The sequence below is a fragment of the Dasypus novemcinctus genome, chromosome 4 (genome assembly GCF_030445035.2).
Source record: "Dasypus novemcinctus isolate mDasNov1 chromosome 4, mDasNov1.1.hap2, whole genome shotgun sequence".
Lineage (NCBI taxonomy): Eukaryota > Metazoa > Chordata > Mammalia > Cingulata > Dasypodidae > Dasypus > Dasypus novemcinctus.
The window spans coordinates 159,689,396-159,761,484 of NC_080676.1; the positions used below are offsets into that span (position 1 = coordinate 159,689,396).

At 43.0% G+C, this 72,089-nt stretch overlaps 2 long non-coding RNA genes across 2 annotated transcripts; one reads left to right on the plus strand and one right to left on the minus strand.

Moving 5' to 3' along the window:
• Positions 1–49,740: 49,740 nt before the first annotated feature.
• Positions 49,741–51,894, minus strand: LOC131278385 (uncharacterized). Its single transcript, XR_009185701.1, has 2 exons — positions 51,719–51,894; positions 49,741–51,393 (listed from the first exon to the last, which is right to left on the minus strand). It is a non-coding gene; the product is annotated as an uncharacterized lncRNA (long non-coding RNA).
• A 2,334-nt stretch (positions 51,895–54,228) lies between these two features.
• LOC131278307 (uncharacterized) lies at positions 54,229–57,412 on the plus strand. The gene is made up of 2 exons (XR_009185649.2): positions 54,229–55,088; positions 56,397–57,412. It is a non-coding gene; the product is annotated as an uncharacterized lncRNA (long non-coding RNA).
• Positions 57,413–72,089: the final 14,677 nt, after the last annotated feature.

The window sequence follows — 72,089 nt, forward strand, 5'->3', positions numbered from 1 at the left end:
GTGACACGGAATCACCATGGCAACCTGCTAGCCAGGCTACGTCCTCCTCGTTGCTTCTCCTTCCAGAGCGGTGCGGCCTGAGGTTCTCCCTCAGGATGTGGCCAAGGCAGCTCTCTCTGCCATTTGCAAAGAGTGGGATGAAAGATAAAAGTGTTTGGTGCTTGGGGCCGCACAAGCACTTCCAAAGACAGACAAACCCTCAAAGCTGGACTCCAACTAGCCTGAACCTGTGGTTAAATGAAGCATTTATGTACGTCTGATATGCACTCACCTTACTTTTAAGGGAACAGAGGTGATAAGGAAAATAATACTGGAAAATAAAACCCCTCCTACTAGGTACTTATTTTTAAAGCAGATTCTAGAGAATGTTCTGGTATTGGCCCAAATTCATCATGAACTCAATCAATGATATTGATTTCACATTGAACCTGGGTATAATACTGCAAGACGCTCAATTAAAAAAAAATCGTTACGTTCTGCTAATTAAGGCGGGAAGGCATGTCTCTGCCACAGGCCAAGCAAGAAGGAAGAGTGATAAAATGCAACTGCATCACTCCCACAACCACAATCTTTTTCTTGTAAAGGTTTCTTTCTTGGAGATATGTTCAAAAGAGGGTTGGAGATTCTCTCAGCCTAACTTTATCTCTGAAGAGCAACCCTCCCATTATTGCAGTGACAGCAGAGTTGCCTTTAAGCCACCTACTCCATGAATTGATCCCCTAGGGCCAACAGCGTTCCCTGTGTCCAGGATGAGGGCGGTGAGGGGTGGAGGTACAAGGACATCTGTGAAGGGGCTCCAGCCCTCCGTGACCTTTTGATCCATTTGGAGCCAGAACCCCTGCACGAGTGAAACAATCGAAAAATAATTGGATGGTGCACCAGGGATTGTCTGGGAGAAGCAGACGATCCAAACCACCATCTAAGAAATCTTAACCTGGCACAGGAGACCTGCAAAGCAGGTGCAGTAGCTTTCCTTTGTGTACCTTGGAGGTCCTGCATCCACCTGTATCCTCTGAAGAGTCCCATTCCTGTCCAAGGTGTGACATGGAAAGCCCCAGTATTCAACCTGTAAGGTCAGCCCCAGCTTCACCAAGCAATGGACTCCACCCCTGTGTCGTTATCTGCCTGAACCCTCCATGGGACACGCTAGCACTCTGAAGGGTACGTCCTCCATCACCGAGTAAACAGGAAGCAGCAAGTGTTAAGAGCGGAGAGTGGCGTCAGCCGGGGTCGTCAGTCCCCTCAGTATCAGTCACACATCCTGGAGATTTCCCGTTCAAAACATGTGGCCCATGTGAGGCCAGGGCGAGGCGAACCTCCTCAGCTTTGGGGGAGGGTGGGGGCAGGCAGAGAAGAAATCAGTCGTTGTAGAGGGCTTTATTACAAATACAGAATTGTATTCTGGAATTTTCTTTCTTTTTCAGGCAAAGCTTAAAAGGTACTCTAGTCTGAATTCTGGTTACAGATTCACTCTGTGTATCAACTGCTCTCATAAGGTGCAAGTCCAAAAGGATTCCCAGCCTTTTAATTTTTTTCCTTTTTTATTTAGGCACAGTATTTGCTTAGCAAGCACTCAAATCTTAAATATCCTATTCAATGGCCTTCCACATATGTCTGCAGTCATGTAACACCTCCCAGAGAAAGATCCAGAACATTTCTGGCACCTGAATGACTTCCTTGTGTCTTCCCGGTCACTACTAATCCCCCAACCCTGAGAGTAACCTCTCTTACGACTTCCATGACCAAGTATAAGTTTTGCCTACTCTTGAATTTCATATAAATGGAAGTATACAAATACATACTCTTTGGGGTCTGGTTTCTTTTGCTCAATGTTATGTCTGCTAGGTATCCTTGCATATAGCAATACTTGGGTTTTTAAAAATTGCTATGTACTATACCATTGTGTCAATGTGCCACAATTTATTTAATTCATTCTACCATTGTTGGGCATTTGGATTGGTTTTTGTATGGGACTATTACTATTAATAATAAAGGTTCTGTGAGCATTTTCCAAATAGCTCTTGAGTTTTTGCTGAGTTATTGGAGTATATATGTTTGGCCATAGCAGATACTGCCAAACTATTTTTCTAAGATGCACCAGTTTACACTTCAGTCATCACTCTGTGAGCTATCCAGTCGCTCTCCACAATTGTCAACACCTAGTGTTGTCTGTCTTTTTAATCTTAGCTATTCTAATGGTTGTAGCTTACTCTGGATTTAATTTGCACTTCCTATTGGCTAATAATGTTGGGCACCTTCAGATGCTCATTGGCAGTTTAGATGTCCTCTATTGCAGGGACCAGGAAATTTTTCTGATTAGTAAATATTTTAGTCTTTTCAGGTGCCATGGTCTTTGTTCCAACTACTCAACTCTGCTATTGTAAAGCAAAAGCAGCCATAGACAGTACTTGAATGAATGGGCACAGCTGTATTCCAATAAAACTTAATTTACAAAAATAGGCAGGGGGTTGGATTTGGCTTGTGGGCCCTTAATTTGCTGACCCCTGCCCTGTTGTAAAGTACCTGGTCAAGACTTTTTTAAAATCAGGTCATTTGTCTTTTACTTATAGATTTGTATGAGCTCTTTGTAAGTTCTGGATCCCAGTTCTTATATTGGTACTCATTTGTCATGTTCTAGAAATTAAAATAAATTATGAGCGTTATTATAGCTTTGCCCTCAACGTTTCTGATGTCAGAATCCTTAGAGATAAGATTACTGTTGTCACAGTGATGGAGGGGGGCCATCCTTCTGATACTTGGACCAAAGGGAGCTGACTCATGCCATCTTTGCCCTCGAGTGACCATGTTGTAGCAAGACACAGAGCTCCTCTCTGAAGCTCTTGCTGAGTCTTAAAGTGCCTACAACAGGCTGGAAGAAAACTGGTCCTGGTGTTGAAATGGACAATTTTCCCAAAAGTAGCATATATGCAATAGTGTTGCCAATTAGTGTGTATGCTATCAGGAATTTGCTTAATGAAGGAACTTTTCCAGATCTTCAGACCAAATATGGTCAAAGTTGAGGGAGCAAGTAGTAACTCATTTTCCATGATTTACCAAATGATCTTTAGTATGGGTGTCAATTGGTTGAGGAGCAATCACCCAGTTTTTCAGTTGCTTTGCTGGAAAAATTATTACCAATATTGTCTTTTTTTTTTTTTAAAGTTTATTTATCACCCCTTCCCCCCATTGTCTGCTCTCTGTGTCCATTCACTATGTGTTCTTCTGCGTCCACTTGCACTTTTTGGCAGCACTGGGAAACTGCATCTCTTTTTGTTGTTGTTGCATCATCTTGCTGCATCAGCTCTCCATGTGTGCTGCTCCACTCCTGGGCAGGCTGCTCTTTTTTTACGCAGGGTGGCTCTCCTTGCGGGGCGCACTCCTTGCATGTGGGGCACCCCTACGTGGGGGACAGCCCTGCGTGGCATGGCACTCCTTGTACACAGCAGCCTTGCGTGTGGGCCAGCTCACCACATGGGTCAGCAGTCCCTGGGGATCAAACCCTAGACTCTCCATATGGTAGACAGACACTCTAACAATTGAGCCACATCTGCTTCTCCCAATATTGTCTTTGTTTTACAAAACCTTTTTTTCATATATCAGCTCTTCCAGGGAGCAAAAATGGCACATGTACTTTGTGTGCCAGGATCCATGGTGATTACTTTGCCTATACTATCCCATTTGAGGCAAGCATTATTATCTCATTTTGCAGCAAGAAAACTGAACCAAGGTTAGGGGTTAAATAATCGACCAAACCAGAAAAGCTTTATTTGAAAGCGCATGCTCTTAAGTGCTGTGCCACACTCATCTCTCTACTTCATGAGTTTGGACTGTATAAAGGCTGTTACTGAAAACATGGTCAAGTTCTCTAGCAGGATGGATGAGACCTGGAACACTTGAGGGAGGTCAAAGGATATCATTCACTGTCCCCACCTAGCTAGCAACAAATGTGGAATGAGTCCAGATTTTGTAAGTCTTGCTCACATCTTCTCTTTATTTAAATAATTTTGATTTTACTATATCATCTATAATGTGAATGGCATAAAAACAATTTATTTGGTCTACTTTTACCACAATACCTCAGCATCTATAATAGCATAAAGCAATTGAGATTCTCCATTTGTTGAATGAAAGGATCCAAAGAAAAGAAATAATAAGTGGTAAGATTATGTCCTGCAAAGAAGCAACTTTTGATGTTCTTCCTACTTACCACCCCCTCTTACGGCTCCATTTAAGACAGAGAAGGTCGTCAATACCTGTTTTAGTTTCCTTGACTGCTCAAGCAAATACCATGAAATAGATTGGCTTATACAATGGGAATTCATTAGCTCATGGTTTTGAGGCCAGGAAAAGTCCAAATCAAGGCATCATTAAGGCAATGTTTTCTTTTCAAAGACTGGCATTCTGGTACTGGTGCCAGCAATCTTTGATCCTGAGCTCCTCAGTCACATGGCAAAGCATATGGTGGTACTTCCTGGACATTTCCTTCTCTTCTGGGTTCTATTGTCCTCCAGCTTCTTGCTTTCTCTCTTTTGAAATTTCATTCTGCTTATAAAGGACTCCAGTAATAGGATTAAGACCCAGCCTGATTGAGTTGGGCCACTCATAAACCAAAGTAATTTCATCAGAAGGTACTACTTACAATGGGTTCACATTCACAGGAATGGAATAAGTATAAGAACATGTTTTTTTCTGGGGCACATAGCTCTACACCATCACAAAGCCCAAACATCAGCAAAGACCCAAAGCCAAAAGGAAACTCACATTATCAGTTCTCTTTTCCTTGTATATTATGGTAATCAGTAAACATTCAATAGTTTGTTTCCTTTATGGATAGTCTAATCACAAAGTGACATATCAAAATATGGGAACTTCTGCTTGTCTCATCCAACTTGGCTTCAGACTGCCAATTAGCCTTATATCCAATTTCGCCCAATTCTAAATATGCAGCTCCTTAGAAACATAAGAAAGCTATTTTCAGCCTGTAAGTGTGGGTTTTATCAACCCTTTTATTGTTTATTCTTTTTCAATTAGCAACATCATTTCTGAAAAAGGGATTTGTGGGACTGTATAAATCTATTTATGTCATTCTTCTAGCAGCAATTCTGTTTCTTTATGCATGCTTTCATTTTATACTGAGCTTGGTTTACGGGAAGTTTGGGTAAACAAAGCTCTTACCAGTAATTAGTCTCCTATTAGGCCAATGTTTCATGTCTGTGTGAGTCAAGGCCTCTTTACCAACCACTGGGAAGAATTAAATAGGCTATCCCTCTGTTTACTAAGCAAAGCCCACCACTGACTGCCAGGGGAGTTTAACAAGTTGTTCACAGAAGTGGACATCTAGACAGAGCTATTCAACATTTTTGGCAAGCCCTCGCTGCTAGGGAAAGGGTCAAGACTGGCCGCCCAGCGTTCTTGTTCTTCCTCCCTGCGTTGGTCCTGTAGGAGGTTCCACAGTCCACCCGCACCCCTGTGATGGGTTGAAGCTGTGTGGACCCCAGAAAAGTATGCTCTTGAAGTTAGTCCATTCCTGTCGGTGTGAACTCATTGTAAGTAGGACCTTAGGCAACTAAGATCTTAACCTCAGATGTGACCCACCTCATTCAGGGTGGGTCTTAATCCTCTTACTGGAGTCCCACATAAACAGGGTACTAAAAAGCCACAGGCTCAGGAAAACAGCCTGAGACAGAGAAGGCAGGAGAGAGGGGCGGGCGCCACCATTATGCCCAGCCAGGTGCCTGATCGTGCACAGCTGCACCTTGGTGAGGCGGCACCTCTTCATGATGCCTGGGATTGGACACTTCCAGGGCCTCAGAGCGGCAAGTTTTTAACCTGATAAATCCCTATTGTAAAAGCCAACCCATTTCTGGTATGTTGCGTTGACAACCTTCAGCAAACTAAAGCAATCACCAAGAAGTCTCCTCCTGACCCAGGGAAGGTCACAACCCGCCCTTCCCAACATCTGCCCTATTTCAACTGATTAGCCTACCAAGAGAGCCTCTCTATCACGAACATTTGTGCCTGATTTATTTTTTCCAACTTTGTGTTACAAAATTTTTCAAATAGAAAAGGGCAGAAATACGATGAACTTTTGCATATCCACCACTTAGATTCAACAATTGTTAACCTTTTGCTGAACCACTTACGTTTCACTTTATCTCTAAATAGCTCCTCATGTGTCTCCTAAGAATGAGGTTATTCTCCAACATAACCAAAGAAATATTTTGAGTAAGAACTATATTGGAATAATACTTTTCATGATATGTCCTTTTTATCCCTTAGACTTCAGGATCTGTACTTGTTCTCTTCTATAATTCTTGATGTAGCAATTTGTGTCCTCCATTTTTTCAGGATAAGTCTAGAGGTTAATCAATTTCATATTTTTTTTCCAAATAACAAGCTGTGGGTTTTATTTATGTTTTATCTTTTTTCAGTTTTCTTTTTCATTTATCTTTACTTTTTTGTTCTATTTGGGTATTTAACTTGTATTTTTTTTTCTCTTCTAGTATCTTAAGGGGGATGTTTATACCACTTTTTAGCTGCTACTCACAAATTTAATTAGTTGTAGTTTTATTTTTATTTAGTTTCTTAATATTCTTAGTCTCTCTGTGACTTACTCTTTGATCTGTGACATTTTAGAAATTTGTTATTTAATTTTTCAAATATTTGGGAATTTCCCGGATATTTTTTCTGTTGTTGATTTCTTATTTAATTCTTTTGTACTCAGAGCATATACTTTTTATGATTTCAACACTTTTAAATTTGTTGAAGATTGTTTTCTGACTCAACACATGGTCCATCTTGGTGAATGTTACATGTGCACTTGAAAAGAATGGATATTCTGTTGGTATTAGGTGGATATTTTTATGTCCATTAAGTTGCTGATAGTTTTACTCAATACAATAGTGTTTATATTCTTACTGATTTTCTATTTATCTGTTATATAAACTATTGAGAAAGGAATGCTGAAAGGTCCAAATGAAATTGTTGATTTTTCTAGTCTTTCAGTTCTACCAGATTTGCTTCATTTATTGGGTAGCAACACATTTAGCATTATGTCTTTGTGATGAATCAACCTCTCTGTCAGTAAGAAATGTCCTTCTTTATCCTTGTCTAATAATCATTTTTCTAAAGTCTATATCATGGAAGATTAATAACCACTTCTGCTTTGTTTTGATTAGTGTTTGCATGCTGTATCAATTTCTACCCTTTCACTTTTTTTAGTGATAAAGTATATCACTCATACATAAACATACATAAACAGTAAGTGTATAGTAATAGTTATGAACTTACAAAACAAACGTATCTAACATCATACAGGACTCTCGTACCTCACCCTACCACCAATACCTAGCATTGTTCTTAAACGTTTTTAACTAATGTTTAAAGAGCACTGTCAGAATATTAATACTAACCAAAGTATTTTTCTCCCATCCCATCCTATTATTATTATCTTTATATCATTTATATATGAACATTCACTACCAATAAGTGTATAGTAAAAGTTGTGAGTTTACAAAGCAAACATGCATAACATCATATAGGGGTCACATACATCAACCCTCCACCAAAACTTTGCATTGCTGTGTGACATTTGTTACAAAATGTGAAAGAATATTGTCAAATCTTACTCCTAATTATAGTCCTTAGTTTATATTTGCTGTATTTTCTCCCCAACCCACCCTATTATTATTTTTTACATGTATTTTTATGACAGAAGTTGTAAACTTATGAGACAATCATGCACATGTGCAGAATTCCCAAACAATACCCCTCTATCAATGCACCACACTGTGGTGGAACATTTGCTACAGATAAGATAATATCACCTTATTCTTACCACATCCATAGTGTATATTTGGCACACATATTCCATACTGCACCATTATCAATGCAGTACTTCTTTGGCATAAATGCAAGAATATTATATTATTACTGCTAACCACAGTCCATAGGTCACTCCAGTTGTATTTTTCCCATACTTCTCCATATTCCCACCAGCCTGCAATAGTGATGTACATTTGCTCTAGCTAACAAAGGACACTCTTGCATCTGTACCATCAACCACAATTCTCATCCACCTCTTGGTTTACCATGCTATTCAGTTCCTAGATTATTCTCTAGCATTCTGCCAATTGGCATTTACATACTGAGACTACCATTTTCAGCCACATCCCCATGTATAAACTAGCTGTTCCTCACTGTGTGTTACCATCCACTCTATATATTTCCACACTTTTACAGTAAAGCTAATTAAAACATCAGAAGTCCATCTCAGTTCTCCACTTGTTTCCTTTAAGAATCCACCACATACCACAATTTCTTCTAGAAGTTTTAAAGTTCTTGCTTTTATTTTTAGGTTGTTAATCCATTTTGCATTAATTTTTGGATAAGGTGTGAGATAGGGGTCCTCTTTCCTTCTTTTGGGTGTGGATATCCAGTTTTTTCAGCACCATTTGCTGAATGGACTGTTCTGCCTGAGCTGTGTGGGTTTGACAGCTAGTCAAAAATGACTTGAGGGAAGCAGATATGGCTCAACTGATAGAGCATCCGCCTACCATACGGAGGACCCAGGGTTCAAATACCCAGGGCCTCCTGACCTGTGTGGTAAGCTGGCCCACTCACAGTGCTGCTGTGCGCAAAGAGTGCCATGCCACGCAGGAGCGCACCTGCATAGGGGTGCCCCATGCACAAGGAGTGCGCCCCATGAGGAGAGCTGCCCCAAGTGAAAAAAAGCATAGCCCACCCAGGAGTGGCACTGCACACATGGAGAGCTGATGCAACAAAAAAGAGACACAGTTTCCCAGTGCCACCTGACAATGCAAGCGGACGCAGAAGAACACACAGCAAATGGACACAGAGAGCAAACAGGGGGGAAGGGGAGAGAAATAAAAATAAAATAAATCTTAAAAAAAAAGAAAAACATCACTTGACCATACATGTGAGGATCTGTTTCTGAACCATCAATTTGGTTCCATTGGTCTATGTATCTGTCTTTATGCCAGCACCATGCTGTTTTTACCACTATAGATAGGTAACATGATTTAAAGTCTGGAGATGAGTGTTTGCGTTTCCTTTTTTTTCTCTGCTTTTCCTTTTTAAATGTTTCTGGCTATTTAGGACTCCCTACCCTTCCAAATAAATTTGATAATCATGTTTTCAATTTTTTAAAAAATGCTGTAGGAATTTTTATTAAGATTACATTGAATCTGTATACCAATTTGAGTAGAATTGCCATCTTAATGATATTTAATCTTCCAATTCATGAGCACAGAATGTTCTTCCAGTTTTTTAGGGCTTTTTTGATTTCTTTTAACATTGAGTTGCAGTTTTCTGAATACAAGTGCTTTATATCATTGGTTAAGTTTATTCCTGACTATTTGAGTTTTATCTATCATATTTTATTTTCACCATACTTTTGACACTTTCAGTTACTTTTATTGATATAATCTTCATATCTATACTCTCTTCCAGGCCTCTCTCTCCTGTCTTTTCTTTTCAGGCTCTAGCACACTCTTTAGTATTTCCTGAAAATCTGGCCTCTTGGGTAGAAATTCCCTCAGTTTCTGTTTATGTGTGAATATTCTAATCTTACCCTCATTTTTGAAAGACAGTCTTGTTGGATAGAAGATTCTTGACTAGAAGTTTTCTCTTGTAGTATATTAAATATATCACACCACTGTCTCCTTGCCTCCATGGTTTCTAGTGAGAAATCAGCACTTAATCTTATTAGGCATCCCTTACATGTGATGTATTGCTTTTCTCTTGCTGTTCTCAGAATTCTCTTTGTCTTTGGCATTTGACATTCTAATTAGTATGTGTCTCAGAGTTGGTCTATTTGGATTTTTTTTTGGATGGGAGTACATTCTACTTCTGGGACATGATATCTATGTTCTTCAATAGGACTGGGAAATTTTCTACCATTATTTCTTCAAATTTCCTTCTGCCCCTTTTCCCTTCTCTTCTCCTCTGGGATTCCCACAGCACATATGTTTGTACATCTTTTGCTGACATTCAGTTCCCTGAGATCTTGTTCAATTTTTTCCATTACTTTTTTCATCTGTTCTTTTGTATGTTCACTTTCTGAGGCCATTCCTTCAAGCTCATCAATCCTTTCTTCTGCCTCCTCAAATCTGCTATTATATGATTCCAATGCTTTTTTATTTAATTTATTGTGCCTTTCATTCGCATAAGATTTGCTATTTTTCTGTGTGTACTTTCAAATTATTCTTTGTGCTCATCCAATGTCTTCCCAATATCCTTAATCTCTTTAGCCATCTCATTGAATTTATTAAGGAGATTTGTTTGAACATCTATAATTAGGCGTCTCAACTCCTTTATGTCACCTGGAGGCCTATCTTGCTCCTTTAGCTGGGCCATAGCTTCCTGTTTCTTGGTGTGGATTCTAATTTTTTGTTGGTGTCTTGGCATCTGGCTTACTAGAGTATTTATTCTGGGTGTAGTTTTTCTCTTTAATTTAGGGTTTCATGCCCTCTCTCCCTTGCTGGTTGTGCAGTAGGAGCCAAGGATGTAGTTAGTGCTATAAGCTGTGGAGGCTCAAGCTGCCCTTATTACCCCAGGGACCAATGAGCTTCTCCCAAGTTTCTCCTTTGACAGGGGTAGGGACAGAGTCACAAATGTGTAGAATAATCCAAGTCCTGCAGGCCTAGACTGTAGTTGCCCAGAGAGACTGATGAAGCTTCACATTCCTTTCTCCTCTGCCTGGGGTGGGGATGGAGCTGCAGGTGTGGGCAGCAATCTATGCAGTGCAGGTCCAAAATGACTGCAATTGCCCTGTAGACTTCCAATTATTCAGTCTGTGCCAGCCAAATGTATCTGCAGTTACCTGGATAGGCTGGTGCAGGACCCACCAGCCTCCTCCCTGCCAGAGGGGTGGCTGAACCTAGGTGACAGCTGCAGGCTGATCTGGGTGAAAGAAACTGCTTCCTACTGTCACTGTGATTTTCGATCAGCTGGGCTTTCCCTCATGCTGGAGGCAGAATCAAAATGGTAGCTACCAGCCTCTTTCCAGCTTGGACAGATTTGAACTTTAGCTGTTCTTAGGGTTATACTTTAGCTAGTCAAATTTACTAACCAGTAACTGAAATCAGTGGCCAACCTTTTCCTCCTCCCTGTTTTTGGGAAATGGAGCTTCAAATTCCAGCCACAGAATAGCTCCTGGGGCAGCTTGCACTACCAAAGTAGGGTGATCACCGGCCTCCGCAGTGTGGCCTGTATTTTCCTGGAGAGGCTGGTGCAGGTCCCCCCAGCTTCCTCCCTGCCAGAGGTGGGACTCGGGCTTATACTAGAGCTGAAATCTGATCTAGATGGAAAAAAGCTGGTCCTAACTGGCACCATGATTTCAGTCCACCCTGCTTTCCCTCGCGCCAGGCACGGAGTTAAGGTGGCAGCTACTAGCCTCTTTCTGACTTGGACAGGTTCAAACTTTAACTGTTCTTAGGATTATACTTTAGCCCACCAGATTTATTCATCAGCAGCTGAAGTTGGTGCCTTACTGTCTTTTCCTCCCCCATTTTTGGGATGTAGAGCTTCCAGTTCCAGTCGCAGAACAGTTCCTGAGGCAGCCTGTGCCTCCAGTGGAGGATGGGCACTGGCTTCCATGGCGTGGAGTTCTTAACTTACAAATCTCCTCCATAGATGGGCAGTCTCCTTCCACTCCTTCAAGGATGTTGCAGGATACTCTTCTGGTCTGCTGGAGCCCCCATACAGGTGCTTCAGCTAGCTCCAGAGAGCTCTGGGTATTTACTAACTGCCCTGTGGCAGGAGCTAAATCTAGGAGCTCCTTACTCTGCCGCCATCTTGCTGGTTGTCCTCTATCCTTTCACTTTTAAAGTATCTTTATTATCGTGTGTTTTTTGTAGATTGCTTGTGGTTTTGTCTTTCTTTTTTATCCAGTCTTAGAGCATCTGTCTTTTACTTGGAATGTAAATGTAATTATCAATAGGGTGACTTTCAATCTGTCACCTTTCTATTTATTTTCTATACTCCCACCCCTTCTTTGTTTCTTCTTTCCTCTTCTCATACTTTTTTAAATTAAATTTGTATTATTATATATACTATTGTCTTTTATATTATTATTTAAATGATTGCTTTAGAGTTTATAGTTTTCAACTTTAACTTATCAAAGTCTATATAGAAATAATATTATGCAACTTCTTGTTTAATGTACAATTTTTAGATTATACTTCTATGTCCACCTTGCTCTCATTTCCCACACATGTTATTGTCACCCCTTTTATTTCTCATATTATTTTAACCTGACAATACAGTTTAGTTATTTTTGCCTGAAATAATCAGTTCTTTTAAAGAAAATTTTAATGAGGCAAAAATTTCAAAATTTACCCACATGTTTACCAACATCAGCATTCTCTATTCCTTTGCATAGATCTAATTTTTCATGTGGTCACAGCTTTCATATTCTTGTGACTTTAAAAACTTGGTTGAAGAGAGTGGGTATAGCTCAGGGGTTAAGTCCCTGCTTTTCATGTAAAAGGTCCTAGGTTCAATTTTCTAAAAATAAAACAAAACAAAAGTTGGTTTGTATTTATTGTAAAGCAGGTCTCCTGAAAGTGATTTTTTTTTTTCAGAAAAGTTGTGGATTTACAGAACAATTATGCAGAAAATACAGGATTCCCATATACCACATTGCATTGCTATGAAATATTTGTTTCAACTGATGAAAGCACATTTTTATAATTGTAGTATTATCATGCATAGTTTAACTTAGTGTTCATTGTTTATATTGTGCAGTTGTATAGATTTTATTATTTATTTATTTTTAAAGATTTTTCTTTTATTTTTTTCTCTCCTCTTTCCCTCCCAACCCCCCCATTGTCTGCTCTCTGTTTCCGTTCACTGCGTGTTCTTCTGTGAATGCTTCTATCCTTATCAGCAGCACCGGCAATATGTGTTTCTTTTTGTTGCATCATCTTGCTGTGTCAGCTCTCCATGTGTGTGGTGCCATTCTTGGGCAGGCTGCACTTTCTTTCACACTGGGTGGCTCTCCTTACAGGGCGCACTCCTTATGCATTGGGCTCCCCTACACGGGAGACACCCCTGCGTGGCACAGTACTCCTTGAGCACATCAGCACTGCTCATGGGCCAGCTCCACATGGGTCTAGGAGACCCGGGGTTTGAACCACGGACCTCCCATGTGGTAGGCAGACACCCTATCCATTGGGCCAAGTCCAATTCCCCTAGATTTTAATTTTTTATTCTAGTAACATATACAACCTAATATCTCCCCTTTCAATCACATTCAAATATATAGCTCAGTGCTGTCACTTAGATGTCCAAAGTTGTGCTACCATCACTGTAATACATTACCAAAGTATTTCCATATCCCAAGTAGAAACTCTACATTTTAACTGTTGACTTCCTACATCCTCCCCATTCATTCCCCGATAACCTGTATTCTATATTCTGGCTCTATGAGTTTGTTTATTCTTAGTATTTCATATAAGCATGATCATAGAATATTTGTCCTTTTGTGTCTGGCTTATTTCAGTCAGCATGATGTCTTCAAGGTTCATTTATGTTGTTGCATGTATCAGAACTTCATTCCTTTTTATGGCTTAATAATATTCTATTGTGTATATGTACCACATTTTTTTTTACATTCAATAGTTGATGGGCATTTGGGTTGCTTCCATCTTTTGGCAATTGTGAATAATGCCACTATGAACATCGTAGTATATAAATACCTGTTCAGGTCCCTGCCTTAAATTCTCCTGATATATACCTAGAATTGGGATGGCTGGGTCTTATGGTAATTCTATACTTAAATTTCTGAGGAATTGCCAAACTGTCTTTCACAGTGGTTGCACCATTTTATGTTCCTACCAGCAATGAATGGGTGTACTGATTTTACCACAACCTTTTCTACACTTGTAATTTTTTGTGTTTTTAATAGTAACCATTCCAGTGGGTTTGAAATGGTATCTCATTATGGTTTTTATTTGCATTTCCCTAATGGCTAATGATGTGGAGCACCTTTTCATGTACTTTTTGGTCACTTTAATATCTTCTTTAGAGAAATGTCTATTTAAGTCTTTTGCCCATTTTTAAGTTAGGTTTTTCAATCTTTCTGTTATTGTGTTGAAGGATTTCTCTCTATATATATTCTGGATATTAAATCCTTATCAGATATGTGATTTCCAAATATTTTCTTCCATTGTGTAGATTGCAATTTTACTTTCATGATAAAGCCTTTTGATATCCAAAAGTTTTTAATTTTGATGAGGTCCCATTTATCTATTCTTCCTTTTTTACTTGTGCTTTGGGTGTAAGTCTAAGAAACCACTGCCTAACACAATGCTCTGAAAATGCTCCCCTATGTTTTCTTCTAGAAGTTTTATAGTTTTTGGCTCTTATATTTAGGTCTTTGATCCATTTTGAGTTGATTTTTTCAAGAATCAATTTTATTGATACATATTCATAAAGCATATAATCCATTCAAAGTGTACAGTCAATGGTATTTGGTATGATTACAGAGTTGTGCATTCATCATGTCAATCAATATTAGAGTATTTTCATTACTCCAATAATAATAAAGTGTCAATAAACAGAACCCAGACAGACATTATAGATCCCCCCAGGGCCCACTGGATGGAACGTGAGAGAGTCTGGGCTATGATGTGGACCATTGACTATGGGGTGCAGTGATGCTCAGAGATGAACTTACCAGGTGCAATGGATGTGTCATGATGATGGGAGAGAGTGTTGCTGTGGGGGGAGTGGGGGGCGGGGGCGATGGGGTGAATGGGACCTCATATTTTTCATAATGTAATTTAAAAAAATAAATAAATAAATAATTTTTTAAAAAATGCGACACAGAGAAAGTAAACCCATATTGTTAGAAAAATGGTGCTGGGTTGCCACAAGCCTCCAGTTTGTAAAAAATCCAATATCTGTGAAGTGCAATAAAACGAGGCACAACAACAACAAAAAAACAAAAACAGAACCCAGACAAACAAAACAACCCTACCCCTTAATAATCTCCTCTTAATCTATCTTTCCCCTGCTGTATGTAACTTCTATGGTGTTTCCATCTCTCTAATTTATTTGTATTTGTATTTGGTATAGATGGAGTCAACCACACATAGTACATTTTGTCTAGTTTCTTCTACTTAGTATAGTTCCTCTTTTTTTTTTTTTTTTTTTTTTACCTTTTTTGGAAGATTTTTAATATATTACTGCACACTACTGTCCATAGTTTGCTTTGGTTGTTATTTATTTAAGCTTCATTATTTATTTATTTCTGCCCCCCTCCTTTGTTGTTTGTGCTCACTGTCTGTTCTCTGTGTTCATTCATTGTCTGCTTGTCTTTTTTAGGAGGCACTGGGAACCGAGCCAATCTCCTGAGCTACCTCTGCTTCCTACTTGTTGTGTAGTTCATTGTGTTTCCTCATTGTGTCATCTTGTGTCCATTTGTCATGCCAGTCAGCTTGCTGTCTTGCTTGTCTTCTTTAGGAGGCTGGGAACTGAACCCGGGACCTCACATGTGGTAGGTGGGCATCCAACTTCTTGAGCCACATCCACTTCCCTTGGTTGTATTTTTGACTGGTATTAATATCTTGTATCATTAATGCATATTTGTTCTGTACCAAAGAAAATCATTTTTATATATCTGTGTAATATTACCCATACTCATATTTCACATGAGGTTTTGCTATGCTATATAGTCCCATGTTACATTTTTTTACCTATCCTTCTAGTAGTATACATAACCTTAGACTTTCCTTTTTAAGCACTCTCCATACCTTAATGTTGTTTTTTTTTCATTTTTTAATCAGGTTGTTTTTATTGTTGAGTTGTACAATCTATATATCATGGATATTAAACTCTTATCAGATATGTGATTTCCAAATATTTTCTCCCGTTGAGTCAGTTGCCTTTTCATCCTTTTAACAAAGTCCTTTGAGGTGCAAAGGTGTTTAATTTTGAGGAGGTCCCATTTATCTATTTTTTCTTTCATTGCTTCAACTTCGGGTATAATATTTAAGAGATCCCTACAAATCACCTGATCTTGAGGATGTTTCCCTATATTATATTCTAGGGGTTTTATAGTCCTACCTTTTATGTCTAGGTCTTTGATCCATTTTGAGTTGATTTTTATATGTGGTGTGAGATAGGGTTCCACTTACTTCTTTTATTTTTTGCAAATGAAATCCAATTTTTGCTGCACCATTGGTTGAAGAGACTTTCCCAACTGTGTGGTCTTTTCTCCTTGTCAAAAATCAGTTGGCCAATTTGGAAATCACATGTCCAATAAAAGTTTAATATTCATAATATATAAAAAGATGCTACAACTGAAAAATTAAAAAACAAATGACCTGACTAAAAAATGGGTAAAAGTCTTGAATAAACATTTGTCCAAAGAAGAAATACAAATAGCGGGGGAAAAAAAACCACATGAAGAAAATGTTCACCTTCACTAGCAATTAGGGAAATGCAAATCAAAGCTACAATGAGATCATTCAAATGTACCAGAATGGTCACTATTAAAAAGACAAAGAACTACAAGTGTTGGAGAGGATGTGGAGAGATAGGAACACTTATTCACTGTTGGTGGGAATGTAGAGTGGTACAGCCACTGTGGAGAACCATTTGGCAGTTCCTAAAGAAGTTGAATATAGATTTGCCATGTGACCTGGCAATACCACTACTAGGTATACACCTAGAAGAACTGAGAGAAGTAACACGAATCAACATCTGCACCCTGATGTCCATAGCGGCGTTATTCATGATTGCCAAAAGCTGGGAACAACTCAGGTTCCATCAACCAAAAAATTAATAAACAAACTGTGGTATATACATGCTACAGAATATTTTGCAGTTATTAGAAGAAATGAAGCTGTAAAGCATATGACAACATGGGTGAACCTGAAAGACATCATGTTGAGTTAAACAAGCTAGGCACAAAAGGGCAAATATATGACTGTGCTACTATGAACTAAATATATTGTGTGATCTCATAGAGTTAATAACCTGAATATGGTCACCAGAAAAATAGAATGAGGTAGAGAATGGAAAGCTGAAGGTTAACTTGTGTAGAATTGGTAAAAAGAATGTGCTAGCCATAGAGGAGGCAAGATGGCGGCTGAGTGAACTTCCCGGTTACTAGCTCCTGGAGGGAATCGGCTGGGAGGCGTCGGAGACTCCTTGGGACCGGGCTGTTTCGGGATTTTCCCTGGTCCCAAGGTGTTTAGACATCGATTTGGAGGGAAGGTAGCAGAGAGGATCCATCCGTGAAATATACACGGAGATCCCAGCTACGTGTGGAGGATTCCCTCCTTGGGTAGGCAGAGCCGAGGCAGCTAGCACCGCGCCGAGCCCCGGCGGGCGGCGGCCAGGGTAGCCTAGCTGGGCCGCGGTGGGCGGCGGGCGGGAGAGCCGAGCCGCACTGCGCCGCGGCGGGCGGCGGGCAAGGGAGCCGAGCCCAGCCTAGCTGGGCCGCGGCGGGCGGCGGGTGGGAGAGCCGAGCCGCGCTGTGCCGCAGCGGGCGGCGGGCAAGGGAACCGAGCCCAGCCGAGCTGCGGCGGGCGGCGGGCGGGAGAGCCAAGCCGCGCTGTGCCGCGGCGGGCGGCGGGCAAGGGAGCCGAGCCCAGCCGAGCCTAGCCGCGCTGCGGCGGGCGGTGGGCGGCAGGCAGGGAAGCCGAGCCGGGCCGAGCCCAGCTGAGCCGTGGAGGGCAAGGGGGCCGAGCCCAGCCGAGCTCAGTCGAGCCCAGCCGCGCCGCGGAGGGCGGCGAGCGGGAGAGCCGAGTCGCGCTGCGCCGCGGAGGGTGGCGGGCAGGGAAGCCAAGCCCAGCCGGGCCCAGCTGAGCCCAGCCGAGCCGCGGCGGGCGAGGGAGCCGAGCCGCGCTGCGCCACGGCGGGCGGCGGGCGGGAAAGCCGAGCCCAGCCGAGCCCAGCCGAGCCACGACGGGCGGGGGACCCGAGCCCAGCCGAGCCTAGCCAAGCCCAGGCAAGCCCAGCCAAGCCGCGGAGGGCAGGGGACCGGAGCCCAGCCGAGCCTGGCGGCGGGGTTTCTGTTCTTTGTTTTTTGTTTTCTTTTGTTTTTTTTAATTTTTTATTTTATTTTATTTTTGTTGTTGTTGTTGTTGTTGTTTTTAATCCTCTCTTTCCTGTCCCCAATATTCTTCTTATACTATTTTATCTTAACAATACAATAGGTCCTACAGGAAATACCTCACATTTGCTGGGTTTCCTCACCCTCCACTGCCTCATTTTTCTGTGAATAGATTTAGCCTATCTACACTATCCCCTTTCCCCTACAACTTGATATCCTCCACCATCTGCTATCTCTCCTATATTCCATCTCCCTTTCTTTGATCCGCAAAGTGTCTAACTCTTAATTTCTAATACCTTTGTTTAGTTTTCCATCTGGTATTCGTTCCTGAAACTATTACCTTTCTTTTCTCTTTCCCTCTCTCACGGAAACAATAGCCTCTTAGTACATACCACATTCCTCCCATATTCAGTCGTCTACCTCATTATAGGTACTTTCCTACTACTATAACTCTACACAATTTACATGATCTAACCTCCATCCTCCCAGAACTCATATTGTTGCTTTGTTAACATATATCACCAATACTACTTCACACTTTTTCCTCCCTTACACAATTGCCTTTCCCCAGCACTAATACTTTCCTTTAAAGTGAGCTTAACTAGCAATAAGAAATTGGAATAAGAAGAACAAAGTGACAAAGAGAAGATATAACACTTACGCAAAAACAACAGCTAATTAATCTCCAAGACTAGACAAAGAAGCTAAGGAACTGATTAAACCCGTCAAGAAAAAATGTTGACAAGACAGCAACAAAAATCTACAAACCAAACCAGTAATCAGGAAAACATGGCTGAATCCAATCAGGAAGGGGGGCAGGACTTCGCACAAGCAATGAAAGATCTCAGACCATTTATCACCGACAAATTTGATGAAGTAATGAAAGAGGTTAACAGCATGAAGACAACACTTGGAGGGGAAATTGCAGACATGCGCAAAAAAATAACAGATATGATGGAAATGAACACCACAATTCAAGAAATCAAAAATACACTTGCAGCAAATATCAGCAGACTAGAAGAGGCAGAGCAGAGAATTAGTGATGTGGAAGACAGTGCATTGGAAATCAAACAAATAGTAGAAGTGGTCAATAAAAAGGTAGAAAAAATCCAGATAGGACTTAGGGACCTGAATGATAACGCAAAACGCTCAAACATATGAATTATAGGCATTCCAGAAGGAGAAGAGAAGGGAAAGGGGTCAGAAGGAGTGTTGCAGGAAATAATGAATGAAAACTTCCCAAATCTACTGAAAGAGACAGATGTACATATCCAAGAAGCACAGCGCACTCCACTGGTCATAAACCCCAACAGGCCCACCCCAAGACATATACTTGTCAAATTATCCAATGCTCGAGACAAAGAAAAAATTCTAAAAGCAGCAAGAGAAAAGAAAACCATCACATACAAGGGAAACTCCATAAGATTAAGTGCTGATTTCTCATCTGAAACGATGGAGGCAAGAAGGCAGTGGTATGATCTAGTCAAGGTACTAAAGGAAAAAAATTTCCAACCAAGAATACTCTATCCAGCTAAACTAGCATTCAAAAATGATGGAGAGTTCAAAATACTCACAGATAAACAGAAACTGAAAGAGTATATCAACAAGAAACCTCCCCTTCAAGAAATTCTTAAGGGAGTTCTGCAGGAAGAAAGGAAAAAATAGGACAGTCAGAGATGGAGGAGAGTGTAAAAGCAACAAGAAAGACAAAAATAGAAGGGGAAAATAAAATAATACAAACAAAATATAACAAACACAAATCCAAACAAAATATGGCTACCATAAATAACTCTCTAAACGTAATAACACTGAATGTCAACGGACTAAACTCACCTATAAAAAGATTCAGACTGGGACACTGGATAAGGAAATACGACCCATCTATATGCTGTCTACAAGAGACACATCTTAGACCCAGAGACTCATGGAGGTTGAAAGTGAATGGCTGGAAAATAATCATACAAGCAAACAACAACCAAAAAAAGGCAGGAGTAGCTATATTAATATCAGACAAAATAGACTTTAAATGTGAAACAATTGTGAGAGACAAAGAAGGATACTATATTTTAGTGAAAGGGACAATCTGTCAAGAAGATCGAACAATCATAAATATTTATGCTCCTAACAAGGGCGCCTCTAAATATGTGAGGCAAACGCTGGAAAAACTAAGTGAAAGAATAGATGCATCTACAATTATAGTGGGGGATTTTAATACACCACTATCAACTCTGGACAGAACATCTCAAAAGAGAATCACTAAAGAAACAAAACATTTGAACAGTATATTAGAAGAGCTGGATCTAATAGACATATATAGATCATTACACCCAAACACAGCAGGATATACATTTTTCTCAAGTGCACATGGAACATTCTCCAAGATTGACCATATGCTAGGCCACAAAGAAAGGCTTAATGAATTCAGAAAGATCGAAATCATACAAAACAATATCTCCGACCACAGTGGAGTCAAGCTGGAAATTTGCAAGGGACAGAGACCCAGACTTCACACGACAATTTGGAAATTAAACAGCACACTCTTAGAAAAACAGTGGGTCAAAGAGGAAATCTCAAAAGAAATCAATGACTACCTTGAAACAAATGATAATGATAACACAACATACCAAAATTTATGGGATGCAGCAAAAGCGGTACTGAGAGGGAAATTTATAGCCATAAATTCATATATCAAAAAAGAAGAAAGAGCAAAAATTGGAGAACTAACTGCACTTTTGACGGAATTAGAAAAACAACAACAAAGTAACCCAACAGGAAGAAAAAGGAAGGAAATAACAAAGATAAGAGCAGAACTAAATGAAATAGAAAATAAGAAAGCACTTGAAAAAATAAACAAGACCAAGAGCTGGTTTTTTGAGAAGATCAACAAAATTGACAAACCTTTAGTGAGACTAACAAAGAAAAAAAGAGAAAAGACGCAAATACACAAAATAAGAAATGAGAAAGGTGATATCACCACTGACCCCACAGAAATAAAGACTATCATAAGAGGATACTTTGAAAAACTATATTCCAACAAAAATGACAATTTAGAGGAAATGGACAAATTCCTAGAAACACATAAGCAGCCCATACTGACGAAAGAAGAAATTGATGATCTTAACAAACCAATCACAAGCAAAGAGATAGAATCAGTCATTAAAAATCTCCCAACTAAGAAGAGCCCAGGGCCAGATGGCTTCACAGGTGAATTCTACAAAACATTCCGGAAAGAACTAACACCAATCCTGTTGAAACTATTCCAAAAAATTGAAACAGAAGGAACACTGCCTAATTCCTTCTATGCTGCCAACATTACCCTAGTACCAAAGCCAAACAAAGACACCACAAGAAAGGAAAATTACAGACCAATTTATCTAATGAACCTAGACGCAAAAATACTTAACAAAATACTTGCTAATAGTATTCAACAACACATTAAACAAATTATACACCATGACCAAGTGGGATTTATTCCAGGTATGCAAGGATGGTTCAACATAAGAAAATCAATCAACGTAATACACCATATAAACAGATTGAGAGAAAAAAAACACATGATTATATCTATAGATGCAGAAAAGGCATTTGACAAAATACAGCACCCCTTCCTGATAAAAACACTCCAAAAGATCAGAATACAAGGAAACTTTTTGAACATGATAAAGAGTATATATGAAAAACCGAAAGCCAACATTGTTTATAATGGCGAAATCCTGAAATCCTTCCCTCTAAACTCAGGAACAAGACAAGGATGCCCATTGTCTCCGCTCCTATTTAACATTGTCTTGGAAGTACTTGCTCGAGCACTGAGACAAGAACCAGATATAAAAGGCATTCAAATTGGAAGGGAAGAAGTCAAAATTTCATTATTTGCAGATGACATGATCCTATATATAGAAAACCCTGAGAGATCTACAACAAAGCTCCTAGAACTCATAAATGAGTTTAGTAAAGTCGCAGGTTATAAGATCAATGCGCAAAAATCAGTAGCATTTCTATACACCAATAATGAGCAAGATCGGGAGGAAATCAAGAAACAAATACCATTCACAATAGTAAATAAAAAAATCAAATACTTAGGAATAAATTTAACTAAAGAGGTAAAAAACTTATACATCGAGAACTATACAAGATTGTTCAAGGAAATCAAAGAAGACCTAAATAAATGGAAGAATATTCCCTGTTCATGGATAGGAAGACTGAATATTATTAAGATGTCTATCCTACCAAAACTGATCTACACATTCAATGCAATCCCAATAAAAATCAACACAGCCTTCTTTAAGGAACTAGAAAAACTAACTATGAAATTTATTTGGAATAGAAAGAGGCCCCGAATAGCCAAAGACATATTGAAAAAGAAAAACAAAATAGGAGGAATCACACTTCCTGACTTCAAAACATACTACAAAGCTACAGTAGTGAAAACAGCATGGTACTGGCATAAGGAGAGACACACAGACCAATGGAATCGAATTGAAAGTTCAGATATAGAACCTCATGTATATAGCCATATAATATTCGATAAAGCCACCAAACCCTCTCAACTGGGAGAGAATGGCCTATTCAACAAATGGTGCCTGGAGAACTGGATAGCCATGTGTAGAAGAATGAAAGAGGATTACCGTCTCACACCTTATACAAAGATCAACTCAAGATGGATCAAAGACCTAAATATAAGAGCCAAGACCATAAAGACCTTAGAAAGCAGTGTAGGGAAACATCTACAGGACCTTGTAATAGGAAATGGCTTCATGAATATCACACCAAAAGCACGAGCAGCAAAAGAACAAATAGATAAATGGGACTACCTCAAAATTAAAGCCTTCTGCACCTCAAAGAAGTTTGTCAAGAAAGTAAAAAAGGAACCCACACAATGGGAGAAAATATTTGGCAACCATATATCTGATAAGAGACTTATAACTTGCATATATAAAGAACTCATATATCTTGAAAACAAAAAGATAAACAACCCATTTAAAAAATGGGAAAAAGACTTAAACAGACACTTCTCCAAAGAAGAAATACAAATGGCTAGAAAGCACATGAAAAAATGCTCCAAATCTCTAGCAATCAGGGAAATGCAAATCAAAACTACAATGAGATACCATCTTACTCCCATAAGATTGGCAGCCATGAAAAAAACAGTAGAATACAAATGCTGGAGAGGATGTGAAGAAAGGGGAACACTCATCCATTGCTGGTGGGAATGCAGAAGGATCCAACCATTCTGGAGGACAGTTTGGCGGTTTCTCAAAAAATTATCCATAGATTTGCCATATGACCCAGCAATACCACTGCTGGGTATATACCCATCAGATCTGAAAACAAGGACACAAACCGATATATGTACACCAATGTTCATAGCAGCATTGTTCACTATCGCCAAAAGTTGGAATCAATCCAAATGTCCATCAACAGATGAGTGGATCAATAAAATGTGGTATATACACACAATGGAATACTACTCAGCTGTAAGAACCAATACACTACAATCGCACGTGATAACATGGATGAACCTTGAGAATCTTATGTTGAGTGAAGCAACTCAGGCATTGAAGGACAAATACTATATGACCTCAATGATATGAAATAAGTTAACTGCCTCAGAGAGCTAGAGTCTGGAAAAGTAGCTTACAGGAAATCGGGGGGTGGAGAAAGGATGTGAGTTAATGTCTGCAGGGGTGGAATCTGTGATGAGCTGGCAGTAAGTATGAGCACAAAGAAGGGACAAAATGGGGGCAAGGGGTTACCTTCGGGTGGGGTTTTCTGGGTTTGAGGGGGGCTGGGGATGGGAAGAGGGGTAATATTGTCCAAGAAATAGGTGGGAGGGAGGGGCAACATACGAATATGGGAGAGTGTCAGAAGTTCGTTGAGAACTAAATGTTGAGTAAAACGTATCAAAGTATAAGTAGGAGGGTTACCTGGTTAGGACGCTCAGGGGGTATGGTCTGATGCGTGACGGACTCCGGAGGGAATAGCTGAAGGCTCATTTTGCCAAGGTGGGTTCTACCATTGGGTGGGGTGGACCCATATCCTGGGGAAGACTAATGCCGTTGAATAGAGAGAACTGTATCTCTCGTGAGAAAGGACGGCTCCCAGGGTACTAGATTGGCAGGCGTTGTGGGCCCTAAGGGGAGGGGAAAATGGATGTGGAATGGATGGAACAAAGGTAAATAAGGGGGCAAAAGAGGAGTTATGTGAGAGTACACGAGGATGAATATAAAACAGCTAATATTACACCAAAAACATATAGGGGATGACAGACTAATAATGAAAACCGTAAGACAAAACATAGGATAACTAAAAAATTTAGAAAACTGTACAGCCTAAAATATGGACCACATAGTAAGCACAAATGTCACCTTGTTTGAAAACTATAGTGTTGGAATCTGTACATCAGTTTCAGGAAATATGATATGAATAAGTTAAAAGATTATTGCTGTGCAAGGGAAAAGGTTTTATGGTGGATCTGGGGAAATACTGTATATTGTATATATGAATTTCGGTGATCTAAGACTCTTCTGAAGCTGACATTATGTTGGGATTCACTTTACGGGAAGTTTTGGATCACAGAGTGGTTCAACAATGGCAGCAGAGGAATACTGATATGGGATGTTATTGACAGGATATATATGGTTGACAGGGAGTTATACAGGGCATATGCCCAGGGTATATGGTAATGTCTATATATACTCATAGTGGAAACAAAAACAACAGCTGGGGGGGCTACTGGGCTCCTGGCCGGGGGGTCACTGTTGTGGGCCCTGGGAGAGCAGCAGCAATCCTCCAGGTGCAACGGCAAGAACCAGGAAGGAAGGAGGGCCCAACAGTGGGCTCGTGATACTAATGGTTACACTTTTGAGCCTATACACCTGCAATAAGAACAAGGCCTAGAGTAGCATTGTGCCTGGGGGTTTCCTCCTGACAGCCTGCATGTTACTCAAATGTGCCCACTCTCACAGCCAAACTCAGCGTGTAGATGCGATGCATTCCCCCAGCGTGGGACATGACACCCGGGGATGAGCCTCCCTGGCACCGAGGGATCACTACCACATACCAGCTGAAGAAGCAACTAGAAAACGACCTTGAATTAAAGATTCAATGCGGAACAGCAAAATATACCTGTCTACATATAATGACATGACTTCGGGAAGCTGTTTGACCTAATGTAAGGGGGAAATGGAAAGGAGAAATGAGATTATAAGGCTGTGAGTCTCTAAAAAAGAGTCTGGAGGTTGTCAGAAGGAATACCCCTATGTACAACTGAACAGAGTCTAAGAGACAGATAAGGTAGATACAACCCCAGGTATTGGTTCTTTTGAGGGATAAAGAGACCCACGGGTTCTATGGTCATGGCAGAAGGGGTTCACTGCCATGACAGATAGCCCTTCTTTGGAGCTGGTGTTTCTGCGTGATGGAATTGGACTCAGAGGGGATCGCTTTTCACAAGACTTGCATGCTACTTTATTGGAATTGTAGTCGGTGCTGGGTTTAAGATATATGTAGGGGATTTGAATCTCTGGACTGATAATATGACACCCAGGCCCAGAGCTTCAACAGACTTCAGCTCCTACACTTTGATTTATTGGACTTACTCCACTCAGCTAACATGGAGTTGAAGAAGGTCAACCACCACAACATGGAGCCTAGAGTGTCTACAACTGGAAGCGGGAGGAGTGCATCCAGTACCCATATGGAATCTAAGCCCTCACTTGACATAGATGTGCAATGGACACAACCAATCCAATGTCCACAGAGAAAATGTGGAATGGGTGTGGGAACGGTAGCCATGGTGGCTGCTGGGTGTGAGGAACAGGAGGAAGAGATGAGATGTGGAGGCGTTTTCGGGACGTGGAGTTGTCCTGGATAGTGCTTCACAGACAATTATGGGACATTATAGATCCCCCCAGGGCCCACTGGATGGAACGTGAGAGAGTCTGGGCTATGATGTGGACCATTGACTATGGGGTGCAGTGATGCTCAGAGATGAACTTACCAGGTGCAATGGATGTGTCATGATGATGGGAGAGAGTGTTGCTGTGGGGGGAGTGGGGGGCGGGGGCGGTGGGGTTGAATGGGACCTCATATTTTTCATAATGTAATTTAAAAAAATAAATAAATAAATAATTAAAAAAAAAAAAAGAATGTGCTAGTCTTTGGAAATGAATAGAAAAGGTGAAAGCCTAACATAATGTTTGTAACTAGCCACATTATTAGGTGGATGTAAAAGTGGTTTAAAGGGAAAGTCTAAGGTCATGTACATTACTAAAAGGAAAGCTTAATGTAACAAAGTATAGTAAAACCACATGTGAAATATGAATATGGGAAAAATTGCATATGTAAGACCATTTGTCTTTGAAGCTGAACAAATGTATGTTAATACTATAAGATGTTAATATCAGACCAAAAAAAACGTTATGCTAAGTGAAAGAAACCAGACACAAAATATTACATGTTGTATGATTCCACTTATATAAAATGTATCAATTTATAAAGATGAAATTGGAGTAGTGATTGTGTAGGTGTACAGTTTTTCTTTTTGGAGTAATGAAATTATTCTAGAAATTTTTGTGGTGATGAATGTACAACATTGTAATTATACTAAAAGCCATTGATTATACACTTTGGATAGGTTGTATGGTATGTGAATATATCATATCAATATCAATAAAACTGCTAAATAGGAAGCAGATGTGGCTCAAGCAGTTGAGTGCCCACCTCCCATGTGGAGGTCCCAGGTTTGGATCCCAGTGCCTCCTGAGGAAACAAAAACAAGCAACAAGCAAAACAAATAAGAAAACCAGCTCAGGGAAGCCAGTGTAAAGTCCCAGGTTCAATCCCTGGCCCCCAGAACCTCAAAAACAACAGCAACAAATAAACAAAAAAACAAAGCAAAAAAAAAAAAAAAATCCACTGCTAAATAATTTTTAAAAAATCAATTTGCCATAAATGTGATGGTTGATTTCTGAGTTGTCAGTTTGATTCCATTGGTCTACATGTCTATCCTTGTGCCAGTACCTTGCTGTTTTCATTACTGTGTATTTGTAACAAATTTTAAGATCAGGAAAGTGAATCCTCCAACTTTATTCTTCTTTTTCAAGGTGGCTTTGGGGATCCAGGGCTCCTTACCCTTTCATATAAACTTGATAATTGGCTTTTCCATTTCTGCAAAGAAGGTTGTTGGGATTTTATTGGGGTTGCATTAAATTTCCACTTAAAATAGAATTGACATTTTAATGATAGTCTTCCAATCCATGAACATGGAATGTCTTTCCATTTATTTAGGTCTTCTTTGATTTTTTTTTTTTTTTGGCAATCTTCTATAGTTTTATGTGTACAAGTCCTTCATATCCTTATATAGATTTATTCCTAGATGTATGATTCTTTTAGTTACTATTGTAAATGGAATTTTTCCTTGATTTCTTCATCCTGTTTTTCATTACTACTGTACAGAAACACTACTTCTTTCTGGGTGTTGATCTTGTACCCCACTACATTCCTGAGCTCATTTATTAGCTTGATGAGCTTCATTGTAGATTTTTCAGGATTTTCTATATTTAGGATCATATCATCTATACCTAGGGCAAGTTTTATTTCTTCCTTTCTAATATGGATGCCTTTTATTTCTTTTTCTTGCCTAATGGCTGTGGTCAGAACTTCCAATACAATTTTAAATAACAGTGGTGACAGTGGGCGTCCTTGTCTTTTTCCTGATCTTGGACGGAAAGCTTTGTCTTTCATCATTAAGTATAATGTTAATTATATATTGTTCATAATGTCCTTTATCATGTTGAGGAAGTCTCTATTTCTAGTTTTCCAAGTATTTTTTTTTCGATAAGTAGTGGTGGATTTTGTCAGATACCTTTTCTACATCAATTGAAATGACCATGTGCTTTTTCCTTCATTTGGTTAATATGGTGTATTGCATTAACTGATTTTCTTATGTTGAACTACCCTTGCATACTTGAAATAAATTCCACTTGATCATAGTATGTACTTATTTTAAAGTACAATGTGATTCATTTTACCAGTATTTTCTGGGATTTTTTTGCATATATATTCATAAGGATATTGGTCTGTAATTTTCTTTTTTTGTTGTGTCTTTTGGTATGGTGGTGATGTTGGCCTTGTAGAATGAATTAGAGAAGGTGTTCCCTCCTCTTCAAATTTTTTGAATGATTGGTAAAATTTCTTGGAATAATTAGTAAAATTCTCCTGTGAAGCCATCCATCCAGGGTGTTTCTTTGTCAGGAGATTTTTGATTACTGATTCAATCTCTTTACTAGTGATTGATCTGTTGAGATTTTCTATTTCTTCTCGAGCCAGTTTAGGTAGTTTATGTGTTCCTAGGAATTTGTTCATTTCATCTAGTATATCTAATTTGCTGATGCATAGTTGTTCACGGTATCCTTTTTTATGCTTTTTATTTTTATATTTTAGGTGGTAATGCCCTCCTTTTCATTTCTGCTTTAACATTTTTGTCCTCTCTTTTTCTTCATAGTCTAGGTAAAAGGTTGTTGATTTTATTGATCTTTTCAAAGAACCAACTTTTGATTTAATTGATTCTCTGTAGTGTTTGTGTTTTTTAAAATTCTCTATTTTATTTATCTCTAATCTTTATTTCTTTCCTTCTCCTTACTTTGCTCTTCATTATTCTATTTCTTCCAGTTTTGAGGTTAGAGCTATAAATTTCCCTCCCAGCACTACTTTTGCTGTATTCCATAAGTTTTGCTATGTTTTATTTTCATTCACCTCAAAATATTTCTTAATTTCCTTTGTGATTTCCTCTTTAACTCACTGGTTGTTAAAATGTATGCTGTCTAACTTCCAAATATTTGTGAATTTCCATTTCTATCTGTTATTGATTTTTTGCTTCACTCCATTTTGGTGGGAGAAAATATTTTGTATGATTTCAGTATTTTTTAATTCATTGAGACATGTTTTATGACCTAACATATGATCTAGCCTAGAGAATGATCATATACACTTGAGAAGAATATGTACTCTGTTGTTGGGTACAGTGTTTTATGTAAGTCTACTAAGTTTGTTGGTTTACAGTATCATTCAAGTCTTCTATTTCCTTATTTTTTTATATTTCTCTCCCCTTCTCCCCCTCCCCTGCCCCAGTTGTCTGTTCTCTGTGTCCATTTGCTGCATGTTCTTCTTTTTGTCCACTTTTGTCATTATCAGCGGCACAGGAATCTGTTTCTCTTTGTTGTTGTGTCATCTTGTTGATGTCAGCTCTCCATGTGTGCGGCGCCATTCCTGGGCAGGCTGAACTTCTTTCATGCTGGGCAGCTCTCCTTATGGGGCACACTCCTTGCGCGTGGGGCTCCCCTATGAGGGGGACACCCCTACATGGGGGACACCCCTGCATGGCACGGCACTCCTTGTGCACATCAGCACTGTGCATGGGCCAGCTCCACATGGGTCAAGGAGGCCCAGGGTTTGAACCATGGACCTCCCATGTGGTAGATGGATGCCCTATCCACTGGGCCAAGTCCGCTTCCCCCAATTTCCTTATTGATATTCTATCCAGATGTTCTATTATTGAAAGTGGAGTATCATGGTCTCTTACTATTAATGTAGAATTGTTTATTTCTCCCTTAAAATCGTTCAATATTTCCTTCATATGTTTTGGGCCTCTGCTATTAGATGCATATATATTTATAATTGTTATGTCTTCTTGTTGAATTGACCCATTTATCAATATATCATGATCCTCTTTGTCCCTCATAATAGGTTTTGGTTTAGAGTCGTTTTTATCTGATATTAATTTAGTTACTCCAGTTCTCTTTGGTTACTACTTGCATGGTATATATATTTTTTCCATTCTTTCACTTTCAGTCTTCATATGTCTTTGAATTTAAGGGGAATCTCTTGTAAACAGCATGTAATTGGGTCTTGCTTTTTCAACCATTCTCCCAATCTCTGCCTTTTGACTTAAGAGATCAATTCATTTACATTTATAGGCACTGTGGAAAATACAGGACTTTTTCCTGCCATTTTGTTATTTTGTCTTTGTTTAGTCTTGTACCTTTTCTGTCCTTCATTTCTTCTATTAATGCCTACTTTCATATTTATTTAATTTTTTGTTTTGTACCATACTGAGTCCCGTCTCATTTTTTTCTGGATATATTTTTCATATATTTTCCTTGTGATTACCAAGGAGTTAACATTCTAAATATGTATAACAATCTCACTTGACTTCAATAGCATACACTTACACTGTTCTTATACCCCGGCATCCCCCCATTTTTTTTTTTGTACTTGTTCAAAATTATCTTTGTACATTGTATGTCCAAAACAAAGGATTTATCATTACTTTTTATGCACTGCATTTTAGCACCTGTAAGAAGTAAGAAGTGGAATTACATACCAATAAATACAATATAATAGTACTGGCATTTATAATTACCCATATTGTTACCTTTACTGGATGTCTTTATTTCTCTAAATCACTTTGAACCACTCTCTAGTGTCCTTTCCTTTCAATCTGAAGAGTTCCCCTTAGCATTGCTTGTGGGACAAGTCTAATAGTGATGAACACCCTTAGCTTTTGTTTTTCTGGGAATGTCTTAATCTTGCCCTCATATTTTTTCTTTTTAAAATCACTTTTATTGAAACATATCCATAAATCTTACAATCCATCTGAAGTGTACAATCAATAGTTTTTGGTATAGTCAGAGTTAAGCATTCACTACTGTAATCAATATTAGAGCATTTTCATTACTCCAAAAAGAAAAAAACCCTACCCCTTAGTAATCACCTCTCACCCCCTCTAGCATTCCTCTGACATACATAACTGCTAATCTCTTTCATCTCTATAAATTTATTTGTATTTATATTTTGTATAGATAGAGTCTCCATCTCATTTTTGAAAGAAAGTCTCACTAGATATAAAATTCTTGATTGGCAATCATTTTTTGTCAGTACTTTTAAGTATTTCAAACCAGTGCCTTCTTGCTGCCATGGTTTCTGATGAGAAATGGGCACTAAATCTAATTTGGACTCCCTTGTACATAACAGCAGCTTTTAGAATTGTCTCCTTGTCCTTTGCATTTGACAGTTTGATCAGTATGTGGCAAGATGCATTTCTCTTCAAGTTTATCCTCTTTGATATTCTCTGGGCTTATTAGATGTGCATAGTCAAGTCTTTCATTTAAGCTTGAGAAGCTTAATGTCATTATTTCTTTGGATATTCCTTCTGCCCCTTTTTCTCTTCCTTCTTTTAGGACTACCATAAAGCCTTTGTCTGGTATGTCTACAATTTGGTCTTCTTCATTGATGCTTTCTGGATTTTTATCCTCTTCATTTGGATGGACCATCATTTCCTATTTGTTCTGTGATCTTTTGTTGCACACTGTACATTTTAATACTTTAAAATGTTTACTATGGGATTTATTCTCTGAGATGTCTGTTTCTTGAGTTTGTACCTTAGTGATATATCGGAGATTTTCTTGAGTGTCAGGCCAAGCAAACCTAAGCAAAACATACCTTTCCCAGTCTGCAGATTTTCTTTGCTTTGGCTAGTGCTCTCCTTCAGAGTTCAACCCTCCTATCACATTGCCCAATATGAATGCAAAAGTGCAGCTTCCTCCTTGCCTTTTCTGGTCTACATCTTGTCCTGTTAGAGGCCTTAGGAGTTCCTCTGTGTATAGGAGTTTGAATGCCCCATCTGCTCTCCAGGTGACAGACCTTCTATCACTACCAGGTGTTCCACTGCAGGAGTTAAAGCACATAAGCCTTTATCCCAGGCCGCTGACTCAATTAATTCTTACTCTGCTTTCACTGTCTCAATCTGCTTTTGCCTGGAAGGCAAATTCTAGGGTGGGGGGATGCATGCCAGAGAGGAGTTTCCCAAGTCAGCCTTTCCATGCTGAAACAAGAGCAGGGACCCTGCTTGTCCTGGGCAGGGGATGAGGGACTAGACGGCAGGAGATTCCCTCATGGCTCCCCAAAGTTGCACTTTCTTGATTCAGCTCCTACCCAGCCAAAGCAGTCCCTTGACTGTGCTCTGCAGTTTTGAGGAAGCATACCAAACTTAAGTCTCCTCCACCATTTTGCCCAGAACAGGTTGGAACAGATCTCCCCCCAATGATCTGAAGTAGCTAATCAAAATCTGTGATCAGTGCTTGGGCTCCACAGCCCTGCATCTTGGGAACCAGGTCTTCATGTCCACTCTGGCACCAGCAAGTTTGCACCAGCACCTTACTGCGGCCTGATGCAGTGTTGGGGGATGGGCAGAGTAGCTGTGGAAAGAGCAATTTGGTGATATTTCCTGCAATTTACCAGCCTCTTCCACTCGTTGCTGCACAGCCTCCTTCTGGACACAGGACATTTTAAATATTGATTAGGTAGTTCCTTCATGTTTAATAGTTGTTTTGGTAGAGGGACTTATTCTTGGAGCTTTCTACTCCACATCTTCCCATAATCCTATCCTGGAAGTGAATTCTTGCAGCTTATTTATTTATGTTTGTCTGAAATTTTTTTTTCTTTATCTTTACTTCAAATATTTTTCCTGAATATAGAATTATAAGTTGACAATATTGATTGAATGATTTTCCTTTTGGCACCTAAATATATCATTCCATTGGCTTCTGAATTATGTAGTTTCTGATCATTTTTTTCCTTTGTGATAATTATTTCCTTTCCTCCTTTGTACATAATGTCCATTTCTCTCTATGCTTTTAAGAATTTTGTTATCACTGGTTTTCAGCTATTTGCTTATGATGTTTTAAGCTATATTGTGTATGTGTGTGTATCCCACTTAAGGTTTGTTGAGCTTCTTGGATCCCTAGATATATAATTTTTATCAATTTGAAAACAATTCATCAATTATGTTTACTAATACTCTTCTGCTTTCCTCTCTTTCAGGTATTCCAAGTACAAGTATGCTAGAGAGTATGATGTTTTTCCACAAACCACTGACCCTCAATTCATTTCTTTCAGTCATTTTTTTCTCTCTGCTTTATTTTGGATGAATTTTATTACTATATCTATAAATTCACTTACTTTTTTCTTATGCAGTATCTATTCTACTATTATTCCCTTCCACTAAAATTTTTATTTTAAATAGTGTATTCTTCATCTCTGTAAGTTCTGCTTGGCTTTTTGAATTTATTTTATTTCCCTGTTCACTATGTTTGTTTTTATTTAAATATTTAAATACAGTTAAAATTGCTCTTGTAATCTCCTCATCTACTAATTCCATTATCTATCTCATTTCTGATTTGCTTCTAATGATTGCTCTTTCTCCTAGGTATGGAGCACATCTTTTTTTGTTTGATTGTTTTTTGGTTCTTATGATTTTTTTGACAGGTTCCTCTAATTGTCTGGATTTTGTAGTCTTCCTTTAAAGAGTGGTGGATTTTTATTTGGGTAGGCAGTTAAGCTACTTGGGGATCAGACTGATCCCTTTGAGGACTGTTTTTAAGCTTTGCTAGTTCAGGGTTAGAGTCACTTCCCTCTATTGTACTTTAGTCCTGACACTGTGGTAGGACTGTTCTGAGGAGAATGCCCAGGCCGTGAGGACTCTCCCCTCATGCAGGTCAGCACTTAAACACTTTCCTCCCCTGCATGAGCTCTGGCAGTCAGTTAGCTTACAACTCCATGGCACTCTTTGCCCATCTTTGTGGAGGTTCAGGCTACACATCAACAGCTTGGTACTCATCAAGAACTCAAGCAGACTAGCTCTTTTTCTGGGTCCCCTCTCCTCTTTGGAACTCTGCCCTGTGATTTCTTATAGCCTCAGCCTCCATGAATTCCCATCTCTATCTCTTCAAGTCATTGAGGCCACTGGACTCTCTTTGGGTTCCCACAGCCTGCATTCATGGTCTGCAGACTACCTAGAAAGTTGGGACAATCATAGACCTTCTTTCTTTTGTTTTCTATTATTAGGGACCACAATACTATGCTAGCTATTGTCCAAAGTCTGAAAACAGTTGTCTAATTTTGTCCAGTTTTCAAATTGTTAACAGTGAGAGGGCAAGTCTGAGCCTTGTTACTCCCCCATGGCCAGAGGTGGAAGTTCTCATCATGTTTTTAAACTTCCTTTGTGTCAATACTTAGTTCCCTCTTCATAAGTCTGTTTGTATTTGTGTATTCCTCATTTTTTTTTATTGACTTTGTAATAATATTACATTGAAAATATATATGTGAGGTCCCATTCAACCCCACCCCCCACCCCCCCTCTCCCCCCCCCCCCAACAACACTCGTTCCCATCATCATGACACATCCATTGGATTTGGTAAGTACATCTTTGGGCACCTCTGCACCTCATAGACAATGGTTCACATCATGGCCCATACTCTCCTCCATTCCATCCAGTGGGCCCTGTGAGGATTTACAATGTCCGGTGATTACCTCTGAAGCACCATCCAGGGCAGCTCCATGTCCCAAAGACGCCTCCACCTCTCATCTCTTCCTGCCTTTCCCCATACCCATCGTCCACCATGTCCACTTTTCCCAATCCAATGCCACCTCTTCTATGTGGACATTGGATTGGTTGTGTCCATTGCACCTCTATGTCAAGAGGAGGCTCAGGTTCCACATGGATGCTGGATGCAATCCTCCCATTTTCAGTTGTAATCACTCTAGGCTCCATGGTGTGGTGGTTGTCCTTCTTCAACTCCATCTTAGCTGAGTGTGGTAAGTCCAATAGATCAGATTGTAGGTGCTGGAGTCTGTTGAGGCTCAGGACCTGGCTATCACATTGTCAGTCCAGAGATTCAAATCCCCTAAATATATCTTAAACCCCAACATTAACTGCACCTCCAGCACATTAGCATGAAAGTCTTATGAAGGGAGATCCCATCTGAGTCCAGATTCATCACACATAAACACCATTTCCAAAGAGGGGCCATCTGACCTGGTAGTTAACCCCATCGGCCATGACCATAACTCCCATGGGTCTCTTTAGCCCTCAAAGGAACCAATATCTGGGGGTTGTATCTGCTTTATCTGTCTCTCTGACTCTGCTCAGTTGTGCATGAGGGCAATCCTTCTGCCAGCCTCCAGACTCTTTTTTAGAAACTCGTAGCCATATAAACTCATTTCTCCTTTCCATTTCCCCCTTACTTTAGGTCAAACAGCATTTTAAAGTCATGGTATTTTATGTAGACATGGATATTCTGCTGATCCACATTGAACCTTCCGTATAAGGTCATTTTCCAGTTGCATCATCAGTTGGTAGTTGATAGTGGTCCCTCGTTGCCAGGGAGGCTCATCCCCGGGTGTCATGTCCCACGCTGGGGGGAAGGCATTGCATTTACATGCTGAGTTTGGCTTCGAGAGTGGCCACATTTGAGTAACATGAAGGCTGACAGGAGGAAATTCCCAGGCACAATGTTGCTCTAGGCCTTGTTCTTATTTTAGGTTTATCAGCTCACAAGCATAGTCATTAGCATCAGGGGCTCACTGTTGAACCCTCACTCCCTCCCGGTCCCCGCCACTGTACCTGGGAGACTGTTGCTGCTCCCCTAGGGACCACAACAGAGCACCACTGGCCAGACCTCATTTTTTCTTGAATAGATTTGTCTACTTTTTTGTGACTTTTTACAAAGAACTAGTTTTGAATTTATTTATTATACTTACTGTTTTTATATTTCTAACTCATTGATAGTTGCTCTCATTTTTATTATTTCCTTTCTCCTTCTTTCTTTTGGTTTGATTTTTAAAAACTTAAAAAACATGGAACTTGTTTATTTTCATAAAAGAAAAAATTCCATCCAACATTTTACTGAAGCTAGGACTATTCTTCATACACTGAGCATAACCTTGAATAAATTTGTGCTACATAAATATTGTTTTTTGTGAAGGCCAAATAATAATCTCATACCTTACTTTTAAAAACATCTTTAATTATATATAATTCACATACCCAAACTTCACCCTTTATTATTTTGCATGGGGATATACAACTGTTCCAGCACCAATTGTTGAAAAGTCATGCATCACTTCCATTAAGAAAATTTCTTCTCTAACATGTAAATGAACAACAATTTAATTTCATAAAATCATAGGATGTTACTTCTAGAACCTTGCTTAGAGGTAACTTAGGCAAAATGCCCCCAGTGCATGGACCCAAGAACTGTACCAACCTGAAAACTGTGCAGCTGATCATCTACTGTATTGGTGGTCACAATTACCTTCTCTTTTTCCCTCCCCACAAATTTGTATTTCCACTCAGAGACTGCAACTCTTAAAAAACTAGTGGGAGTGGGAGGTCATAGTGTGGAAAGATTGAGGAGATACTGCTGGTGACATATTTCAATTGAGGAAATAAAGTTCTGTAGAAGTAGATGCAGACAGAGTCTTACAGTTAGTGCTAGAAGGGGATTGTGAGAGTTTCTTTCATAACCATCTTCAGAACAGAGTCCCAGAGAATCAGTGATGTGGTGGAAGACCTCACTCCTATACAGCAGTGTCACCATAGATGAAGGGTCATCTAGACCCGAGACCTGGGACTGTGGGCAGAGGTGGTCCATCCACCATTAAACTTACCAAGTGCAGCAGAGTCTTTTATTGGCTCCCTCAACTGCCATTCTTACCCCCTTTTGATGAGCCTTCCAGGAAGAGAGATGCTAGGAAACTAAACACCCCACTTATCCATCCAAGTATTTGGGATGTGGCTTAGACTTTGCCGTCAGATACTCCACGTGACACTGGAAGGAGGATGTAAACAATGTGAGACAGTAGCCACATTCAGGGAGAGTGCAGGCAAGGTCATAGACACGTTGGTTCTCCCGGGGCAGGTCTGGTAGAGTTTCTAAAGCCTGGTAACAATGGTGGGATTTCTGCTGAAAGAATTTCCTGTATGGTTTGGCATTTCCCTTCGTTGCCATTGTTTTCGATTGTTCCGAGATTCTGGAAACTTCAAAATGCCATCTGATAAGTCACTTTCTTCTTAAACTAACTGGAATGTATTCGCTTGTCTATAGTATATGCCTTGACCAATATAACCAATGCTCTCATCAACAATGAAAGGGTACTACTTTTTTTTTTTTTTTGGTAGCTCAATGCCAAGCCTAGATAAATGATTCTTCTTGGAACAATGAGTATAAAGGGAAAAATCATTATGGTACTGATTGGAATAAAAGAATTTTTACAAGTTGAAAGAAAAACAACCCTGAAGACTCAGAGGAGGATGAAGAAACTTCTGAAAATGATTTGGTACAGAGACAGAAATAACTTCCATCTTCAGTGGAATGCAAGAAAATAGGAGTTCCATGAAACAGGATCAGAAAACCAAAATCTAAGAATAAGTTGTGACAAAAGAGAAAAATGATGAGAATTAAAAGCACAAAGATGAGCCAAGACAGAAGAAATTTAAAATGTAATTAACATACCTCAAAGTTTCTTTAAAACTTTTAAGGAATTAGGTAACATCAACTCTTCTGAAAGCTAGTTTGTTTCATGAGGCTAGTTTAACCCTGATTCTAGCACCTAACAAAGATAATATGAAGAAGAAAACTATAAATCAGTCTCACTTAGGAGTATATAAAAATTCCTTTTAAAAAAATAGCTGCAAAATAAATAGTATTGTAAAAGAATTTTCTGTCATGATCAAAGAAAGCTTGGTATTATCTGTAAGTATTGTTTTTTGAATTATAAGAGTTCAATATTAAGAAATAAAGCATAATGCTTTATGTCAATAGCTCCCCACCCCCCCTTTTTAATAGGGGCTTAAAAGGTATTTTAAAACACTCAAACACATCCTCCATTTTTTTAAAAAAGTCCCTAGGGAAAACTAGAACTAAAAGAATAGTTCCTTTGCATCATAATAATTATATAAATAAGTGGTCAGCATCTTATCTAGTGATGAAGAAACGTTGAAGACATTCCTATTAAAATCAGAAAAAACATAACGTGATAGTGCAGAATATTTGTGGTGTTTTTGTTGTGGTTGCTGTGTTTTGACTGCAAAAATTTTAAATTCTAGAAGAGGCCACCCCTCATGAAAGCGTCATATCTTCTAAATCTCATAAAAATTAATTATCAAGTTTTTATAGTTTCAAAACTCAAGACAGGCGTGTCTGCTTCAAGCATTTCTTTTTCACGTTACTCAAGAAGATCTGACTCATGTAATTAAGATTCAAAATAGAAATATGAATGATAACTACTGGAAAAGAGACAAAAAGTTCATTATATAGCAACATTATGATTAGAGAACCTGAACACCCAAGGGAATCAACTCTAAAGCACTGAGAACTTAAAAGAAAGCTGAGTAAAGGGTATAGATTAATAAAAATAAATGTATGACAGTCAAGAGCTTTTTTTCATATGCCAACATGAACCCAACAGAAAATATATTTTCATAGGTGGAAAAGGTTTAGTATATAAATCATGAAGGAAATATAAAAAAAAAAAAAAAAAAAAACATGAGGAAATAAAACTGAACCAAGAGACAAGGCAAAGATAGTGGAGAAACAGCATAAAATGAAATGTTATGCAGCCATTAAAAATCCGTGAAAATCATTCTGGAAAAAACAAATAAACAAACAAAAACAAGACTCCATGAGGTTATATTCACTATGATTCTTCCTGGGAGAATGGAAACTATAGCAGTCATAAGAAAAAAGAGGTGGGAGGGTAGGGGAGAATGGAAGTAAACCTAAGACACAGTGACTTTTTAACAGTGATTATTTTTGTGAGATGGATTTTCAGATAGTTTTATTTCCTCTACACTTTTATGCTATATTCCCTGCAAGTATTACTTTTGAGATTATAAAAAATTCAACTTTGTTGAATTGACTTGTGTTTAAAACCAATCAACTGAAAAATAATTAATTCGATGGCTGTTTATAATTTTCAAGATCCAAGATTATGACTCTCTGAATTGACTTGGAGATGAAAGATTTTCTCAAATATGGGATAACATCCAAGAGCAAAGAGCCTGGGACAAAGTTCAAATGGACTGGAGTGGAAATATTTCCTGGCTTTCTTGAGCTCGCCAGTATGCCTAAAAACTAATTTAAGAATATGAAGATGACATCATTGCAGGTGTTCTTTCAAGGCAGAACATAAATTTATAATGCTTCTGGTGAACAATATTGGAATTGAGGCAATGTTTTAAAAAGTCTCAGATATTCTCTTTGTCAATGATCACCATCTTTATCTCAAATAAAAGTATTTATATTTCTTATCTCTGCCCCTAATTAAGCTCTGCCTCTTGGTTAAGAAATGCCCCATAAACTTAAGAAGAGGAGAAAAACATAAGTTGATAGTACAGAATGTTCTATGGTTTGTTTTGTGTTTTTTTAAACTGTAAATATTTTAACTTCTAAAAGAGACCACTAATCTTGAAAAGTTCAGATCTTCCCAAGTCTTATAACAATTAACTATAAAGTTTATTGTAGTTTCCACACTTAAATAGTATATTCCCATGTGGTTTAAAACATTTGGAAATACCCTGACTGTTTGCAAAAGGGCTACATACTGGAAAAGAGTAATGCCAAATTAAAAAACTGAAAATTAAGAGATGCCATCAATAAAAAAATTAAAAGAGTTGATTGAATTATTTTAATGAAGCAAACAGATTGTCCCGCTGTACAAAATCTGCTACTTTATACTGATAATTAAAGAAATATTTATTAAGCACTTGTTTGCAAGAATTGTGGTAGACGTTGTGGAGAGAATTAATAAAACAGTGCAAGGAATTTAGAGTTTATGGGGGGAGCAAGTACAAAAAAAAATAAAACTACAAATTAACGTGAATAAATGAATAACCTAAGTTTCAAAATGACTAAAAGACTTGGACACTTCACAAAAGATACATGAATGACCAATAAGCACATGAAAAGTTGCTCAACATCATTAGTCATCAGAGAAATGGAAATGACAACTACAGCAAGATACCATTTCTCACCCACTAGAAAGGCTAAAATAAAAACGATTGACAACGCCAAATGTCGGGCAAGATGGAGAGCAACTGGAACTCTCATACAATGCAAGGAAAGAGTGAAATGGTACCAGCCTGTGAGCCACCAGTTTGGCAGTTCCTTTAAAGTTAAACATGCTGAAGAATTTATGAAAAATATTTTATAATACTTAATGAAAAGAAATGAATGTGCCACAATGATGAAAGAGGTTGTTGATATGGGAGGAGTGGGGTGGGGTGTGGGGTATATGAGAACCTCTTATATTTTTTAATGTAACATATTTGTGATTTATGTATCTTTTTTTAAAAGGCAATTAAATTTTAAAAAATTTTCAAAAAAAAATAATAAACTACAATGTAAACTATAATCCATGTGGTATAGCAGTGCTCCAAAATATATATAACAAATGCAATGAATGTGCCACAATGATGAAAGAGAGTGTTGATGTGGAAGGAGTACGGAGGGGGAGTGTGGGGTATGTGGGAACCTCTTATATTTTTTAATGTAACATTTTTTGTGATCTATGTATCTTCAAAAAAATGCAATAAAAATAAATGCTCAAAAAATAAATTAATTAATTTTAAAAATAAATAAATAATAAAGTTAAACATGTGTCAACCCTGTGATCCAGTAAGTCTGCTTCTAGGTACTTATCCTAGAGAAATGGAAACATATGTCTACAGAAAGGCTTAGAGAAGACTGTTTCTACCTGATTTATTCATAGTAGCCCAAAATATATATGTCCATCAACTGGAAAATAAACAAATTGTGGTCTATTCATACAAAAGCATCCCACTCAGAAATAAAAAGGAACAAGTTGTCAATAGTTGCACAGCATGGATGCAGCTCACAAACTTTACTCTGAGTGACAGAAGTCACACTCATGAAGAATGCATTCCAGAGAATCCATTTATCTGAAGCTCAGGAATAGACACCACTAACTCAAGGTGATGATTAGAAGTCAGAAGGTGGTTGCCAGCAGAGCTGTGGCTCAGAAGAGTTAGAAATAGTGGGCCCTTGACATTTGTGAGTTTGCCTTGTGAGGACTACAAAAGCCTTTGAATCTATAAATACATGTCCACTGCAGAATACATCGGTCTGGTGTGAGAGGGGATCAGGAGCTAGCACTGAACCACGCCACATAAGCGCCACATGCTGGGTGGAGGCTGTGACCCACCTCCGGGGGCCATCTCCCCAAGGTCTAAGAGTCAAAATCTGAGCTTAGAAAATTTATAATTCACCATATGCCAGGAACCTCTACAATAGCTAGCAAATGCATGAAAGGAGAGTGGGGTGGGATTTGAAATCCAAAAAGTAATTACTGTGCAAGATAGAATATTAGAAGCACCAGAAGGCAGCCATAAAGGATGCTTTAAATGAAGTGTAAAATGTTAGCAAAATCTTCCCTCCTGGGGAATAGAACCACATTAACCAAGACCTTTACTCACCGCACAGTCACCTCTTCTTAAATCATCTAGACCTGTCCAAAAGTGAAGTTTAAATTGGTTCCGTGATCTGAATTGAATGTATGGAAAGCTCACCTGTGATATTCAGTTGCTACATTAAGATGTGTCCCTTAAGAGCCTTAAAATTGTACCATGTTATCTAGTGTATCTCTGGTCAAGAAACACTGTTGGAATACAAAGGGGAAAAATAAAGATTGGCCTTAGAAGAGAATTTGCACATACTAGGCAGTGACAGATATTAATTAATTTGGATGTGTTCGCAGCATTCATCTTTGATCTTTTCCCACCTTAATACATGCAAGGGGAAGATGTGGCATTGTTCATTGTAAGGCAGTGGTGTTCCAAAAGGGGGAGAGGGAAGAAGAGATGTGATGTGAGGGCATTTTCAGGACTTGGAGTTGTCCTGGGTGGTCCTGCAGGGACAGATGCTGGACACTGTATGTCCTGCCATGGCCCAATGAGTGGACTGGGGGAGAGTGTAAACTACAATGTAAACCATTATCCATGTGGTGCCGCAGTGCTCCAAAATGTATTCACCAAATGCAATGAATGTGCCATGATGATGAAAGAAGTTGTTGACGTGGGAGGAGTGGGGTGAGGGGGGCAAGGGGTATATGGGGACCTCTTATAATTTTTTAAAAATGAGAAAACAAAAAGGGGGGGACATTCCAGGGTAGGGGGGCAGATTATGATGTACAGTTCCCCTCCCTCACCACAAGAATCACTGATTTCAGAAGGGAATTACATTAATCAAACACATGTTAAGGATTTTTGGTCAGGCCCAACACTTTGGGTCCCTCCTGGAGTTCTCTCTTTTTCTCTAAGACCCCATGTGATCTGGCCCCATTACTTCTCTAGCCAACTTCTCACTTCTCTCCCTGACCTTCTGGCTCCAACCACACTGGCCTCCTTGCTCTTCTTGGACACGTGAGAAGCCCCTGCCTGGAGACATTTGCAGAGGCTGTTCTACTTTCCCCAACACTCTTTCCCAGATACCCCAAGGACTAACTCCTTCACCTCTTGCAAGGCTGTTCATGAAGGGCGTTTTCTTAATGGGCCTCCACTCACCATCCTGTTTAAAACTGCAGCCTCCCAACCCCACTCCCAACTCCCCTGTTCTTGATTTTCTTTTGTTCTGGGGCACTCATCACCTTCAAGACCTTTTCTTATTTTATTTTATTTATTCTTTTATTCTATTTCTTGCTTGTTGCCTACTTCCCCTGCTACACTGCAGGTGTCCCATGGTAGGGATCTTTGTTTTATTCACTGACATTTAAGTATCTGGGATTCTACCTTTAATAGAGTAGGCACTCAAAAAATGTATCAAATGAATAAATGTATATTTTCCTATGTTCCTCTAGCTAACTTATGACAGCTATAACTTTATTATTGTGGACCTTTCTCTCCTCATCTCTTCCTTCCACTTACTCAACCCTCCACTCATGGGATATTTATAAAGAACATTTTGAACACCAAAGGCTAGATTAGCAGGTTGAAAGGTTTGGCGAGCTTGTGGTGGCAAACAACTTAGAGAGGGAACCTTGAGTCCCCATTTTCCCATCAGGTGAAATCTGTGATAGCTGTGCCTACAGAAGGGACAATGTCCCAGCCTTAATCCGTTATCTCCTTCTCCTTCTCCTTTTCCCAATATTGCACTTACCCACTTGCTATGGGTTGAACCGTGTACCCCCAAAAGTCCTACATTGAAGTCCTAACCCCCTGTATCTGTGAAGGCAACCTTATTTGAAAACAGGGTCTGTGCAGGTTAATCAAGTAAAGATGAGGAGGGCCCTGACCCAACACGGCTGGTCCTCATAAGAAGAGAAGACACACAGGGACAGAGGGAAGAGGGCATGAGAAGATGGAGGCAGAGACCGGGGGGTGGGGGAGTGGCGGGTGGAATGCTGCCCCAAGGCAGGGAACGCCCAGGGCCACCAAAAGCTGGAAGAGGCCAGGAAGGGACCCTCCTAGGGCTTCGGTGGGAGCCTGATCCTGCCAACCCTAGATTTCTATTTTTTTTCCCTCTTTTTTTCTTTTTAAAAGAAGCTCTAGATTACATAAAAATATAGAGGAGATTCCCATATACCCCCCTCCCTCCCCCTCCCACACTTTCCCCCATTAACATCCTTCATTAGTGTGGTACCTTTGTTACAACTGATGAACACACACTAAAGCATTGCTACGAAGCATGGGCGATAGTTTACGTTGTGGTTTACACTTTGTACGGCATAATTTTATAGGTTTTGGCACAATGTATAATGGCCTGTATCTGTCATTGCAATGTCATGCAGGACATTTCCAATGTCCCAAAAATGCCCCATGTTATGCCTATTCTTCCCACTCCCTCCCCTCAGAACCTTTGGTGGCCACTGTCTTTATATCAGTGATACAAGTTCTTCCATTGTTAAAAAATAATAAGTCTACTTTAGTCCATAGTCGCAATGCCCCCTTGTGTCTGTTCATTCCTCAGTCTTGAGGGTTTGGGGATGGTGATGCCCACTCTGTTTCTGATTGAGAGGGAACTTAGATCCCATGGGGCAGATGGATGGAATGGTCTCACTTGCAGTTGTAGATACTCTGTTTTTATGGGATGGGCATTGTCCGTCATCATCATCTTGCTAGTTGTCATGTAGGTGTTGCAACACTGCTGAGATTCAGAGCTCAACTGGCATATGAACAGACCAAAGATTTAAGTCTCTGGGACATATATTTAATGGATACAGTGCAAATATATGTTCAAATAAAAGATGCAAAACAGCCATGTCAACAGTTGATTTTGAACTTCTGTACTCCAGAACTCAGAGAATAAATTTCTTTTGTTTTAAGCCACATAGTTTGTGGCAATTTGTGATGACAGCCCTAGGAAACTGATACACTACCCAACAAAGCTAGGAAATAGACCAAAAGTGTTTGATAGGTCTTTTCTTGCACTTTGACTCCACTCACTCTAAAAAGTCAAATAGGGTAATTTCACAGGGATTATTTTGTCAAGTCTAGTAGGCAAATCAGTTCATCCCATTGGATGGTGGGGAATAGACTCACTCATTCACCTCAAGAACTAGGGATCCCTGGTAACAATGGGTACAGGGAAGGACAAAATCTAACATGGAAACACCTGGGAGGTTGCTCATGACTGAAGGAGGTTCCAGATTCCACGTAGCCTTGTTGACCCAAAGCCACAGGCATTCCTGGATCTTTACTATGATGCTCCCCATTAGCTAAGGGAGCTCCTCTGCTAAAGCCATTGTCCCCATGACTCTGGGGCCACGGCAAACTCACAATACTGCCCCAAACAGCCAGGGCCTAGACTCTGAGTCTTCAACTGACTTGGACCAGATACCGCACCTCCACCTTTCCAAAGATCCCACTCTTCAGGGCAGCGGATGTGGCTCAAGTGGTTGAATGCCTGCTTCCCACATGGAAGGTCCCTGGTTCAATTCCTGGTGCCTCCCTAAAAGCAAACTAAAAAACCAACTCAGGGAAGTTGCTGTGGCTCTACGGTTGAGCACCACTTCCCACATACAAGGTCCAGGGCTCATTTCCTGGCTCCAGGTACCAGTAAAAGAATAAGATTCCACTCATTAGCCTTCAGTTTAGGGAGGGTGCCAACTTATTACGGCAATGTATCACTACAGAACAACCCTGCTGGTTTCCAATAACTCCCCAGGTCCCAGTCAAAGGCACCCAGGAGACCTCCTTAGAACACCCAGAATGGACTTGGCTAGGTCTCCAGACGAAAGACCCGCAGCTCAGAGGGACACCTACCTTCCCAAGGGGCTCCCCTTAGAGGGGATGCAGAGGGTAACCCCGTATCCATGCATAAAGAATGGAAAAGAAGGGTTCTCAAGCCCACAGGAAGCCTAGAAAATTCCACCACAAGGAGCCACATCCATAAATATTTTGTGGTGGGCAAAAATCACCTGGCTCACTGACTCAGAAGACACCCACTGGCTGAAGCCACTTTGCCTTCCTATGGCTACTTGGAGCTGACCGACTCTTTGGCGTTTGCCCTGTTTTCAGCAAACGTTTGCTGAGGGCCTCCTACGCACAAAACTCTTTGCCTATGAGCAGGCCCAGTCCTGTTGCTGTTTTCATTTCAGTCACCCAGGTCTGTCCTTAACTTGCTTGAAACTGCAAGGAATTTAGCACTTGGGGACAGGCCTCCACGGGCCCGTGGATTTGGCCTAGACCCTGATTCACGTCTTCCCCATCCAAGAATAAAAATAGAGGCTGCTCCCTGAAAACGATCCTTGGAGATTAAAAAGATCTCCAAGCCAAAACAAGCCCAGATATCAGCTGCCTACGTGAGCGCACGCAGCCGCGTCAGTTCCAGGAGGCCTGGCGCCCGTGGGTGGGGCCCGGCACTACCTGCCCAGACCTGCCCAGCCCTGGGTCCTGCTGGGTGGGGAGTGGGAACGAGGGGTGGCGCACTTCTCGGCCTCGAGCCTTTTCTGCTTGGTAATTTCCAGTTAAACCTTGGCTGTTCGTGCTTTTTTAAGTAAAGGAGATATTGCTCATCAAAAATGCCCTTTTCACCCCCTAAATCAAGAGATCCCATTTTCGAGAGCACTTTTAGGTTTATAGAAAAATTGAACAGATAGTACAGAGAGCTCCCTTAACCCTGTAACACCACCACCTCCAACCCCCCGCTCCCAGCACACGATTTCCCTAATTAACATCTTGCGTTAGTGTGGTACATTCGTTAGGGTTCGTGAATCAATGTTGACACATTATTACTAAATCAAGGCCATCCGCTCTTCAGATTTTCTTAGCTTTACCTAAAATCCTTTTCTCTGTTCTGTGAGCCCACGTGACGTTAGGTGGTCAAGTCTCCTTGAGCCCTCTTGACAGTGACAGTTTCTCAGGCTTTTGTGTTTGATGACCTTGACGGATCTGAGCAGGACTGGTCCGTCTATTGGGATTTGTCTCGCGTCTTCCTCACAGTTAGACAAGAGATATGGGACGACCTCAAGAAGAGCCAACACAAGTCTTTAATAACCAAATCACTCTCCTCCATCTGCTGAATTTTTATATTTCCCCTGCCTGTTTATGAGACTTGATGTGGATACTTTCTTGGCTTCCATGTGGATTCCTTTTGTTCCCGTTGGCTCATATGACCCAGAAATCCATGAAACGCTCGCCACTCAGACAGCTCACCTGCGCCTTTTGGGGCTCATCACCGCCTCACCCAACCACGTGGTAAGACCGCCACACATTTCTTTGCTTTTTCTGTTCATATTTAAAAGAGCCAACTGTACTGTTTTGCTCTAGAAAGGCACTAGATTTAGAACCAGAGGACAAGATTTTGAGTCCAACCTCTGCATCTCATTCTCTACATGACCTTGGACAACCTCTCCGGGCCTCAGTTTCCTCATCTGCCACATGCAGTGCTCCCAGGGCTGTGGGGGCGGATTGACGTGAGAAAATGCTTTGCTAAGCCTGAAGTACTGGGTGAAGAGGAAATTACTACTACTACTTCTATTATTATTGTCATTATTATTCTCTTTCACTGCAAATGGGCAGCCTGCCTGTTGTCTCAGGGAAACAGTGATTTTTGCTTTCCGTTTTTGTATTTTTTTTTAATTGTGGTACACATACATGACACAAAATTTTCCATTTGAACTATTTTTAAGTGTACAACTCAGTGGCATTATTATTTTTACAAGGTTGTTGTGCTACTATCACCACCTTCCAGTACGAATGCATTTTCATTACCCGAAATAGAAACTCGTCACCCCTTAAGCAGTAACTCCCCATTTTTGTCCCCTGCAGCCCCTGGTAGCCTCTACTCTACTTTCTGTCTCTGTGAATTTGCTTATTCTAGAGATTTTTATTCTAGAGATTTTGTATAAGTGGACCAGACAATATTTGTCCTTTTGTGCCTGGCCTCTTTCACTTAGCCCAATGTTTCCAAGGTTGATCCCCGTTGTCACTTGCATCAGCACATCATTCCTTTTTACAGCTGGATAATATTCCACCGTGTGGCTAGACCACACTCTGTTGACCCACTCTTCCGTCGATGGACACTTGGGTTGTTTCCATCTTTTGGCTACTGCGAATAACACTGCTATGAACGTTGGGGTAAGGGAAGCCGTTTTAATCAAAAGTGATGGGCATGTTTCAGGAATGTGAGTGAAATAGAAAGAGATGTTTTTGGTAACTTCCATCAGAAGGGAGGAAGAGGACTTTTTACTGGTCTTCTATCAGGTCACAAATAATGGGATGCTCCCACCGGAAGGAGCCCTCCACAAATGCTCCATAACAACACCACTATTGATAAGAATCCCTGCGTAGTGAGCACTCATGGGTCCCTGTCACTCTGCTTTATACATATAATCCTTAAAACAGAGGGGTCACAGAATCTGAAACGCCTCCACCTATTACACGAGGAGCCCGCGACCTGGCAAGCTGAAGTCCTCTCCCGCTGCCCCGCAGCCCGGAAGACGGAGCTCTGGGACCCAGGAGCCCCATGCCTCCTCCTGGGCTGTGCTGCTGCCCCCAAACGAACCAATGGAGGGTGCTATTGTACAGGTAGGGAAACTGAGGCCCAAAGAGAAGTGAAGTGCCCAAGTCTCCCTGGAAATTAGCTCCTACGCCCAGACCAAGATCCCTTGCCACTTGGACCTTCTCAGGAAGAAATGCTGCTCAACTCTGAAGGAGCCTCCCCAAGGGCAGCCCCTGGGGGGCTGGGGGCCGGAGCCAGCCTTCTGGTTTACCCCAGGCCCTTTCTGCACGTCAGGTGACTTACCCGACAGCCAGCTAATCTCACCCTTCCTGGACTCTCCCTTTCTTGGCCCAGATGCTGCCCGAGTGACCTGCTTCGGGCTGGAAAGGAGGGTGTCACAGTGCATTCTCAGGTCTTACTGGAAGTGCAGCTGTTAAAAAACAATCTAGTAAACAACCGGCCAGGTAAGGGCAAGTCAGCAGCGCAGCTCCAGGCCTGCAACGTCAGCAGAGGCGGGCGGAGGCCTGGTGAGCCAAAGTCCCTCCCAGAAGGCCATTGGAGGCCCAGCTGACTGCCGGGAGGCCCTGCCCGAGCCTCCCGGCGCTGACCCCTCCCCCCCCGGCTACTGCCGCCTCCAGGAAAACCGCCCCACTCTGTGACCCGAGACCTGGCACTGTGTCCCCTGGCAAGTGGTGCTCCTCTTCTGGGGCTGGGCAGGCAGATGAAGCAGAACATGGCTTACGTAGGACCCTAGACCGGAACCACACGGACTGGTGGCCGGAGTGGCTACTCTGTGCCTCAGGGGCCCAGAGCTGCTGCTTGTTCTGGCCCCCTTTGTTCTCCTTGTCAGGCCCCCTTTGTTCTCCTTGTTGGTCAGTAACGAAGGAGAATGGTTTGCTTGCAAAACCCTAGTTCAGCGAGTGGTAGAGCAAGCCAACCGGAGGGCTAAATTATTTATTGGAAGAAAGAAGTTCACACGTTGTTAACCAGAACAGTGAAGAGGAAGACCCAACTTGATTTCTTTAAAATATCAGAAAGAAATCTCTCTTGTTAGAGCACTAAGATTGTGAGTTAATGCTTTCATAAGGGTTGAAGGGGTTCTCCCCCCGTCTAGAAGCTCGTCCTCCTTCAACTCTGCAGAGGTCGACACTGAGGGGTAACGACCCATGGGCAGGACATGAAAGCGGGGGCCATTCTAAAGTGGAGCATTTGTAATAGCAGAATAACAGAGGCCGCTATGTATTCAGCCTTCTCCCATTTCGCTCTGCTCCCTGCAGCCTCGCTAGCCCGGAGCAGTGCTTGGCACCACCCAGAGCTCAACACTTAGGACCGATGGGCACCTGCATGAACCCCAACGTGCCAGGCACGGTCCATGGATTCTTATTCCTTATCCCCTCTGTCCCCATGAAGCAGGTATTGCTCCCATTTCACAGACAAGGAAGGGGATGCATGGAGAAGCCAGGAAATGTGTCCACGGGCTCACAGCTGCAAAGGGGCGGAGGGCAGGTCGGACTTGCGAACTGTGGACCTTCAGAGCTGGCCCAATTAGCCATGCCCTGAACCCCCTCCCCACGTGCTGCCATCCTTAACCCAGATTCTGGACAGGTCCATGGGTCCCTAAATCCCCCCAGAATGGTTAAGGGGATCCCAGCATCTCTAAAATCGTAAGTAAAATGATGTGTGCAAGTGCCTACTTAGGATGTACTAGAAAGAAAGCCCATGGCCATCTCCAGCTTCTCAGAGAGAAGTAACAAGAATCCTGTCCTAGACTCTAAAAGAGTAGCCACAGGGTTGGTGACCGACTGCCCCAAATGCCCACGACACCCAGGAGTGAGCAGTAAAAGCCCCTAAAACTCTTCTGGTAGCAACAGGCCATGGGGTGCCCCAGGAGTGAGCGGCAGCGTGGTGGGGCTGAGCTCAGGTTCTCGGCTCTTCCCTGTCTCAGCTGTAGAGGGAGGAAGCAGGTGCAAAGCTCAGGAACCTGGGAGAAAGGCTGGGAAGGGGGCCTGCCACGTGGAGAACGGGACATTCGAGGAGGCGTCACCTCAAGGCTGGGGACGAAGGTTCTGCCGCTGTATCACCCTGGATGGAACTCGGGACCTGCTTCCTCGGTTTCCCTTTTGTTGTCACTGTCCCTGGGGTGAAAGGTGAAGGAATGGGGCAGGCCATGGGTTTCAGAGAGTGAAAGGGTGGTCAGAAATACCCGTCTCCTGGTACCAGCCCCTGTGGCTGGTGTCCACCTAGAAGAGCCATGAAGGTCGGCACGTGTCGCATCGCTGGTGTCTGATGAGAAGAGCCATGAAGGTCGGCACGTGTCGCATCACCGGTGTCTGATGAGAAGAGCCATGAAGGTCGGCACGTGTCGCATCGCCGGTGTCTGATGAGAAGAGCCGTGATGGTTGGCACGTGTTGGTATCATTCCCGTTTCAGAGTGCTCTCCTCCCTTCGAATCCCGGAAAGAGACCCATCTACCCCTCAGCAGTTCTAGATGGGAGAGACTCCGTCCACAGTGGAGGGCCACAGCAACAGCCCTGGATGTGTCCCAAAGCCAAGGTGGCATCAGGGGAGGGAGCTGTGCCTCCCACAGCACCAAGCAGGATGTCCCTAGCGTGCTCTCAGGCAGGGGCCTGGACCCCCAGGCTTCTGCCAAGCCCCCAGTGAGGCAAGCCTCCTGGTGATCAGAGTTATCGGCACCCACGGCCGAGGGCCATTGGAGCCAAGGAGAGCAGAGGGCACGGAGGCCGACAGCCACCTCCTGCAGGGCTGTGCTCACCCATGGCAGGGATCTCCCAGGAGAGCCCGGGCTTTCCTGACCCATGTCTCTCTCCACTAAGTGCTGTGGAACGTGTCCTTCATTCCTGGTCTCCCGGTGCTTGGTGCTTGGACTCCAGCTCCACCCAGGTGCCCTTGCCCCAAGAACCGTCCAGAATCTTCTTTCTGGAACGGGAGCTCTGCGGCAGGAGCGTCCTGGAGCCAGCCTCCTCGCTCATCCTGTTCTCCACTGGGCCTTGCCTTTGGCTTGCTGGCGTCTGCTGGCCTTGGTTGCTTGTGGCTTCCATCATTTAACCGTTTATGTGTCAGCAGGCACTGCCTTTGGGGATTGCCCTCTACAGAGTTGGGCCTGGGCATGTGGGGATACGCTACGTGGCCGCTCATGGCCGTCCGTCCGTCTAGCCTGTTGGAAGTGGTCACTGAGGTGGAGAGCCCAGGGGCCACCTCCAGCTCTGCGCAGGGCCCCGACTCACCGGCCGCGCGCCTGGCCTGTGAACGAAGGCCCGAGGCAGCCGTGGCGGAGGAATGGCCAACAGCGGAGAATCAGAGCGGGTTCCGGCCTGGGGCCCAGACGCAGCCCTAAGTCTCCTGCCCTCTGCTCAAAATCGTTCAGGTACAAAAGGCAACAAAGGGGAGAGTCAAGGTGAAGCGCAGCAGAGACCAGGAACCGAGGTGGCACAATGGACGGGGACCCTCTCTCCACATCAGCGGTCCCCAGGATCGAATCCCAGTGAATCCTAGGGGAGAAAAAATAAGAAGACAAAAAGAAATAGATAGAGAAGATAACACAGGAATGGACCCAGACCTCAAAAACAGCAGGGCGGGGGAAGAGAGAGGGATAAATAAATTAATTAATTTAAAAAAAAACAAGAGAGCAACCCGGCCAATGGGCCTCTCCAAGCCCAGGCGGAGCCCAGCCTGCTGTTTCCGGAAGAAACCAGCTTTCAAAGTGACTTCCAACTGCGCTGAATCACCCCGCCTGATGCAAATGAGGGCTTAGGTGAATTGAGAGATAGCTGATTGCTCCAGGATACTGCGCCCTTGCCTCAGAAGGTAATTTACCTCTGGGAGTTTCAGGTTCTAGGGGGAACAATTCATTTGCATACGCGGTATAAACTCCTGTCCCGGCCGTTCATTGGCTGGCAGGACCCAGTGAAAGCGCCTCCAAGCAGACAGCTCCTCTGTGGTTCTGCCCCAGAACTTCCCTTCCCGCGCGTTGATTCCTGACATCTCGCTGACTAAGTGGATCCTCGAAATCATGACTCGGGCTCCCAGCCCCTGCTCCAGATAAGTGGGTGCCCCGCCTCTAGGCACCTCCCCGGGGTTGGGGTTTGGTCTCCAATTCCCGGGGACCTTGGTGGCTGGCAAGTGCTTCCTTGTTCCAGGTAACAATTAACCATCTCACCACTCCCGCCGGCCACCAGGTCCACGCGGCGGGCGTCAGGTCCCTTTCTCAGGACGTCCTCTCCGTGTGTGTACGGCACCCGCCTGTCTTCCCACCTGCAGGCTGAAATCCCGGCTCTCCCGACCTTCCCAGTACAGAGCTCTTGGCCATCCTGCCCACCCTCCCTTAGCCTTGGTTTTGCTGATTGTCTTCCCTCTCCGGGGTGGCAGTCACACCAGCGGTGGTCTCAAGAATGTCACCTCCCTTGCTTCAGCCACTATGCAATCATTAATACAACCCAAAACCTCATTGGCTCATCAGGTGGTGACCCATGAATTTTAGAGTCAACCAAAACCTCGAGCCTAGTATTAATAGCCACTCTGTCTGTGTCTCCCCCAGCTGGTTCCACAGGCCTTGAAACTAAAATGCCAGACTTTGCATTTGTAGTAGTTACTCTTTGTCTTTTGGCCTGACACTCCATACATCTGCTTTATCTCCAGTTTACTGTCATTTGGAAACCTGTTAGGACTACCTTCCTTCCCCGGATTGCTTGGGATTGTTTAAAAAGGAGCTTCCGGTTATGGGTTCCCCTGAGGCAGTCCACAGCTTCCTTCCCTCTGTCTTATTCAAAAAGGTCATATGAGATGACTTATTAATTGCTTTGTTAAAGATTTGAGCCAGAAGAGACATGGGAGGCCCCTGGTTCAAGCCCGTCATTTTCCCAGATGAAGAAACTGAGGCCGAAAGAGGTTAAGAGGCGGCAGACTTGGCCCAGTGGTTAGGGCGTCCGTCTACCACATGGGAGGTCTGCGGTTCAAACCCAGGGCCTCCTTGACCCGTGTGGAGCTGGCCCATGCGCAGTGCTGATGCGCGCAAGGAGTGCCCTGCCACGCAGGGTTGTCCCCCGCGTAGGGAAGCCCCATGCGCAAGGAGTGCGCCCCGTAAGGAGAGCTGCCCAGTGCGAAAGAAAGTGCAGCCTGCCCAGGAATGGCGCCGCACACACCGAGAGCTGACACAACAAGATGATGCAACAAAAAGAAACACAGATTCCAGTGCCGCTGGCAACAACAGAAGTGGACAGAGAAGACGACGCAGCAAATAGACACAGAGAACAGACAATTGGGGTGGGGGGGTGAGATAAATAAATAAATCTTTAAAAAAAAAAAAAGAGGTTAAGAGCTGGCAAAAGGCTGCACAGGTACCAAGTGTTCTGCTTGCCAGATATTCCGAGGCTCAGGGTGCTCTTTGCTTATTCACTTAGCAAGGAAGCGATGGGTGCATTTCACTAAGCCGATGGAAGACTCGAAGCTAGTGGGCTCCAGAGCCCCTGCCCTTGTGGAGGAGAGGCTAGACCTTCTGCAAACTGAGCACACGGTAAAAGCCACATCGATCCACCAGCTGATGAACAAAACTTAGGCATACAATGGAATATTATGCAGCCATAAAAAAGGAATGAAGTTCTGGCAAGGATCTGGCAGGGAAGAGAACCTTGACGACATTACATTACCTGAAAGAAGCCAGACACTGTATGAGGCCACTTACATGACAGGCGAAATCCCTAGAGACAGAAAGCAGACTCCTGGGACCGGGGGTGGGGAGAAGAGGGCAGGGGCCTGCCTGTGTGATTGGCACAGGACCTCCTCTGGGCTGATGACCGTGGTGGTGGTGGTGGCACAACGTTGTGAATGTGCTGCATGCCACTGAAACACACGCTTCTAAAGGGTGGCCTTTATGGCGTATGAACTAGAGCTCCACTTTATTAAAAAGCCACAGGGGGTCTTTCCACCAGTGGACGGTGAAGAAGAAAGCAACAGGGAGTAAATAGGAAGGTCAGGAGTGGGCCACTCCCGGCTTTAGGAGGGCGGAGGTGTGGATTTTCCGCACACAGGGCCTTCCTCGTTGTTCTCCCGGGCTGGGCACCAGTGCCCTGGGCTCCCCGCTGGCACACCTGCCCGCTCCGTCTCCTCCCGGCCCCGCTTGAAGTTTGATGGGAAATGCGGCTTTGTTTTCACCGGCCCCAGAGCACTGGGCCTTCTTTGTTCTGCCAAAGATGGGGGGGGGTAGGGTGGGGGGCAGGGCCTTCCCTGCTGTTTAAAACCAGCACAGGAACCTGCACCCTCCCGCCGGGAATCCCTCCCTTGCAAAGCGCAGAAGCCTCCCCCTCCACCGCCCCCCCACCCAGGCTTGAGTGGGGGGAGGGACCGCAGAGTCGTCATTCCAGCCAAGGGACTGGGAATCCCGGCCGGCCTGACGCGCCCACCGGCTCTCGGACCAGGACAAGGAGAGACACATGCAGACCTGAGGACCGCTTACTAATAGGCCTTTTCTAGGGGCTGGGAGGGGGGATAAAGGTTTGGAGAAATCAAGAAGAGAAGCAGAAATTCCTTGCTATTTCCAAAAAAATTTTTTGAAAACCTAACAATCCCTCGGTCAGTGGAAGCAGGTCCCTTTCATCTCCGCTCAGCTGCCTCCCCCTCCTGCTCCTGGCAGCCTGCCTGGGGCGTAGGTGGTGTTTTCAGATCGAAAGTTCTGGCGGCCAGGTAAGCTACCACCCACAGGGAGGACTTTGTCCCTTCCCTGGCGAAGGCTGTATTTCCTCCGCAGGATGTCCTTGGCCATTGTATTCCAGTGGAGGGACACACACACACACACACACACACACACACACACACACACACGCCCAGCCTCCGTGGTGAACGAGAGAACCCATTTAACTCGTTCAAGGCTATGAAGCCTCCACAAAAGAGGGCAGTGCCACAGGAAAGCCTACACTCGCTGCAGCAAGACCAGAGCCAGGTCTTGCCTTTATGGGGCACTTTGTAGCTTCAAAGAACTTCACCAACCTTAGCTGAGCCACCGCCCTCAAGCTCGCTGGGGCGATAAAGCAGCTATCAACCCGGGGCGCGGATGAAGGAGGAGGCGATCCCCCCCACCGGGGCACAGGGCAACTCCAGGACCGAGCTGGGGCAGGGGCGGGACAGCTCTGGTCCTGGTCCCGGTGAATCAGCCAACAAAGCCGGCCCCTCTCGGGGACAGCCATCAAATCAGGTGAGAAGACGCCCCCCCCCCCCCCCGAACCCGCTCTCAGGGTTAAGGAAGGAGGTGGGGAGGCTGGCTGGTGGCTTGTGACGTGCTGTCACCTCCTGACGACCCTCTGCACGGGCTGCTGGCTTCCTGGGGGGGGGGGGCGGGGCCGAGTGCACGGAGCGGACGGAGGCCAGGGTGAACCGAGAGGAGGCGGGGGCCCCACGGCCGGCCTCAGCCACCCATCCTTTCCCGGGGCTGGCAAAGCGTGATGCAGAGGGCCCTGGGCTCCAGTTCAGCCAGTTCTCATTTATGGCAGTCACCTTTACAGGGCAATTTACCTCCTTCCTCGTCCAGACCTTGCCAATCCCTCACACTATCTAATCTCTCTGTCGGGAGGGCAAGGTCAGGCACCGCTATGAACTTGCCGACTGGGAGATTATTGGGCTAGAGGAAAAAGAGAAAACCTTTCTCAAACGCAAGTGTCGAAGATTTGCATTTCCCTTTTTTGGTCTTGAGCTGGCCCTCTGGGACCCATCCCTCTCCCCATCCATTTCCCTGCTTAGAAGGAAACATCTCTCGCCCTCTGCCAGAGTTTCCTAGGGCAGCCTTAGCAAGGTACCACAAAAGAACTTTATAGTCTCAAAAACAGTCTTGGAGGCCAGGAGGCCGAAATCAAGGTGTCAGCAGGGCCGCCCCGCCACCTCTGAAGCCCGTAGGGAGGTGCTTCCAGCCTCTCCGGCTTCTGGTGGGCGCCAGCCTTTCTTGGTGGTCCGCGGCTCCTGGGTGCTGGGTGCACTCTCTGCCAAACTTCTGGCTCTCCTTCTACGGGGACCCAGTCTTGTCGGTCCAGGGCACTCCCTAACCCAGTGTGGCCGCAACTCAGGTCATCGCATCTGCAAAGACCCTTTTTCCTAATGAGGTCCCATTCACGAGCCCTGGAGCCAGGACCTGAATACGTCTTCTCTGGGGACAAAATTCACCCACCACTCCTTCCAAAAGGAGTCATCACAGCCCAACTTGGCTTCCGAAGTTCTGGCCTTCGGAACTGTAAAAACGTGCTTAGTCGTGGCCTCACCATGGCAAAGAACATTGCTTGGCAGAGGCAGGTTTTGATGACCATTGCTTCCTGGAACCACACATCTAAAAAGTTTGAAAGAGAAACTGTCCAATTCAAGGCTCTTGTCAAGGTAAACTAGCCCAGCTTCTCTAGTCATCGCTTGAGCTAGGCATGCCTCTTGGGTCTCCATGGTTATTTTATCACATAGTTGCTGGTTTTTTTAATGACACATGAAGCATAAATAAATACACTCACATTATTTTCTTTTTTAGGCATTCAAGAGAAGAGAAAGGAATCTGAAGCCAGAAGGAGACAGCACCAGAAGCAGCCAGACTCCCCCGGAGAACAGCTTCAGGGCAGAAAATAGGGATTATCCAGAACTTTGTTCTCAGCTCTTCATAGGAAATCTTACCTACTTTTGTTTTTAAAATTGGGATTTTGACTCCAAGCCATTTCTTAAATGCCACTCTTGACACTTTCAACTCAGCGCAGATACAGCGTTTACAAGGACAGAGTTTAGCTAGGTGACTTGAGCTCAAAGTGCTTTGAAACGCCAGGTCGGAGGGACTCTGCTGGGGCAATGGAAAGACACACTCTGCGCAGTCACGCTAGCCTGTGCCCTCGGTTAGGAGGGAGGCACTGGGTGTGACAAACCCATGGGCTGGCTGCAGATTCAAGATGCAGGAGGTGGAATTCCGCTGCCCCCACTTGCTAGCTGAATGACCGCGGGCAGCTTAGCTAACCCTCTAGACCTGATGTCCCCAACTTTAAACCAAGGTAAGTATACCTCAGAGGCTGGTTGTAAGGACTAGATGAGATGCTGCCTGCAAAATACTCGTCCATAGGAGGCACTTCTCTTTGTTTCTGCATTTTTTTTCCCCAGAATAAATTTTATGCACCGTAGAAAAACCAAATGATGATTTGGTTATTTTCTTTACTAGGGCCAATTAAAAGGGGATGCTTGTAAGCTTACTGAATTTTTTGTTTGTTTGTTTTCTAAATCTTTTGGTTAGAAATTAAGGATCGGAGGGAGAGAGGGAAAAAAAGTAACAAGCAGAAGTAGGGAAAGGAGGAGGAGGATGGGGAGACAGGGAGGGGGAGTGGAAGGAAGGAGGAAGGAAGGAAGGAAGCATAGGAGAGAGAGAATAAGGAAGCTAGATGAGACTGCATTAACCAAATGAACATGAAGAATTTAAAATAGCTCTAATCATGTGTCATATTCACCTGTTTATCTACATATAAATCAAAAAGAAATAAAAGAACTTCCCAGATTTTTATTTCCTCACCAGAGGTGCTTGCAGGAACTCTGCCTACACTGTAATGACTTGTTGCAAGCCATTTATAAAGGTTTTCTTTTTTTGAAACAATATACTGAATAAATATCCCTGGAATTAGAAATACGTGAGAGCACCTTAAAAGAAAAATACACTACAATAAAAATGGTTGTGCGTGATACATAGTCAGAACTAGCTCAGTAAATATTTGTTGAATGAATTCGTTCAAACCCCTGATGATATTTTTGAGATTTAACATAGATATTTCCGTCATGCCAGTTGCACAACTAGAGCCCCATTCTAACTTTCTGTGTTAGTGCTGTGTTCGCATAGACTAGAACTGCTATGTCATGCTCACCTGTTTTGTCGGGGTTTTTTTAGAGTGCATTTCCCAGACCATTGGCATCGTAGCCATCTACTAAAAAGGCACATTCCAGGTCTTTCCAAAGGATGAGGACCAGGAATTCTGAAGGCAAGTAGCGCTATATATGACCAGGTCTAAATTAAGTTCTTTGGGGTGTAGGCGGAGAGCAATGCCTGCCTTCTAAATAGGGAAGCAAGTGAGAGCTGCCACGGGCTCCAAAGCCGACCTAAGGCCTGGGAGGGGAGAGGAGGCTGGGGCAAGGTCCAGCTCCATCGCTGGGAGTGGGGGAACAGGCGTGGCAAGAACGCCGACAGCTTTATCTTTCCAAGCTAGGGCCTAAGAGAAACTATGGATGGAGCTACAAATAGAGATATTTAAGCTCAAAGGTGATGGCTGTAAATGGGAGAGAGGAGCAGAACCTCATTTAGCATGGATGGAAGTCTAGATAAGGCCTAATCCATACATTTCCCACACACACACACACCTTGCCGCCTGCACTCGCTCTGTCTGCTCTCTGTGTCCATTTGCTACACATTCTTCTGTGTCTGCTTGTCTACTCTTTAGGAGGCACCGGAAACCGATCCCGGGACCTTCCGACCTGGGAGAGAGGCACTCAATCGCTTAAGCCACCTAAGCTTCCTCTAATCCACCTTTTTAAGTGGCATACCATACATCACCTTGCAGCATGGAGGTGATTGCCATAAGAATTAAGACCAGAAAGAGTTCAAAGGTGTTCATGTAAAATGGTTATTTCCATGGACCTGGGCGGTGGATGGGGTGGGGAAGGCAGGGAGCTCTTGTTGATGAAATCTTCCCATATGAACTGGTTTTTACCTCCAGCCGAGTATTACTGATAAAGGGAATTTCTACTTTTAATTTTTTAAATGCATGATCTTTGGTCCTGCCCTACATGGGATGAAATAGCAATTCTGGGTTGAGGGCATCTCAAGAAGCTTTCAGGGGATACCACGAACTGACACTAGACCTCAACCAGCTCCAGGTATCTGGGTGATGCAAACACACAAATGAATAAATAATGAAAGAAGAGTATGATAATCCCTGTTACTCAAGTAAAAAGCAAACGCTGCTGTTGAATGCAAACGCCAACGTGCCCATTTTGCCCAGGGGACCCAAACCCAACCAAAACCAAGAGCAAAACCAGCTTTATCAGGGGATGCTACTTTACACTCTCCCTTGTCCCTCTCATATCCCTCTTCAATTTTAAAATTTATTCTAATTTAAAAAATAAAAAATTAAAATATTGAACTCTATGTCATGCATAAATCATTTCTAAAAAATATCCTTGGCTGGCGCCACCAGCCAGGTTCTCCCCAGGGTGGCCAGATCTGCTTTATACAGGCCCCTCAGGAAAAGGCCCAGCCTACAGAACCTTCCAGGAAACCCAAGTGCTTTGAGACTTAAATTAAGACCATCAACAGAAAAGCCGGAAACAAAACCAAAACAAAACAAAAGTACAGAATCTGGTTTTACAACCATGCTCAAAGAACCTTTGTCAAAGCAAATCAAAGCTCTCCTGGCAGCCAGCTCATTAAGTTTAATCATCAACTGTGCTTATCAGATCCTCGATTTGTAAATTCTTTGAAGAAAATAATGTGCAAAAAGCATCCTTTTTTGCTTTGGAGAATGATTTCAAAGCAGACCTTAAAGTCACCTGCAGAGAGGCTTTAGGTGGAAATTATAAGCAGGGAAAAAATAGCTCCTGTTTGATTTCAAGATTTCATGAAGTTCAGCAAAACAGCTAGATGTGCTTACCACTGCAGCTTGAGTACAGCGGAAGCTCCAGACTATACCATCACTTCCAGTTGCGGGCATGGAAAAAGACACCTGTTAGGCTTACCTGCTAGAAACAAAAACTCACCTTGCTGTTGAGGACCCTGGAAATGGGAATCCCTTGAAATGTTTGGGTTTTGCTTTCCTTGGCCAGTCCTTCGCCACAATTTGGAGGTTTTGGGTCTTCGGCCCAATCAAGGTGACCAACAATTTGCTGAACTATCCTCTTCTAACCTGATAAATCCAAGGGCAAATACTCAGCTCCGATACTCAGTTCCACAGTACCAATGCCAACATCCTCTCCTAGGGATAGAAACAAGAAGACCTATGGATGGTCAATGGAATGAACAAAAGGAAATGGTTCATATTACCATCAAGGAAGCCTGCAGTGAGTTGGGTCGATGTGCTGGCACCCTGAAACCAGCCCTGGCATAGCCTGTGATTAAGCAACAACGACAACATCAACAAAACAATCCAGCAGTCAAAGAAGAAAGCAAACCGCAAATGAAGTCTTCACTGAAGTCTCTGGGAAAAGCCAAAGGAAGATTCTATTCCCAACACACACCAACACTTCTTCCTATTTTTGTTCTCCATCCTTCTCTCTTTCTGTGTCTTACATTTCAGTGCTCCAAATTCTCTTCTCCTCCCCAAATTCTGTCAGACTCTCTGGGTCCTTCCTTGGTTTCCCTCTTGAAGATTCACTTTTTATTTTATTTTATGACGTTATTATTATTACTTTTTTCTTTTATGCAACAGTAGTTGTCAAACCTTTCCATTGGAAAAAGTCATCAGGTTCTCGCTTTCCAGTATGCCTCTCCTTTCCTTTCCTTGCCCCAGGAGGTCCACAGCCTAAGACCTCTTGGCGGAATGGGTTGGGGGTGGAGATTAAGGTGAAGGACTAGGAAAAAAGAACCGATTGGTGCTGTTATTTGGCCCTGAAACACTAACTATATCCTGTGGATTACCTGCTATGTGTTGGACATGGAATCTAATTGCTGAATCTAACAAGTACCTAAATGGGAGTTCTGAGGACACTGTGCCAAGGAGATCTTCCTTGATAAGAGGGCTCAGGGTTAAAGACATTTGGAAAATGTGCCCTACCTAATCCATCTCTTGGAGATTCACAACATACATTAAATTTCCGGTAAGTCCTGCAGTAAACATACATATTTATCAATGGTTAACCCAGTATTTCCCAAACTTATTTGATCCTTAAAGCATTGGGACTTGATTTATTCCTGACTTTAAGACATGGAGATAAATCAACAATTGCTTTAAAAACAAGGGAGTGCCATACCATGAACCTTGAAAACATAATTCTAAGTGAAAGAAGCCAGATCCTGAAGATATATACTATATGGTTCCACTTATATGAAATGTCTAGAAGAGGCAAATCTATGGAAACAGAAAGGAAATCAGTGGTTGGCTGAGACCTAGAGGCGATGGGTGATATAGCCAAGGGCATGGGGTTCCCCTTTGTGGTAATAAAATGTTTTAAAATTGACTGTGGTGATGACTGCACCTGTCTGTGACTATATGAAAAGCCACTGAATTGTATAATTCAAATGGGTGAATTACGTCTCCATAAAGCTGCTTGAAAAAGAGCTATACAGGGAGAAGCCCACGATGGCGCCCAGCATTGTTTCAGGGAGGGGTGGGTGCCACGGAGACCAGAAGCCCCCCCAAGCCCATAGCCACCAGAAAGGATATGATTCTGCAGCAACTGATGGAAGCCCTAAGCTTAAGCTTGCTCTAGACTTACCAGAGAGCTAGAAAATCACCTTGGTGATGGCTTTTGGAACATCCCCAGACTCCTTCCTTTCCTGGTTCCCCCACCTCTTCTCCACCACTCCCTGCCCCCTTCCTCAATGCTGTGTATTTTTAAATGGAATAGAGGGAGCGAGATCTGGACCACCTCAGGGGGCACAGCTGCCTGAACCATCTGAGGAAGGAGTCCCCCCAGCCCAGGGACAGCCCTGGTTTCTGGCATCTGGGCTGCTACTTTGAAGGGCTCCTGGGAGAGCTGTGGCTCTAGGGGGTCTGGAACTTCTTAGAGCAAATCTCAAGGAGGAGGAAACTCCTGCCTGAAACCAATTCCTTTAGAATCCAAGAAATGACTCATGGAGGCTGTTTGGACATTTCTACTCCCCGTTGAGTTAATGCAATTAGTCTCATAAATTCTATTTTTGAAAAGTACACTTTATACCCCAAAAATTCTTCCAGAACAATGACAACAACGACAACAAAACTAGGGGGCAGGGGAATGACACTCTTATTTATAGATTTGATATTAATTGAATTCGTGCAATTGGCTTGCCCACTTACTTTCATCTTTCATCATCTACTTTCCCCACAGGATTAAAGAGGTTAGGCAAATTCTTCAGTAAAGTTACTTAAAATATTCTTTATAGAATAAGTCTTGTCCATGCACTAAATGGTAATATAAGAAGTTCTGTTTTTTCCAGCCGTAGACTACGAATAATATCTGTAATCGGAGGCTTTCCCTTGTTTGTTTTCTGTTGTTTTTTAAAAATGTTTTACTGTACTAATGTGTATATAGACAATTCAAAATTTCCCATTTTAGCCATTTTCAAGCTGGTTTTTGGTTTTACCAGAACTGCCACTAGAGTCCTGGTAAAGAAGTTACTCTTTCTTCAGAGCTAACCTGATGCAAGACCCAAGTCCAAGTTCATTATAAAACTGGCACGGTTTCAACTGAGATGGTTTCCTTATGGCTATGCCATAAATGGTCTTGGCAAAGTCCAGGTGCAGCCTTATTTCTTGGGGAAAAATGTCTCAACTGTAGACATTTGATGGCTCCTGAGATTCGTTTCAAGTCATCGTGGTCATTATAGAAGTTAATGTGCTACCTCTTTGTTCTTGCATAATAAATCCAATCACTGAGTGTTCTGAGTAACAAGGCTCGCCATTTGGCCATAAAATTAACCCTGATCTAAAGGCCACTCTATGATTCCTTCTCATCTGTGTGGCAAACCCGAGTTTTTAAGAACAGTTGGGTTAGTTAGATAATTTTTGATAGCTCCCATAAAGCAAAGTCGCTCATAAAGCAAAGGTGCTCACAACCAAGAGAACGCATGCGCATTCCAGCTCAATGCAGGGCAGTGGTCAAAAGCCTCACAGTAAGTATTCCACTGTTTGAGTTTTAAATAAAAAATAAATCAGCAAAAATAAAGACCTTTTGAGTACTTTGTTTCTGAAGGCGTCTCTGGCATGGCTGCAGATGTACTAAATGCCCATAAAATCTTATCATAGGTATTTTTTTGCTTCATCTCCGAAGTCCATCGAACATTTCTGAAATGAAATTATGAAAAGACACACCCAGCAGTGTTCACGATGACTTGCGACATTCCAAAAATAATCCTTGTTAAACAGACTATAGTTTCATTAACTAGACTTGTCTGAAACATCTCCCTCACTGTATTTGCAGGGCCACATTCTTTTTACGAGGAACTCAGATGGATTTTATGAAACACTAGCCAACTATTTTTTTTTTTTTTAATATTTATTTTTATTTATTTAATTCCCCTCCCCTCCCCCGGTTGTCTGTTTTCTGTGTCTTTTTGCTGCGTCTTGTTTCTCTGTCCGCTTCTGTTGTCGTCAGCGGCACGGGAAGTGTGGGCGGCGCCGTTCCTCGGCAGGCTGCTCCTTCCTTCGCGCTGGGCGGCTCTCCCTATGGGTGCACTCCTTGCGCGTGGGGCTCCCCTACGCGGGGGACACCCCTGTGTGGCACGGCACTCCTTGCGCGCATCAGCACTGCGCATGGGCCAGCTCCACACCACTAGCCAACTATTGGATAAACTTTACAAATAAAGTGTGCTGCCTTTTTGCCCGTGTACAGGCCATTCTCAATTTCTTAACTGGAGCTGATTTGGAGTGGTTTCAACACAGTCCAGTTGGTTCCACCAGGTGGTCTTCACACCTGCAGGCCACGCTAACTGATGTATCCTAGAGACAAAGAAGGTGGGGAAGATGGATGATAACTCAACTGCTCCCAGTTTCCAGGACTCTGATGAGGAAGGTCTCTTTGTCCAGAGTTGAAGGATCCATGACATAATGCAATGCCCATGCCAGGGGAAAGGCACGAGCTGGGTGGGTCTGGGGGTTAGAAGGGTTTGGTTCTTGCCACTTGAGAGGGAAGATGAGGCTGGACACCATACTGCAGCATGAGGACAAGAGCCCTTAGTAGGGTGGGAAAATTGCATCATTTTGCCTCTGTTGACCTTCCCACAACTCATCCAATTTCTTCTGTGGTCCTGTGATAGGCTGCAGAAGAGCCCTTCCTGACAAAGTATACATTTTGTGGTCAGGAAGGTGGGAATGGTTGGAGCTCCACACAGAGGCTGGGAAAAGACCATTGGTGTTCCAGATGCTGGGGAGGGGTCCAGGATCCTTGTTCTGCAGCAGAGGTGGCCAGTGCCTTGGGGCCCTGGACTGTCCATTGGAAGCTTCCTTGACAACAAAGAGCCTAGTGAGAGAATGATGTCCATGGCCTCCTCTCAGCCCTCCTGCAGATCCAGCTGTGGACAGATTCCTCAGCCCTCTCCGTCAAGGCCTGAGCCCCCCTCCTCCCAGTGGCACTCCACAAATCTCAAGAAAGGGGTGAGCAGAAGCGAGAATGTTTGCATTTTAATAGAGACCAGTCTAGGTTCAGGGGACTATGGAGAAAATGATTGGCTAGAAGGGGCCCTATGACTCACATTCTTTAGATGGACTGCCAGTGCCTTTCATTCATTCATTCATTCACTCAGGAAATATTTACTGAGTTCCTACTCCGTGTTCTATGTGTTGGGAATATGGCAGTAAACAAAATAGACAAGGCCCTTTCACATGGAATTTATAGCGGAGGAGCAGTCTGTCCTCAACAAATAAACAAACCCCAGACCTGACGATGGCAGATTATGACCAGTGCAATGAAGAAAATATAAAAGGAGGTGATTAGCTGAAGAATGAGTGGACATGGTTTTAGATGGGTGGACAGAGACATCTAACTAAGACCTCAGTGCTGAAGAGAAGCCAGGCAAGCAGAAATATGGGGAGAGTTTTGGGGGTGGAGGAAACAAGCTCAAAGCCCTCAAGAGTGATCCAGTGCTTGTGTGGTTTGAGGAGAAGAAGGATGGACTTGGTGAGAACTGGGCTTGGTGAGAAGCAGAGGGTCCCCTCATATTGAGTGTTGTGGTTCAGGAGAGGAGAGAAGAGGGAGTCCATGTGGGCCAGGAAGCCTAGGGCCCTGAGGCAGGAGAACGCTCGGCGGGCCTCTCTGCTCTCACCTGCAGTCCTGAGAGTGGGCTAACGAGGAGGTCAATGGGAGTAACCCATCTGAGCCCAGAGCCAGGGAGGCCTTCCTGCTCTGGCAGTGTCTCCAACCACTGCAAACATTTCCAGAAATTGCCCACGTACATCACTTCTAGCCCACTTTGTCCTCAACAGAGAAGCAGTCCAGACCCCAGGTCTCTTTTCTACTCATTCATTTTATTGTCCTTTTTAATTTTTTAAAAATAGCTTTAGGGAGATACGATTCACATACCATGCAGCTCATCCACTTAAAATATGCAATGCAAATGGTTTTCTAATATGCACAGAGTTGTGCAATCATGACCACAGTTAATTTTAGAATATTTACATCCCTTAAAAAAAAACATACCCTTTAGCTATCACTTCCACAAACTCCCATCCCCATCAAACCCTGGCAACGCAGATCTACTCTGTCTCCTTAGACTGAGTGGAATTATAAGGTATGTGATCTTTCGTGCCTGGCTTCTTTCACTCAGCACGATTGTTTTCAAGGGTCATCCAGTGTATAACATGTATCAGAACTTCACTCCCTTTTTAAGTCAAGTGATGGCTCATTGCACGAACCATAGCATGTTTTGTTTATCCATTCAACCATTGTGGACATTTGGGTTTTTTCCACCTTTTGGCAATTGAGAATAATGCTGCTATGAACATTCAGATACTAGTTTTTGTGTGGACATCATCATTTTTTTCCTTCTGTTTAATCAGACCAGTGGTTGGTTTGCAACCAGGGGTGGTTTTGCCGCCAGGGGATATTGGCCAATGTCTGGAAGCTTTTTTGGTCGGCATAACTAGGGGGTTGCACTGGCATCTACTGGGCAGAGGCAGGGATGCCACCAAGCATCCTACAATGCCGCAAACAAAACCGAGAATGATGTCAGTAGTGGGAAGGTTGAGGATCCCCGCATTAGATGGAGGAAAACAGTGCCAAGGAGAATCCTACAGAGGATTGTGTTCCAGAATAAAATGACCTATAATAAAGCTTGTTGAGTTCCTTTCAAAATTAAATAACTCCCCCATTTTTCATACCCAGGGAGAATACGAGTTTCTATTTCAGTCTGTGGAGTGAGTTATAGATCTGCTTGGCCGGCCATTTGGCAGAGGCTCTGATGCCTCATGGGCAGCTAAGTGTGGTTTGCAGTGTGTCAGGGAAAAAAGCCCCAGAAGGGGCCAGAGCTGCAAGCACAGCAGGCAGGCTACCCTCAGTCAAGGGCCACTCAGAGCTTCTAGAAGCTGGGGCACACGCAGCAGACTTCTCCCCATGCAGAGTGCCTGGTTCCAACGTTTGAAGCTCTAGGGACTTCCTGGTGACCTGTGCTTCGCTTTTGAATCTCCCTCCACTTCTTACATCTGGCCGTGAGATATGAATTCAAAGCAGGGGTGTGTCTAAAAAGACCCTTACCTCGCATACAGAAGTTAGATCTGTCAGTAGTGGCATTATGCTACAGTCTAATGGCTACAGGGGCTTCAGAAGTTCTCCTGTGTTACCTGGAACCCAGGGCCACCATCTCTTTTGAGAAGCAGTCTGCTCTTCAACCATTTTCAAGGAAGGAGACCTTCCTACCTCACTGTTCACCGTGGTGGCTGGATGCTGTACGTACCACAGAAAAACATGTTCTTTTATCTAATCTATTCCTATGGGTGTGGACCCGTTGTAAGGAGAACCTTTTGATCCTTTTGATAAGGCTACTTCAGTTAAGGGGGCGGGGCGAGAGAAAGAGAGAGAGAGGAAGCGGACTTGGCCCAAAGGATCGGGCATCCACCTACCACATGGGAGGTCCGTGATTCAAACCCCCGGCCTCCTGACTCACGTGGAGCTGGCCCATGCGTAGTGCTGATGCGCGCAAGGAGTGCCGTGCCATGCAGGGGTGTCCCCCGTGTAGGGGAGCCCCACGCGCAAGGAGTGCGCTCCTTAAGGAGAGCCACCCAGCGCGAAAGAAAGAGCAGCCTGCCCAGGAATGGTGCTGCACACACGGAGAGCTGACACAACAAGATGACACAACAAAAAGAAGCACAGATTCCCAGTGCTGCTGACAAGGATAGAAGTAGTCACAGAAGAACACACAGCGAATGGACACAGAGAGCAGGCAACTGGGGAGGGGGGGCGGAGGAAAGGGAGAGAAATAAATTAAAAATCTTAAAAATAGTAATAATAGTAAATAAATTAAATTAAATCTAAAGCAAAATAACTAAAAAAAAAAAAAGAGAGAGAGAGAGAGAGAGGGAAACAAGAAGCTACAATTAATGAAGCCTAGGAGAGAAGGGAGAGACCAGTAGCCACTGCTGGTCTTCACATGTGGCAAAAAGGTCCAGGATCACCAGGGCTGGTTTTTGGGAAGGAAGCATCATCTGGATGATGTCTTGATTTGCACATTTCCACTGTCTCAAAACTGTAAGTTTGTAAGCTAATCAATTCCCATTGTTAAAGTCAACACATTTCATGGTATCTGCTTTAAACAGCCTAGGAACCCAAAACAGTCACAAAGAGATTGTTTTGCAAGGTGTATTAGTTTCCTAAGACTGCTGTAACAAATTACCACAAATTGGTGGCTTAGAGCAACAGAAATTTATTCTGTCAAAGTTCCAGAGGCCAGAAGTCCAAAACCAGTTCCACTGGGCCATGCTTCCTCTGGAAGTTCTATGAAAGAATCCATTTCTTTGCCTTTTCTACCTTCTAGGGTGACATTCCTTGGCTCATGGCTCCTCCATCTTCAAAGCCAGCAGTACAGCATCCGCTCCAGTGGCTAGGTGGCATTCTCTCTGCATGTATGTCAAATTTCCCTCTGCCTCACTCTTATAATGACACTTGCAATTACACTTAGGAAACACCTGGATAATCCAGGGTCACCTGCCAGCTTGAGATCCTTAATGTAATCACATCTGCAAAGTCTTTGCCATACAAAGTAATGTGGATTTATTTGTGTGCACCAGTGGACACGTTCTCGGTCTTGGTCGGCATTCTGGTAAGAGTGGACCCATTGTAAATAAGATGTGCTCAAGATGACACTTCAGCTAAGGTGTGACCCCACTGAATTGAGCTTGGCTTTAATCCAGGTTACTGGAGTCCTTTATAAACTGAATGACATTCAGACTTCAAGAGATGAACAACAGGGAGAAGCCAGAAGCCAGAAGTCAACAGAACCTGAGGGAGAAAGAAGACGGTGCCTTGTGCATTGCCATGCGACAGAAAAGCCAAAGAACCCCAAAGACTTCCAGTCAGTCAGAAAATACCAACCCTAGGAGGAAGCAAGCCTCTGAAACCGTGAGCCAACAAATGCATCTCCTTAAGCCAACCCATTGCATGCTATTTGCTTTAGCAGCCAGGAAACAAAAACATAAGGGAAAATAGCCACAGGCTCCAAGGATTTGAACCTGAACGTCTTTTGAGGGCCCTTCTTCTGCCCAGCACATGTAGCTTCCTCTCCAGAGCTGAAGTGTGCCTTTTCACTCTTTCCACCCCTGCCCCTTGATCTGAGCTCTGAAGTCAATAACAAACTTCTAACTCTTCCATACCCAATTTTCTCTTCACATTTCTGAGTCCAGGAAATGTGCATTTTGAAAGGTTCCAATTTCTTGATGGGCTACCTGAAGCTTTTCAACCTTCCTCGTGGGTCATGATTCCTGGAGGCCTCCCCACCCTGATTGTCCTCTCCAGTGGACCCCATTTGTTCAACATCTCTAGACAAATGCACCAACCAGAACTGAAAGGGATGCTGCAAGGAGTCCAGGAGTCCCTTAACAATAGGCCTCCATCGCTTTATACCAGACCACAGACCTCTCTTGGGTTTCATTATCTCCATTTTACCTGCAAGAACCTGAGGCCCAGAAATGAAAAATCCCTGAGCTCAGATATCTTGCCATCTAGAACTTTGCCTCTCCCACCCCTAGCTGGAGTTCAAAAAAATATTTCTTGAAAAAACAAATTTAATAATTCCCTTTCCTATCTCTGCAAATGAAAATTGATTTTTAATCTCCCAGGATTTTAATTTTACCTTGAACATAAGTTGTTTTGTTTTGTTTTGGTTTTGTCTCAATGAACAACTGTTTCCAAATATAAAAAATTTTAAATTTTAAAAAAGCTTTTGGACACTCAGATAGGCCCTACCAGAGGAGACCAGCACCCTCACAACCTACAATTCTGAGACATCAGCTGTCATTTTGCAGGTTGGGAGGGTGAGGAGGGGGGACAAAGACCCTCTTTCCTCCTACTTCAAAGGGTTAGAGAAAGAATCATTTCCCAGGATCTCTGGGGTAGTGAAAAGGAGAGGAGGAAATCAAATATTTTTCCACGTCTAAAATCGCATGTTCCGGAGAGCAAGATAAAGCTCCCTGTAGGCCCATGTCATCAGCCATTATAGAAGAAAGAGTTTATTGTACACATATTTGAGGCTTTGAAGATTTGGGCCTCAGGACACAATCAGGTTTTCCAGTGAACAGAAAAGATTCCACGCAACCAGACCATGAGAGCAAAGCTGTGTTTACACAGCAGGCACCGTAGAAGTTTGGATTTCCATCTTCACTCGTCACCCCAACTTCCCCCTGCATATGCATTCTCAATGTGGGTGACGTTGTCCTCAAAGTGGAGGAAATTGGTTTCTGACAGGTGAAACATTTTAGATATTAGAACAGTTTGGGGCCCTCCAAATCTTAACCCCAACTAATATAGTCTTTCTTATTTAAGTTCTCTTACTGGAGAGCAATTAAATTAACCTTACATTAAGTTCATTTCATTTTTCGTTCTCACCCCTCTGGGGGTGAGAATGAAAGAAAAAAGTTGAGAAGCCATGGTCTCCCTCCCATTCTCTTCCTTCTAAATAGCAAACCTTGTGCTGAAAATTATCTTAAATGGGCTCACCCTCAAGTATATATGCTTGATTCAGATGTGTGGCTCAGATAGAACATTCCACACCAGCAGGCAGCCAAGCTTCATGGAGATGTGAACGTGCCTCAGCGGGGGAGCTCAGCTTCAGGGCCCTTGATTGTCCGTCACAGGGGGCAGTGCTCCTTCTTTTGTTGCTACGCCATCATGGGGGCTCCATTTTCGGCTCCATCACAGGTGCCATTTTACCTCTCCTTTCTCTGCCCATGGCTTCTGCTTAGCCACCACCTGTCGGTGCACTGTTGCTTCTCCAGGAGCGTGGCTAGGTCTGGTTGGCGCAGCCTGCTCCTCGATGGTTCTGCATGATGGCACAAGGGGGGGCTGGCCAGTCACGATCCAATTTCAAATTCCCTGTGAGTCAATATACCCTAAAAAGGTATATTGAAGCCCTAATCTCTGGGACTTCAAAGTGAGGCCTTACTTGGATACAGGGTTGTTACAGATGGAATTAGACAAGTTAGAAGACGGTCAACTGGAGTAAGGCCAGCCCTTAACCTAGTGTGGGGTCCTTATGAGAAGCAGGGAGGAGTCCCAGACAGAGGGGAGAAGAAGGCCATGGGATGACGAAGCAGAGACTGAAGCACAAGGAAGTATTTCCCCAAGAGATTTCAGACTCCTGGCCTCCAGATCTGTGAGACAATCAGTTCCTGTTATTAGAAGCCACCAGGTTTGTGGTACTTTGCCATGGTACCGTGGGACACTAAGACAACTGCCTAAGACAGAATTCTTTCTTCTCTTTCTGACCCATTGCAGTTGGAGGAAGAGGGGTCCTTGTCTCTCAAACTCACCCTCCCAACCTTGAAAGAAGAGCCGGCAACTCGAACCTCAGGCCTCCCTTGGCCTGGCTGGCTCTCTGTGGCCAGCTGGCCTGGAGGCTGGGCCCCTCCATGGGGGCCAGTGTGGCTAAAGCACAGTCTACAGCCTACTTGGGGACCCCCAAGAGGCACTGAGGTGCTGCAGCCTCTCTCCTGGATCTCACTTGCAGGCCTACCTGGAGTACTTCCCCCAGAGTATTCATATTTTGAAGATAGTCCCAAAGCATATATTGAAGGGACAAAATTCAATAGTGAATGCGGCACTGGGGGTAAGACGTGCCCAGTGAGGCAGCAGGCCCCACATCCCACTGAAGGAAATAATAAGCAGTGCTACAGCAATCGTAGGCTTGATTCCCCTAAGCAGACCCTGTTCTTGCTTCTCTGTTTATGCAACACGTTGCTTATGGGAAATGAGGTCACTCGTTTCTTTGTCATTTTAGCCAAAGTATAGCAGAATGTATTTACATAGTATAAGTGGAGGTTTGGAGCGAATTTTCTTCCCCCAATCCAACAGATTTTTTTTTTTAACCTTAGGCATCCTTTTAAAGAAATAGCCCCAAAATAGTCCCAGGGAACTTGAATACTAACAAACACATCATGAAACATACACAACTTCCTTCCAGTACATTCCGTCCTGATGCAAGGGACAGTTATTTTCAGACCACCCTCATTATTCTTCCCGTCCACCCCTCATTTTATTAAATTGCCATCAGGCCAAAAAAAAAAAAAAAGCCACAAAGATCTAAGTTGCTCATTCTCCTTTTTCTTTTTTCCAGTTAAGTAAAGCTAAAGAGGCAATAGCTGGTTCCAGAAAACCCCATGCCCTCCTTTTCTCTCTTTTGCAGGTCCTGAGATGATCCCACCCCCTGGTAAGGTCCTGGCATCCAGCTGGAGTGAGGCCTCAGAGGAGGAAGAGTGGACGCCTCGTATGAAAGCCCGCGCCAGGCACACCCTGCCACCCGGAGCCCATTTCTCCACTGCTGTCGACATGCTGAGCAAGTCCCCAAATTTCCACCTTGGTCCTTTCACTCAGACGCTGCTTCCAAGGTCTCCTAAACCCTATCTAGGTTGCAAATAATCAGAGAGAGAGAACCACAGAGGCTCTCTTGGGATCTGAGTAGCTTCCACCTGGGAGAAATACCCCCTCCCAAGCCCTCCCCACCCCAACCCTGTCCCTCAGTCCCCTCCACGGAGGATGGAGCGCACTGAAGGGCTCACAACAAAAGCAGTGTGATACCACACACGTTGTCCCCACCACCGCTGCCCGCCTCCCTGACGTCCGGGATGTCTAGAACACCTCGCTTGCCTCCCCCCCCCCTACCCCCACCACCACCCTGAGTCAAGGGCCGAGCTCCCCTTCTGCAGGTCTGGAGTCTCTGAGCTGGGAGCCGAGCCCACCTGCCGTTCCCGACCTCACCTTCCCTTGCAAGATATTTCCTCCCAGAATTATCTTGTGTTCCAGCCCACAGCTTTCAGCAGCCTTCTTCCATTCTTCCTGCACTCAAATAACCCACATGCCCCCTATTCCC